Source organism: Grampus griseus (genome assembly GCF_964374135.1).
Source record: "Grampus griseus genome assembly, chromosome: 14".
NCBI classification, from domain to species: domain Eukaryota; kingdom Metazoa; phylum Chordata; class Mammalia; order Artiodactyla; family Delphinidae; genus Grampus; species Grampus griseus.
In genome coordinates this window covers 61,730,019-61,802,107 of record NC_139008.1, presented here as the reverse complement: position 1 = coordinate 61,802,107, position 72,089 = coordinate 61,730,019, and the positions used below count along the sequence as shown (strand labels likewise).

At 45.9% G+C, this 72,089-nt stretch overlaps 2 protein-coding genes across 2 annotated transcripts; one reads left to right on the top strand and one right to left on the bottom strand.

Moving 5' to 3' along the window:
• Nucleotides 1-23,107: 23,107 nt before the first annotated feature.
• LOC309832673 (uncharacterized protein C20orf96) lies at nt 23,108-41,454 on the bottom strand (the record flags this gene model as incomplete). Its single annotated transcript, XM_082670643.1, has 9 exons — nt 41,424-41,454; nt 33,849-33,961; nt 29,223-29,381; nt 28,647-28,746; nt 27,605-27,762; nt 27,423-27,524; nt 27,176-27,262; nt 26,333-26,451; nt 23,108-23,168 (listed from the first exon to the last, which is right to left on the bottom strand). Exons 1-9 carry the CDS (start codon nt 41,449-41,451, stop codon nt 23,108-23,110), a joined length of 927 nt encoding a protein of 308 aa, XP_082526769.1. The 5' UTR covers nt 41,452-41,454.
• Nucleotides 41,455-59,763: 18,309 nt separating this feature from the next.
• On the top strand, nt 59,764-60,978 carry ZCCHC3 (zinc finger CCHC-type containing 3; the record flags this gene model as incomplete). The annotated part of the gene is made up of 1 exon (XM_082670723.1): nt 59,764-60,978. One exon carries the CDS (start codon nt 59,764-59,766, stop codon nt 60,976-60,978), a length of 1,215 nt encoding a protein of 404 aa, XP_082526849.1.
• Between the last annotated feature and the right edge of the window lie 11,111 nt (nt 60,979-72,089).

Sequence of the window (72,089 nt, the reverse complement as noted above, 5' to 3'; positions counted from 1 at the left end):
TGTGGGCAGAAAGCAGATCAGAGGTTGCCTGGGGATATAAGGGGTGGGTGGAGAGGACTGGAGGGAGGGATTACAAAGGGGCATGAGGACACTTGGAGGGGTGATAGGTATTTCATTATCTTGATTGTGGTGATGGCCTAGCAGAGGTATACATGAGTTTAAAGCTTACCAAATAGTACACTTTATATGTGTGCAGTGTATTGTATGTCAATGATACCTCAAAAAAACAAACAAACAAACAACTTTAAAGGGAAATCCCTGGTGGTCCAGTGGTTAAGACTCTGCCCTTCCACTGCAGGGGGCACAGGTTTGATCCCTGGTTGGGGAAATAAAATCCCACATGCTGTGTGGTGACTAAATAAATAAATAAGTTTTTTTTAAAGCTGTTAAAATAAATCTCAAAGTGAAACAGAAAAATTAAAGCATCATAAATAGTTAAAAGACAAACTGAGACATAGATGAGTATTGATTCCTTTAAAATATAACAGGTTATCATAAAGTAACAAGGAAAACATGAAACCCCAACAGAAAATAGATAAGTGACATGAACTAGCAACTTAACTGCTAAAATAGCCAAAAAGTATGGGGGGAAAAAATCCATCTTACTTGTAATCAAATTGATGCAAATTAAAAGTACAACGAGATCTCGTTTTTTACCTATCAGTTAGTCAGATATTCAAAAGATTTGCAAACCCAAGTTTGACAAAATATAAATGGAAACAAGTTTCATCATCAGACACTCCTATTTAGGGTTAAATGGGTAAATTCTGGTGGGCATTTAGCTATTCTGGGGAGATGTAGGAGAAATTTTGCATCACCACTATCCAGCAAATCTTCATAACAATTCCCTTTTTTTTCCAAGTTCTTTTTCAGCCACTGACACCTCAGCCCATGGGCCCCGGGTCTCAAAGTCACTCTACTCCTCCCCTTAGTCCTCCTTCCTCGCCTCTGAGTCTCCCCCTCTTTTTGCCATTTTGCCCTCTCTCTGCTTCTCGTAGTCACATCCTTACATCCATGACCAGGTCAGAATACAATAAATTTCTTAGTATCTAATCTTTTTAGAAAATAACATGGATTATAAATAATTTTTTTATTATATAAATACATTTCTGATAGCAAGAGGCCCTAACTTGATACAAAGATATGGGATTATGAATAGTGTTTTTTATTAAGTATTTATATGTATAATTTAATATTCTAATATTCTTTCAGAAGCACAGCTATAATTATAAAGCATATCACAACTCAAATTGGCCAAGTATCCTCCAGCTTTCTACTCATTCCCCTACCCTCTGTCAAGGATTCATAAGGCTCCACGGAGCAGAACGGCTACAAATGCCCCCCCAAAAAACTATATATATATAAAAATATATATTCATTGTCCTTATGTTATTCCAAATAATTGATTAAAGAATACAACTACAGAAAGGAACAGTTCCATCGATACATACAGTTTAAGTAAATTGCTTCTTCAAGGCGCAATCCCAAAATTATTTGTGGTACTATCAATGGTGAACAATCAAAGGTTAAGACAAAACCCCCAAGATAAGATACTGCAGCTCTTTTCTACCCCCTTCACCCAGAGTGGGGAGGGAGACAGAATTGAGAGAATACGAGAGAAGGTGTTGTAATATTTCTACTTATAACGTTTTTCCCAGCCAGACTGTCTGCCCTAAAATTTCTTCCAGGTAAATCACCACTAATTCTATTAGAAATCAATAAATCAAGAACAAAAATGAAAAAATGAGGACATAGAGAAATTTTACTAAACAATTAACAAACTTGAAGTAATTAATACAGAGAGAACATTCTGCATGTCTAGGGAAAAAAAAATAAACATTTCTTTCAAAAGCCCGTGGAAGATTCATAAGGATTATCAACATTTTAGGTTGCAATCAAAATTTTTTTTTAAATATTTATTTATTTATTTAATTTTGGCTGCGTTGGGTCTTCGTTGCTGCGCTCGGGATTTCTCGAGTTGCGGTGGGCAGGGGCTACTCTTCGTTGTGGTGCACGGGCTTCTCATTGCGGTGGCTGCTTCCCTCGTTGTGGTCTTAAGTAGTTGTAGCGCGAGGGCTCTAGAGCGCAGGCTCAGTAGTTGTGGCGCACGGGCTTAGCTGCTCCGTGGCATATGGGGTCTTCCTGGACCAGGGCTCAAACCCGTGTCCCCTGCACTGGCAGGCGGATTCTTAACCACTGCACCACCAGGGAAGTCTGCAATCAAAATTTTTAAAATAAAATTAAAAACAGGAATTAAACACATTGAAGTCTTTACTCAGAGCAAAATAAGATGAAATTAATTATAAAGAGAAAAACAAATGTCTACTTCATAGACAGTATGAACAAGGAAATGCTGGAGCTGAGCTGAAAAACATACTAAAATAGAAGGACTGAAGTAACATCTATTAACTAATGGTAGGAGGGCTGGTTCCTTCCCCTTCTCTGCTTCAACTGGGCTGCCTGCCAGGCTTAGATTTCCTGGGCAGGAGATGAAAGAATTCGTTTCTGTGATAGTCAAGGATAGCAAGGGAATTGGGGGAGGTGATAGAGGTGTTCTGTATCCTGATTTTGGTGGTAGTTAAAACTCATACCACTGTCCACCCAAAATATAGTGATTAACTGAATGTTAATTTTAGAAATTAAATAGTTAAAAACACCATCACAAAAATGCCATTTTGGGGGGATAAATTTCTTTGGTATACCAAGATAATAAAGTATTTTAATTTATATAAACTTGTCCCTCATAAAATAAAATATTTATAAAATACTAAAATATAAATTCTCAAGAGCTATAACTTAAACTTCTACCTATAACTTAAGCAAACAATTCTCCTATGAAAAGACTTGATGATTCTTTTCCTCTCCCTTTCTCATTTTGCTACAAAGAACAGTCTTAAGACTTACTAAAATAGTAACTGTGACAAGCACGAATGCTTAAAAATGTGGAAATAGAGCTTTAACTATGCTCAGTTTCATAACTGAATAGGTATGTACTTGGCTTGCTCCTATTTCTTGGTTAGTCTTCTGCCTTTCAAAGAAAAAGAAGAAATCAAATTCTAAATTTTTTAATTTCAAAACTAATTATATGATGATTGGCCAAGAAGAAAAAGAGAGAGGGAGGAAGAGGGAGGAGGAGGGAAAATATGTTAAGAGGTTGTACTATCTACTTCAAGATGAATTTTAATCAATAAATCAAAATGCTATTTATATTTGTAGGGAAAATTGATCCTGTGAGTTATCAAACTGCAAATTGGCAACAAGTCAGGAAATTGATAAAAACATGGCATTTGCCATGGCATTATGCCCAGAAAAATGGCACAGTAGCTGCTGTTAAGACATTCTTTTCTCTCTTTTTTGGGGGGAATTTTATTTATTTATTTTTTATACAGCAGGTTCTTATTAGTTATCTATTTTATACATATTAGTGTATATATGTCAATCCCAATCTCCCAATTCATCCCACCACCACCACCACAAACCCCTCCTCCCCGCTTTCCCCCCTTGGTGTCCATATGTTTGTTCTCTACATCTGTGTCTCAAGACATTCTTTTCTAAGGCTGAAATGCTGAGGTTTTTGAAAATGATTATTTTCCTTTTCTAAAAAGTACATGTAATGGCCTTGGTATTTAAGTTGAAAACAATAAGCTACCACTCTTTAATATAGCCTATGTACAGATTAACTTCTTAATTTTAATAATTATCTTATTTCCAAATTTAAAGGCAAATAATAAAATGTATGAAATATACTGTAAATTTTAATATTTCTTAGTACATTCATCTGCTCAGGCAGCCATAACAAGATATCATAGCTTGGGCTTCCCTGGTGGTGCAGTGGTTGAGAGTCTGCCTGCTGATGCAGGGGATGTGGGTTCGTGCTCTGGTCCGAGAAGATCCCACATGCTGTGGAGCAGCTAGGCGCATGAGCCATGGCTGCTGAGCCTGCACGTCCAGCGCCTGTGCTCCGCAACGGGAGAGACCACAACAGTGAGAGGCCCGCGTACCGCAAAAAAAAAAAAAAACACAACAACAAGATATCGTAGCTTAACAAAAGAAATATATTTCTCACAGCTCTAGAGACTGTAAGTCCCAGATCAAGGGGTGTCAGGGTGAGTTTCTGGAGAGTGCTCTCTTCCTGGCTTGTAGATGGCCATCTTCTTGCTCTGTCCACACGAGGTAGAAAGAGAGAGATTGCTCTCCTGTGTTTCTTCTTATAATGACACTAATTCTGAAGGATCAGAGCCCCACCCTTATGACCTCATTTAACCTTAATTATTCCCTTAGAGGTTCTATCTGCAGATATAGCCAAATGGTGGGGGGGAGGTGGGATTTACAGTTTCAACACATTGTTGGAGGAGATCATGGAGAGGACATGACCGTCAGTTGACCCTGAGCTGGAGCCAGGCAGTCGGAGGCTCCCCACACTCTCCCCATCCTTGGAATGTACCTTCAGTCCCCCATTCCCCTAGCTGGAGCCATTTCATGGTTGCAACCTTGAGAGCAATGTGTTGTTGAGGCCATCTGGACTGTGTACAAGACTGAACCCCATAAAGGCCTCTGCACAAACTTTTAAGATTCTGGCAGGTAGGTGTCTTGCAGCCACTCAAGACAAGTCTCAAATGTAAGTTCCCTTGCTTATTTAACCTGCCACCTACCCATCTGGAGGGGCTGCCTTGTTCTCTGGTCTCTCCCTGCCCCCTGTGTACTGGGGCCAGGGTCAGATTTCACCCTGGAAATTCCCAAGTTTGCAAACAGACACATATGAATTTGGATGGGGGATGGGAGATACAAAAGTCCATAACTCAGTTTTGGTATTTCAATACTTAATTTTACCAACTGGCAAAAAGAAAAATACCTATTGGTAAATAGTTGTAACTGTTTTGAGAAAAATGAATATAGACACGCTTCAATTATGAAGGTGCATTGATTACACAATGTAAAAAGTTTTGAAAGTACAGACATGGCATGTTTAATTCTTTCTTTTTTTTAATTAGCTTTTAACACTAAAGCAAAGCTGTCTACAAACATTTTAATTTCCTTTGCCTTTCTATAAAGCTTGAGATTTTCCATTACCTAAAATGACACTCAAGGATATGTAAACGTAATGCAAATATGGATTTTGTGACAAAATTCTAACGTTGCCCCCCTTCAAGATTCCTGTCCCCTGGTTATTCAATCAAACAGACATAAGTACCATTATGAAGGGACTGTACAGATATAATTAAAGTCCCAAGTTAGTTGGCCTTAATATACAGATGATTCACATGGGCCTATTCAGTCAGGCCAGGCTTTAGAAGTAGAGTTTTCTCTGGCTGGTAGCAGGAGTCAGAGAGCTGTGAAGCATGACAAGGATCTGACACAGCCTTGCCGGCTTGAAGATGGAGGGGGGCCAAGACAAAGAATGTGGTGGCCTCTAGGAGCTGAAAGCCGTCGCCAGGTAGCAACCAGAAAGGAAACAAGGAAACAGGGGCTTCAACAACATGAATGAGCTTGGAAGCTGACTCTTTATGAGAGCTCCCAGATAAGAGGTCTGCCCAGCCGACACTTTAATTTCAGACTTGTGATACCCCAAGCACAGAACTCGGCCAAGCCCACCTGGACTTCTGACACACAGAAATGTAAACTAATAAATACATAGGGTGTTTTTAAGTTGCTAAGTCTGTGGTCATTTGTTATGTAGCAATGGCAAAGAAAAACAGATTTGCAATTAATATTATTTGCATTGGCATGTTGTATCTTCTGCTTTTTTAAAAATGCCTTTGAGACTTTAATAAAATACAGTGATAAGTACCTGTGTATATCTAAAGACATTTTTTAATTGGAATTTAATTCTAAAGTGATCAAATTATAAAAAGTTAAAAGAAAAGGATATACTGTAATCCCATGTCTCTGGGTAAGCTTTATCAGTATATATAGTCTAAATATAATCACCCTGACTTTTCTAAAACCCAGAAAGAAATAGTGCATTGTAGGTATTATCTTAATAATATGCTTAATTTAGCTTTAATTGTGTTTTTAATTAAGGTTGTTTTCAAGTTTTAAATAATGTTATAATTTAAACACATTCTTTGATATGACAATTTAGATAAGATTAAGATGCTAATAGGATAGTACCTAAGGTTTAAAATAGTAATAGAAGTTATAAGTGAGAGGAAGAATGTGAAAAATCAGAAAAAAGAAAAAAAGTAATTGAAAAGCTTTAATATTTGGACATTTTTTATTTGTAACCAGAAGTTTGGGTACTCATTCTTTTTTTTCAAGGAAAAAATGACAATGTAGTTACATGGGATAACTACAGCCACCTGCAGCCTCTGACCACATGAAACGTCATCACCTCCGTATCTGTTTCTCCAGTTACTGACTTGATCACAGGGCAGCTGAAAGTAAGGTTACAGCTCCTAGAGCAGAAAGAATACACAGCTCCCTTTTCCTACTAAAAATGACAATTAACTTTTTCCATAGGAAAAGTGACAATATCAGGCCAACTAGTCATCAAAACTAATTTCTTTCCCTCTTGGGTACACCTCTAGACTACACCTCAAGGACTTCTTTGCAGTTAAGGGGCTAATGTGACTGAGTCCTGGCCCAGAGAATACAGGTGGAAGTGAGTTATACCACTTCTTGGTGACCTGTAAAATCCTCCTGCGTTATATCCCACTCTCTTTCATCGAACATCCTTCCAGAGGATGGTGATACCTGGGGTCACCTTGGCAGCCACTTGTTGAAGACGGCAGAGCCTCCATCCACTTGAGTCCCTGAGTGACTGAGTAGAGGAACAAACCCCACCCCTCACAATGCAGATGAGGATGTATGTGAGAAGTAAGCTGCTGAATTGGGGAATTTGTTTGTTATACAAGCTAATGTTACCACATAAGGCAAGATACAGAGACAAAATATTCAGTACTAATCTCTCCTCTGTCAAAGAAGAAAGCCCTCAAATAACAGTTACTAAGATTACCTAGACATAAGAAAATGAGTTACCCTGATAATCATCAGTGACCGCATCAATCTTCCTAGGTTACTATCTCGGGAGATTCTGTGAGTCTAAATTTGGAAATAAAAGAGCATTTGCCACAGAACTTTTAAAAGTAAAGAATTTTTATTTAATGTTGTACTTATGTGTAGAAGTTACAAAGACTTAAGCAGAACTCTTTACTCAGGACTTCCCTGGTCCAGTGATTAAGAATCCACCTTCCAATGCAGGGGACGTGGGTTCGATCCCTGGTCAGGGTACTAAGATCTCACATGGTGCGCCACACCTAGAGAGAAGCCTGCATGCTGCAACTAAGACCTGAAGCAGCCATAAATAAATAAATATTTTTTAAAACAAATAAAAATGTGTTTATAAAAAATAAACCTCCTTATTCTTCTTTTTTTCCATGGCATTTATCACCTTTTTTTAAAACACTTTATTGAGATATAATTGACATACAAAAGCTGTATATATTTAATGTGTACAACTTGATGAGTTTGGAGATAAGTATACACCCTTGAAATCATCGTCACAATAAAAGCCATAGGTTTCTCCATCATATTACCTTCTAATATAACATATAATTTACTTAATTGTGATGTTTATCATTGATTCTCTACCTCCACTTACTTAATAATCAAGATTCACAAGAGCAGGAATCTTCATCTGTTTTCTTAACAGGTATATCTCAAGAGCCTAGAACAGGGCCTTACAAATAGTAAGTGTTTGTTGAATGAATGAATGAATACCTTCTTCCAACTGTAACATCCGTATACAAAAGTCTTTAATATTTCTGAGTATTGGATCTTCTCTCACTTGCCTCATAAAACTGAGGGATAAATCCTCATAATGACAGTACTTGCTGTCTGAGATAATATGAGTAGTAATTAAACAGCCAGAGAGAAACACTATAGGTCACGTTCTGAAGATGATACCAGCCAAAAGTATCCAGCAAAATAGCTTACATACATCAAATTACACCAGAGAAAAAGTTAGGATCCATACCTAGGACCAGTAGATTATCAGGAAGACAAGGAAAAATTACATAAAGTATATTATTAATAATGGTAATAAACTATCCTATAATGCTGATTGCAATAAACCAGTCCAGCCACACTGGGCTCCTGGGTATTTTGAACATAACCAGTGAGCTCCTGCACTTCCTTGTTACTAAAGTGACCGTTCCAAGCATCCACATGGCTCCCTACCTCACTTCATTTAGGTCTTTGATCACATGTCACCTTGGTGAGGCCTTCACTGACTGCCCTATGTAAAATCAAATACCCTTACTCCATGAATTCCCTATTCCCTCTTCCTGTCACATTTTCCCCATAGCTTTAATGACATCTAACATGTTAGAGATGTTACCTATTTGTTTTTTCTATTTTTTGTTCCCCCCTCCACACTAGAATGTAAACCCCATAAGGGTGAATGGTTTTATCTCTTTTATTTAATGCTGAAGCCCCAGGGCCTAGAAGAATAATTGGCACGTAGTAGTGCTCAATGAATATTTGTTAAATGAATATGTAAAGGATCAAATAAAAGAATATTTAAACTATGTAGCTAAAAATTATAATCCTATCAGTCAGGATAAGCTGGGGCAGCAGGTCTCAAATATTTTTGGTCCAGAGACCAAAAATTATTGAGGACCTAAAAGAGAGCTTTTGTTTATATGGGTTATGTCTATCAATAATGACCACATGTGAAGTTAAAACTAAGAAATTTTTAATATCTCTTTATTAATTGATTTTTAAATAGCAATAATAAACTCATTACTTGCTAACATAAATATATTATGAAAAATACAAATATTTTGAAATAATTGAAGGAGAAAAATGGCTTTGTTTTAATTTCTACAAATCTCTTCCCTAGATTTAATAGAAGACAGCAGTACTCTCATATTTGTTTCTGTATTCATTCTGGTTTTCATTTTCATTTGTAGATAGTCTTCTTTGATATTACATACAAACCCAAACAAGTGGTAGTTTCTTAAAAGTTATTTGTAACTTGGAGTCTGAAACCATGTCAAAGAAATTTCTTGTACTCTGTTACATTAAAATGCATTGGTCTATTTTGTTCTTTAAATGGACCTGTTACCCATGCAAGATTTGGTCACTTCATGCATTGGTCATTTGGAAAAGATTGATTTAATGAGATATACAGGTCTTCCACATTCTGATATGTTTCATTATACACTATCAAAATTTTATATTTGTACCGTACGCTAACGCACATATATGGAATCTAAAAAAACGATACTGATGAACCTAGTGGCAGGGCAGGAATAAAGATGCAGATGTAGAGAACAGACTTGAGGACACGGAGGAGGGGGACGGGGAAGCTGGGACGAAGTGAGAGAATAGCATTGACATACACACACTACCAAACGTAAAATGGATGGCTAGTGGGAAGCTGCTGCACAGCACAGGGAGATCAGCTCGGTGCTTTGTGATGACCTAGAGGGGTGGGATAGGGAGGGTGGGAGGGGATATGGGGATGTATGTATAGTTATAGCTGATTCACGTTGTTGTACAACAGAAACTAACACAACGTTGTAAAGCAATTATACTCCAATAAAGCTATTAAAATTTTTTTTATATTTGTTAATATCACCACTGATCAGAAAAGCCTTTAAGACCTGAGAAACTTCAAATTCATAGTGGTGGATACAGTTTGGATTTTGTCAAGACCAACATACACTATCTGTCATTGTCCTTCAAGTGACTGGCTCACTTGAATCATTCGTAAAAAAAAAAAAAAAATAGTCTAGGAAATACCAAATTCTGGATAGCCAGGGCTTGTCTGCAAGCCATTTATCCAAGTGAAAATGATGTTTCATGAACAGAGCAGCTAGTCCAGCTCACCACTCAGTGGCACAAGGGCTTTGTCCTTGAAACACCGTTATATTTCAAAGTTGCTTTTGATGTACTTCCCATTTCATCATACAGAATATTAAAAAGATGTATACTCAAGGAATGAAATTTGATTTTAAAAAGCTATCATTTTCATCAAGGATATTCTTAAGTAAAACTAGTTTTTTGGGTTTGTTTGGGTGTTTTGCTTGCTTATTTGTTTTACTGGGAGGGAAGTGATGAAGAATAGAGCTGGGTACCACCACCTTGATTCACGCTATAGCTCCAGCAGTTTTATTCACTATTGCTTTTGCACCATGAGTGCAAATGTCAGCAAGGCAAAACAAGGCAAATAATGTCTTTGTGTCATTATGAACATAGTTTGGTCCCTCTGAGGACCACCTTAAGGGGTTTGGGGAGCCCTCAGAAGTCTACTGATCACACTTTGAGGACAGCTAGGCTAGGGTATGCTGTAATAACAACAATCTTGAAATCTCAATGGTCTTAAAGAAAAAGGTTCTTTCCTGCTCATGTGATATGTCCAACACATGTCAGTGGGGTGCTCTGCTCCTCATTGGACCCAGGCTCGTTGTTAATATTGCCAACTACCATTCCAGAAGGAAAAGGAGCTCTGCAGAGCCTCACCCTGGCACTTAAATGCGCAGGTGCTCAAGTGGCTGCAGGCACTTCTCACAATTCATTGTGAACTAGTCACTTGGTTCCACCAACCACAAGAGACAAAGAAGTAAAAACCTACCTAATTACTACCACAAGGCGCATACACCAAAATTTTTGTCATTATAGAAAATATGAATATTAAAATGATGTTTTAAACCTTAGATTTTAAAAAGTATGAACTTTATTACAGATTTTTTGAAAAAAATTGAGGTTATAAAAAAGATATAGATAGGATGTGGGAAAGCTCCTTTTATTGTTAGGATTAAATCCAACTTCATATAATGGAGAAATCAAAAAGATTTAAGCAATTAGAAGTTTATTTCTCTCTTATGCAAAATAATTCTGTAGAAATCAATCAAGGGAATGATTTGACAGGCCAACCATGTCATCAACAACCCAGGTTGCTACTTTGCTCTCTCACCATCCCTGATGAATAGCCTCCATACTCAAAATCACCTCATGACACAAAATGGGTGCTGGGTCTCCAGCCATCACACTTTTGTTACAAAGAATAGAAGGAATGGAAGAGAATGGGTCCTTAGCACCACCCCTTTAAGAGACCTTCCCAAAATTCCCACACAATACTTCTGATTACATACCACTCTCTAGAACTTAGTTACGTGGTCACACCAGCTTCAAGGGAAGCTAGAAAGTGTTGTCTTTATTCCTAGAGGCAATGTGGCGAGCTAAAAGTTGGGGTTCTGCTACTAAGGAAAGAGAGAATCTGTCTTTGCCATGGTCCTTCTAGATAGAATGATGAATGGATTAAGGAAATAGAAAACATATTTTAATACACTTTAAATATATACAATTATATTTGTCAATTATTCTTCAATGAAGTTCGAAAAAAAAAAGAATTGAAAGCAGGATCTTGAAGAGATATTTGCACACCAATAGTCATAGCAGCACCATTCACAAACAACCCACGAGTCCATCAACCAACGAACTGATAGACAAAAGGTGGTATGTACATACCATATGGAATATTATTAATTCTGACACATGCTACAACATGGTTGAACCTTGAGGACATTATGCTAAGTGAAAAAAGTCAGTTGCAGAAAAGACAAATACTGTATGATTCCACTTAACTGAGATATATACCTAGGGTAGTCAAATTCATGGAAACAGTAGTAGAATAGTGTTTGCCAAGGGCTGGGGGGAGGGGAATTTGGAAAATTGTGATTTAATGGGTATATAGTTTCAGCTTGCAAGTTGAAAAGTTCCGGAGATTAATTGCACAACAATGTGTATATACTTAAAACAACTCAACTGTGCACTTAGAAATGGTTAAGATGGTAAATTTTATGTTATGTGTTTTTAACTGTTCTTTTAATTCATAATTAATTTGAAATGAAAGAAATTCATCATGAAAAGTAAATGAATGGATGGGTGGATGGACAGATGGATGACGGACAGTATGGTAGCAAGTAGAGTAAACTGTCAAGAGTAGAATCTAGGTGGTGGAGAAAGGGTGTTCACCATAAAATTCTTCCAAATTTACTCTATGTTTGAAATTTTTCATAAGAAAATGTTGTAGGAACTGAATCTCGTATTAAATGAAGGCTTTGAATAAGCTAACCACTTGTGAGGTTATTTCTCAGTCACAAGTATATTTTCCTTTCACGTCAAAAGGAGTTTGAATGTCTCCTAAGGCACTTCCGGTTCTTTACTTGTGCCACCTGGGCAGCTGCCTTTGATCACTGCCCCTTACAAAAGATGTCATGGCTTCCAAAAACAACTCTGTGAAGGAGGGGAGGGTGCTTGGGGAGTCCCTCTCATGTATCTAACAGTTAGAAAGAACCATTCTCTCACCTGGCATTCAAACTCTCCCAGGTCCCATTATTGGTGCCATTTTTACTTAGACAAAGGATCTCTCTAAGAAGCATCCAACTTGTGAACTATGAACAAAGTGTGCCCATCTTGATATTTTTAGCAAAAGCTTTGGGCCTTATTTTAGCACCCATAACTCTCTGGGCATGCCGGTAAATAATTACTAAATTTAGCATGAATGTGAAAAGCTGAGATCCCTAGAGCAATGCAAACCAGAAGAGAATGTTCCAGTCGTTATTCAAGCTCTTCTTTCACAGCATCATTTATCAGTCAAGCAACATGATGAAAGAACTGAGAGATGTGACATTGCTCTATGCCCGTGCCCTTAATCATCATCCAGTATGTCCTGAGGCTATGAAACACAACACAGAAATTCACTCATTTTCATAGAACCAGGTGGTAGAATTGCAGGCTGATGGCATAAATCTGATGAAGAATGCATTGAGCTGCTTCCGCAAATCAACAAATGGGGGGACTTAAAGAATATGAGATTCAAAAAAAAAAAAAAAAGAATATGAGATTCAACTTGTTGGATTCCAATCAGTACGAGATACATAATTCACAGGGCCCAATACGAAATAAAATGCAGCTCCCTTGTTCTAAAATTATTAAGTATTTCAAGACAGCTATTGTAGAATATTAAACCAAGCAGAGAGTTCTTTTCAGTATGGGGACCTGTGTGACTTCACAAGACACCCATGAAGCCAGCCCTGATTCCCATGGTTAACGAGGTAATTATTTTTACTGATGTGACAAATCAGAAGATCTGAACTTGAAGCCATCGTAGTGGTGAAAATTGCTCATTTCTTCATGGGGGTGCTGACATTCGGACTGAGTTGGCACGCCAATTAAGCAAATGGAAACATTTAGAGGGACTTCCCTGGTTGTCCAGTGGCTAAGACTCTGCACTCCCAAAGCAGTGGGCCTGAGTTCGATCCCTGGTCAGGGAACTAGATCCCACATGCTGCAACTAAGAGTTTGCATGCCACAACTAAAAGATCCCATGTGCCACAACTAAGACCCGGTGCAGCCAAATAAATAAATCAATATTTATTTTAGAAAAAAAAGAAACGTTTAGGGACTGCTTTTATTTCCTATGGCTGAGGTGCCCTGACCTTGCTGAAATGGGAACCTAGCACTGTCATAGAGGAGGCTCATAACGTTGGTTGGATTAATCACAGAATGTAATAGCCATGAAGCTGCACTTCCAGAATTTATTCAAGTATTTTGATAAGTAAGAATCCTTCTTTAAACTTTTGCATCTTCCTTTCCTAAGAAGGCAAACTGTAGAAAGTGCTTGCTATCAACTTGCAAGCATAATTACACAAGGGAGTGATTAAGCTACGGATCAGTCAAGGCTCTTCAGGTAATCTATTGGCTCACACAACTGAAAGGCCAGGGACAGTCTTTAAGGGCAGCTGGTCAGGGCTCACGTGATGTCATTAAAACCCATCTTCGGGCTTCCCTGGTGGCGCGGTGGTTGAGAGTCCGCCTGCCGATGCAGGGGACACGGGTTCGTGCCCCAGTCCGGGAGGATCCCACATGCCGTGGAGCGGCTGGGCCCGTGAGCCGTGGCCGCTGAGCCTGTGCGTCCGGAGCCTGTGCTCCGCAATGGGACAGGCCACAACAGTGAGAGGCCCACGTACCGCAAAAAAAAAATTTAAAAATAAAAAAATAAAAATAAATAAACCCATCTTCCTTTCACCTCCAAAGGTAATATGCTACCTCCTGCTGTATTGGATTCACTGTCAGGCTATACATGATGTTTCAAGCTACAAGAACACATCAACTCTAATATCAAACCCAGTGGGAAAGAGAGCTCCCTTCCCCAGTGGAAGTCCAAGACCTGAACCTCATTAGCCCTATCTGGCCTGACTTGGGTCATGTGCTCATCGTTGAACCAGTCAGTGACTGGGAAATGGAATGCTCTGATGGCCTCAGTCTTGCTCATAACTCCCCCCCCAAACCCAGAAATAGAATCAGCTTCTTCATGGACTGAGAATGGGGTCGGGGTGGATTCCCCAAATGGAAATTTAGGAATTGTTATCAAGGGAGTAGAGTAGATGCTGGACAGCAAAAGCACCACATGTCCAGCACAAGCAGAGAGCAAGCTACCCCCACCGAGCACATACTGTGTCCCCAGAAACCTGGAAATGAGATATGAAGTGAAGAACCATCCTGAAATCTCTGGTTGGGTTTGTGTTCAACTGAGTCTCTAAAGCACCTTTTTTATCTCTCATGAAAAAACTGAAATCAAGGCTGATAGCCAGTGTTAGGGACACGAGTCTGGAGTCACACTGAGATGCATCATGATGGAATACACCCCACTGCCCTCAGAAGTGACTCAGGACTGTGAGAGCTAAGTGTTCTGATTTGTTTTTCATTTAGAATTGTTTTTACAGTAAACATTTCGAAAGAGAAAATTGTCTACTCAATGTTATACCGTGTTCTCATTGAGTTGTTCAAAACGACTCTGCCCATAACTATGCACATCTACAGAAAACTTTAGTTATTTAAACACTTATTTTTAATCTATAATTTTAATGTTCCCCTTCTAAAAAAAAAAAATCAAATCCACCCAGCCCTAAGATATTGACTAGTAATAACCAAGTCACCATCTTAAGCAGCAAGAGATTGTATCTGCTGATCTTCCCTCTTGCATTATCTCCTCTATTTATCCTCCTACACAAATCCTAACTTGCGTAAAGCAGAATAAATTCCATGTGTGCAAGGGCCAATTCATAGCTAATAACAATGATGAACATTCACAGGAGGTGGAGGTAACTGAACCCTGCCCGGGTTGGGGGTGGGAGGGAGGAGGTGGGGCACTAGTTGCAGCTTCATTCTCAGGAGACGATTCGTAGGTTCAATCCAAGCAGGGAAAAAAGCTGCACAAAAAAGATTCTGCAATGTGTAACACAGGGACAAGCCGCTGAGAAGATGAGGGACAATTCAGGGTCACAAGTGTTCTGTTCATTGCCTCAGCACAATGGGAGGCATGACCAAAAACCAGCCTGCCATCACAAGCTCACAGACTGGGGACAATCTTCTAAGACACTATCTTAGCCATATACTCCATTTTGCCTCTTCATTGGATCGTTTTCCTTGGGTGGGGGCTTCATTTCCATGGCGATGTGAGTGTCTCTGCAGAAACCTAGCTTTACAATAGATAGAGTCATTCACCCATTAGGTAATGTAATATATATTTACTGATCACCAACTATGTGCCAGGAAGTGCTCCCCACACCACAGGTAGCAGTAAACAAGCATGACAAATTGTTTACCTTCATGCAACTCACCTTATGGTTGGGGAAATCAGACAACAAACATAAAAAGAAGTAAATGAATGTGGAATACCAGATAGTAACTGCTGCTATAAAGAAAATAAAACAGAGTGATGCGACGTAAAGAACTACCTTAGACACGGTGGTCAGGTAAGACCGACCCTGAGAACAACCTTCAGAGCAGCGGACCAGCCAGTGCAAAGGCTGAGCAGGAAATGAGCTTGTTTGGCGGGAGGAAGGAAGGCTTGTGGGACTACAAATAGGGACGCGAGAAAAATGGAGACAAAGGAGGATGCAGGCCAGCTCAAGTAGGCAGGGAGCAGGCCATAGCAATGGGCGCATAACGAAAGCCTCCCATCACCACACTAACAGCCCAAATGTCCAATTGTAAAAACTCACCAAGGGCGATTTACAACCTGGGGTTTCATTCCCGGAGAGCCCGCTCTTACAAGTCGTTAACAGGTTCCTTTTATTGGGCCTTTACCGCCATCTGCTGGCAGTATTCGGCATGCCCAGGCCGTGGTCAACAGCGGCTTAAGGCGGGCATATACCTGACACTCCGAGTGGGACGCCACTGTTCAGGGCTCGCCTAATGCCTACTGGTGCCCTAAACTGGATTCAGATCAAGGGTCACAATGCACTTTACAAGATACACAGAGTTGGGCCTGAGAACAGGAAACTTCCATTTATCCGATTAACTGACCTCACTGAGCACCAGAATAGGCTTTTCAAACAGCTCCTATTAAAATTAAAAAATAGTGCCCTGGGCTTCCCTGGTGGCGCAGTGGTTGAGAGTCCGCCTGCCAATGCAGGGGACGCGGGTTCGTGCCCCGGTCCTGGAGGATCCCCACATGCCGCGGAGCGGCTGGGCCCGTGAGCCATGGCCGCTGAGACTGCGCGTCCGGAGCCTGTGCTCTGCAACGGGAGAGGCCACAACAATGAGAGGTCCGCGTACCGCAAAAAAAAAAAAAATAGTGCCTGGTCATATAATAGCACCTGGTTCGTGGCTGCCCGCAATACTTACTATGCTAAATTCTCCCCCTTCCGGGCGTTCTGCACCTTAGCAAAACGCTCTGGAGACACCCCAACTGCCTGTTCTTGCCCTCAAAGGTGAAACCTAGTCCTCATTTTCCCCTCCTCCTCCGGATCCCCATACACCTATTCTCTCACTCCTGTCGCCTTCCAATACTCCAGTAAAGGATAGTGGACCACCTCCTCCCACCAGTACCACCACCCCAAGTGTGTTGATTTGGAATCCTAGTCTGCCTAAGGCAGAAGCTTTGCCTAAATTCCAGGATACAAGGGCCACTCACAGCTTATAATAACGATGAACTTTCACAGGAGGCGGAGGGAATTGTACCCAGTGATTAGGGCTAGTGATTAGGAAGCAGAATAACTTAAAACTGACACATGTGAGAAATATCCTCAGATGATATCATCTGGACCCTCCCTGCAAAGTGGTGTCACCCGGGATCCACACTCCTGCTGGAGCCCTGGGTGACTCCCCTGGCCCCTTCCCATGCTCCTGACAAGAGTGAAAGAAGGAGGGAGTCCCCTACAATGTCCAAGGCCACGAAAATGCCTTTTTTGCTATGCTTAGCTGTGTTGAGTCTCATTTGGCTCCCGGCATGGGTATGGGACAGTCCCAAACCAAACTGCTAAGGTCAGTGGGTCATCTCTCATCCTCATTTGACAGCAGGTTGAATTGGGCCAGCCACTCTCTGGAACCAGTTCTACCAGGTAGATGGGCTCCTCCCACCCACACTAGGAACTCCACAAGCCTGAATGCAAGAGTGACCTCCCAGACAAATGGGAAGGTTATTAACATGCGGATTAAGTGTGCCTGGGTCTGTGACTCCCTGTCTAACAAAGACTCTATGTCTCAAGGTCGTTCAGAGGCCAGTTCCCATTATTACTACACCTGGGCTCAACCAGGCCCTAATGGCCTCCATTCAGGACCTGTCCAACCTTGCACATGAGATGACATCCCCTCTCCATAGGATTTCACCTAAGGTGACATCACCCCTTCAGAAGACTCCACAGGACACAGCATTGCCTAGGACCCCACCCTGAGCTGGGACCCTAATTTGGACTTTGGCACAAAAACAACCCTGCCTCTCGAGCGCCCCGTGCAAGCCCTCTCTTTCCTCACAGGATCTTCTACCTGTTGGGCTTTCCCACCAGATGACACCCTGGGACCACTGCAGCAGTTAGATTGGCCGGGCTCTTTTCACAACCCGTCGAGCATGTCCCACATCTCTAGCAATGGGGAATGGCCCCTGCCACACGCCAGCACAAATACACTCAGTTAAGACAGGTAGAGTCCTGGCACAACTGTCCGGCAGCCCTGCTGCCCCAGATAAATAGTGACACTTTGGTGCATTGGACCATTGTGTATTTAATCTTTGGCTTCTGCACTTAGCCTCTGAAGATGTGTCTGCCTGCCCACCCAGGGTAGCTCGCTGTCCTGCCTTTCTGTTAAGTGCCTCTTTTGTGCAAAATTCCGAAAGACAGAATTCCCTAATGGGATCCCCCATGGACGCAACAGCCCCTAGGCAGAGAGAGGAAAATGGAAAAAGCAGACCCACTCAGGCTAATGACTCCCTGCTAGAGTGCTTTACACAAACCTGTTTCACAGATCTACCCCACAAGACCTAAAGGCTTTAAAATGTTTGCAGGCAGATCTAGATCCTCTAGATTATCTAGATAGGTGTGACCACCACCTCCCTTCCTTTTAAAGAGCAAACCAACTGCTGCTCCCTTCTGTCCCTGGTGGATGATTTCCAAAAATTAAGAATTTCCACTACTTTTGTTCCTCTACCTCCCATTCTTTGCAGGATACCAAGGACCACTTGACTGCCGATCGCACAACCCTGCCACTGCCTCCCTGAAAACTCTGGCCTCTTCTTCCATTTTTTTTTTTTTTTTTTTTTTGCAGTACACGGGCCTCTCACTGTTGTGGCCTCTCCCGTTGCGGAGCACAGGCTCCGGACGCACAGGCTCAGCGGCCATGGCTCACGGGTCCAGCCGCTCCGCGGCATGTGGGATCTTCCCGGACCAGGGCACGAACCCGCGTCCCCTGCATGGGCAGGCGGACTCTCAACCACTGCGCCACCAGGGAAGCCCCCTCTTCTTCCATTTTTAAGGACTCTGTGATGACACAAGCCCAGAGGACTATTCCCAGGCCTAGAAAGCAGCTGAATTTTGAAATCCCTTGGGACCAGTGACCCCTTTTTGCCTTTCATTTTCTCCCTTTTTACTTTCATTTTCTCCCTTTTGAAGGGAGACTCTATAACTTTTATGCCCACCCCACCATTGCATTTTGGTGGCAGATAACTTGTTTCTTGAGTTTCACATGTTCACAGGTGGGAAGGAATTGTGCCCACGGAAGAAGTCTTCTCATAGCCTCCCTCTACCTGGTTTAGATGATATTTGGGACTTTTGAGCTGATAAGATTTAGATGAGTTGTTTTTACTTTGAGTTGATGCTATAATGGGATGAGATTTTGGGATGAGGTGCATGTATTTTGCCTGTGGGGTGGACATGAATCTTTGGGGCAGACTATATATAGGCAGACTAATAGCCCCTAAAGATGTCCACATCCTATCCCCAGAATCTGGGAGTGTGTTATGTTACATGGCAAAGAGGAATTATGATTGCAGATAAAACTAAGGTTGGCAATCAGCAGACCGTAAAAAAGAGAGGGTACCCTGAATTATTCTGGTCGGGCCAGTGTCATCACAGAGTCCTTAAAAGTAGAAGAAGAGGCCAGAGTGATGTGATGGGAGAAAGGCTCAACCTGCAGTTACTGGTTTTGAAGGTGGAGGAGGGCCCCACAAGCCAAGGAACACAAGTGGACTCTAGAAGCTGGAAGAGGCAAGAAAATAGATTCTCCTCTAGTGCCTCCAGAAAAGAAGACAGCCCTGCTGACACCTTGATTTTAGCCTTCTGAGATCTGTCAGACTTCTGACCTACAGAGAGTTCAGGTAATACATTTGTGTTGTTTTATTTCAGTTTGTGATAATTTGTCATAGCAGCAATAGAAAACTAATACCAGGAGCTCAGTCCCTGCCTCTATAAGCAGAAAAGCACCATCGTTCGGGTTACTGTGCAGCAAACATCCACTTCCCTTACCCTCCCATGGGCAGGTAAGGGGAGGTGCACGGGGCGGGGGAGCTACTTCTCCGCCTAATTGATTTGGGACCTGGACGTTTAACTTCCTTTGCCCAGTGAAATGCTAGCACATATGCAAGCAGAGGTCTTAAGTGTGGGCCTGACTCGTTTGCGCCTGTGATCCTCCTTGAGAAAAGCACACCCGAGATAGCCCCAGAGCCCAAGGGCACCCCTGAGCCTAACCCAGAGTCTGAAGCCAAGCCCAGCTGACCCGCAACCTACAGCAGAGCCACCCAAGCAGCCTAGCTGAGTTCAGCAAAAGTGCGGTCGACCTGAGGACCCCGAGTGAAGAATAAACTCTTACCGCTGCACTCCACTGAGTTCTGCAGTTGCTTCTCATGCAGCAGTGTTATTGGGGCTAAAGCTGATTGATACAGAGAATTCCTGGCAAGACACGCAATCAGTCCTTCTTTTATCGACGAAGGCAGTCCTGGTGTGTACCCGCGTGCATACACATCGATACCTGCGCATGTGAGGATAAACCCACGTGCAACTCTGAAAAGTGGGAGCACATCCATGTACAGCTGTGCACGTGTGCGGTTACTCTCCATCACATCTGGAGGCGCGATGGCTGTGTGTGATGTGAGGGAATCTGTGTGCTCTTAGGTCGTTTCTTGGTTTTCCTCCTCAGAACTCAGTCATCCCTTCACTAGAAGGAATCCAGCTTCCGGCCAAAAACCTATGTCTGATTTTTTAAGTATTTTTTGATTGAAGGATAGTTGATTTACAGTGTTGTGTTCATTTCAGGTGTAAAGTGATTCATATATACACGTATACACTTGTTCAGATTCTTTTCCATTATAGGTTGTTAGAAGATATTGAATATGGTTCCCTGTGCTACAGGGTAGGTCTTTGTTGTTTACCTATTTTATATATAGTAGTGTGTATCTGTTCATTTCTTAGGCACAACCGTAGGCCATTACAAAGGCTCTCCCCGGCAGGCCTGGCAGGGTTAGCCTCCCCGCACCAGCGTGGTACACCGCCAGTGCACGCGGTCTCTCAGTGGATCACAGCCAAGGACTCAAGCCCCTGCCCCAACCTGCATTCCTATCCCAGCTTTCTTCAGAGACCTTTAGTGGGAAGGGGATTGCCTTCGGCCGACGCCCTCCTCGGGTGCCTCACTCTTATGGGGGGCGGGGGAAACCTGGAAGACACGTCTCCACTCTGCCTCAGGAGTCAGGACCCTCTTGCTCCTAGCCCTTCCCTCACTCCCTTCCCCACCCCAATCCCCCCCCTCCCCGTGGCCCCCAGATCCATAAAACGGAAGGAGCCTTTAGTTCGGGGCTCCCCCAGCGGTGAGAGCATCCCCAGCTTCGATCCACCTGATGGGATGGTGCCATTCGTTCCAAGGGGAAAATCCAAAGAAGGCATGTCAGTGCTTCTCCAGTTTGGCCTCTTCCTTACATGTGGAAGTGAACGATTGAAGCCTGACTGTTCCTTTAATTTGGACTTGTCTTAATTGGCTCCTATGACACCTGGCGGCTCAGCTCTGTCCACCACTTACAGACATTAGCCTGGTGACTTTCGGAAAAGTCACTTTACCTCTTCATGCTTTGGGTTCTTCATCTGTAAAATTGAAATGCTAACATACCTACCTCCTAGGGTTGTTCCTGTGAGGATGTGATGAGTTGATAGACGTAAAGCGTAAGTAAGTTCTAGCTAATAAGCATTTGCTATTATGATGTTCCACACTGTCCATTTCTGTTTGGAAATCCATATGGTTCTGGGGGTGCCTATTGGCTTAGCCTGGGTCATGTGCTCTACCCCCCCAACCCCTTCCCCTGCTCTAGGGGTCCAGTACATGATCTAGACTAAATTAGTAGGCACTCTCCACCTCCTAGGCTGGTTCCCGGTGGGCATGTGATATGAGCCTGTCCAGTCATAGCAATCTTAAGGCTTGGGCTGAAAGTTCTGGGACAGAGACACTGCCTATTTCCAGCAGGACAAGAACAAGGAATCCTACACCCCAGGAGGTGCTGGCAGCCATACTGGGACCACAGGGAGTGCCGACCTCAGCAAGAGGAAACACCCTGGAGAACAAAGGAGAGAAAGAGAAACTAGGCCCTCGGTGCCTTCGCTTGACTTCTGGTTAAAGCCTCGCCTCACCTAGAATATTTATGTACCTGAGCCCTTTATTGTTTTGGCCAATTTGACTTGGATGTTCTGCTACCTGTAACCGAAAGTCTCCCAACACACAGAGTGGATCTGTGAGCGGCCAGAGGCTCTTGGGAGTGGGAACAGTCTGGGTCCCCAGGGAGGCCAATTCTGAGACAGAGCATAGGGTACAGGACATTGACTACTGAGTGTCCTTGGGACCGGCTGAAGGAGGGAGGAGAGAGAGGTGCACAGGGCTGGGCAGAGGGAGGAGTCAAGCTGCAGTGCCGGTCCAGGGGCAGTTTCAGCCAACCCTCCAAGCAGCCCTGGAGCCAGAACAGCCTTTGGTGTTGGCACATTAAGCATCATGGAAGGTGGGAAGAGGCCCGGCTCTCGGCAGCCAAGGCAAAGCCCGAAGGCACTGGCAGCTGGAGGCCACCTGCCAGTGGCCCTCCCGGTAACCGGAGCAAAAGCCCTTGCTGGAGAGGGGTCCAGGCAGCGCCCCTCTTAAGTCCATCGTGAAAGAGTATGTGGCAGGGAACAGCGCCTGACTAGGCACCTGAGGACGAGTTGGTGTTCACGTCCATACACCGTTGGGGTAGAAGCAGTGGACAGACAGATGGCTGGACTGGAAAAGAGATGGCCAGCAGCAGTGAAGGTCCAGCAAGTTCCCAGGTGTATCAAACTCAAGGAATCCCCCCTCCACCCCGGAACTGGCCTCAACAGGTCTGGGCACAAATCAGGTGAGAAACTGGAGTCACACTGCACCAGGGAGGGGGTGGCCCGGAGCCACAGAACCATGGAGACTCAGGCAGGGGGCGGCGCTCCAGCACTTCTCGAGAAGTTTGGAGCCCCAGATGCAGGCAGCACAGTTGCCCACCCCTAATCTTAAGACAAAATCCACTTCTGCCTAGGCTTCTCAGGAAGCCCCAGGCACTGGCAAAAGGCAAACCCAGCTTTATTGGTAAAAAGGACTTGACTAGGAATTCCTACCTGGCTCAAGTAGAAGCACCAACCAAAAGCATGGAGGGAGGGGGGGACACAGGAAGCGGACAGGAAACAGGAAGCACGCAAGGGAGGAAAGGACGGACGGAGGGAGTGTGAGGAAGGAAGGAACTGCAGACCAGCGTCTGGATGGGGACGTGGGCTTGGAAGGAGAGAACTCAAGGCTCTGGGTGTGGGGAAGAGACCAGGGAGGGAGGGGTGGCCCATTGCCCCGCCATCTAGAAGGGCAGCAGCTCTTCCACAGGGATGTTGAGGATGATGTCCATGTTAGGGGTGCACCTGGTAGGAAACAGCAAAGAGGGGTGTGAGACACCAAGCAGGGGCGCCAGAGCTGCAGGTAGGGGAGCACGGCCTCAGAGGAACACAACCTGTGACCTTACAGCAAACACACACACACACACACACACACACACACACACACACACACACACACACACGTCAAAATGGAAAAGGAACTGGTTTGGCAGGACTCATGTTGCCCCACAGAGCTCTGAGGCCAAGAGGAAACAAGAGCTCAGCTCTGAAGTGCTGGGGCCCCTCAGGACGAGCGCTCTCTCTGGAGTCAGGATGACTGGTTTGGAAGCCTAACTCTGTGTCACCTTGAGCATACTGCTTCTCCCCTCTGAGCCTCTGGACATCACTGGGCACCTATGTAACAAGCACTCACTATGTGACAGACCCCAGGCGAGCCTCGTTTCCTCATCTGTCAAGGGGGGAGGGTCCACCTTCAGTCACTGATGGGAAGATTAAATGAGACCAGGCCAGCATGTAATAAGTGCTCAGTAAATGACAGGCATTATTCTTTCCGTAACAGTAGCAAGAGCAGTGGGTTCCCATCTGCACTATCTTCCCATCTCAGTGACCAGCACGAACATTTCCAAGGCTCCAGGATTACATTCTCCCTCCCAGTTCTCTCACCCACTCTCATGGTACATACTGACGCACGCTGAAGGATTTAGACATGAAATGTCAGGATGTCTGCAATTTACAACATTTCAGAAGAAAGAACAAGGAAGAAATGAAGATGAAGCCAATATGGCAAAAATATAACTATTTCTAAATCTAGATGGGTAACTGGGTATTCATCATAATACTCTCTGGACTTTTCTGTATATTTGAAATTGTTCAAAATAATAGTAAAAAAAAAATGCATGTCTGTACTGGCAATGCCCAAATTTCCATCTCCAGTCAGTATCTGTCTTCTGATATCTACACTCGTACCCCCAACTGCCTAGCTGACAGCTCCACGCTGAGGTCTCTGTAAATTAAACTCAGTGTCCCAGTCAACTGCAGACTGACCTGCGTAAGCATCCTTCACCCCCCGGCCCCAGCCTTCCCTCTCTCTGGATCTGGTACCACTACCCACCCTGTGACAAAAGCCAGAAACCCAGGGGTCATTCTTGACACCTCCCTGTCCTTGACTTCCCACATCCAAATATCACCAAGGCCTACGGGTTTACCTTCTTCAATTCTTCTCCACTCCATCCATCTCTCCTCTCTCTTCTGCCACCCACCCTGGCCAAGCCACTCCCGACCCCCCCCCCACACACACGATTGCCAACCAGACTCCCAGCACCTCCTCTGGCCCCTCTCCAATATCTCCTCCACCCTCTTTTCAAAGTAACTCTTCTTGGAATGCAAATCTGATGTCACCACTCAGCTTACAATTTCTTGGCTTTCAGGGTCAAGTATCAAACTCTTCCCTCAGTCTACCGGGCCCTGCGTGGCGGTTCCTAGGGGCTGAGCTGTCCTGCTTCCTCCCCGTTACTCTCCCCACCACTCTGCATTCCAGCCTCATTCAGCCCCTGGTAAACATCAAGTTCCCTCCTACCACACATGCTCCACAGCCTCACTGCTCGGCTTGTGACCCAGGGACTGGCAGCGTCAGCCTCACCCAGGAGCTTCTTAGAAATGCTGACTGCTTAGCCCCACTCCAGACCTACCGGTTCAGCATCTGCTTTGTAACGAGATCTCTAGGGGATTCCTGTGCACGTTCTGGTTGGAGAAGCTCTGCCTAGGGATGCGCCCCTCCCACGTTTTAGGAGGAGAAAGCGTCTTCCCATTCCCGGTGTCTCCCTGCCCGTGGAGGGGCAGCAGCAGGCATACTGCTCCTGGCCTCGCTTTACTCACTCTGCCCCTGGAAAGGGGTACAACGACCTGAACAGTGAGTCTGGAGAATAGGATGGGGCATGGGTGCCCTGTTCCCTCTCAGCCATGAGCAGCCTGCAAGGACGACACTCTCCTCTGCTCCAACACAGCTGACCAAGGAGCTCGACTTGCCTAATTCTGGGTTCACTATTCAGAAGCCAAGATATCTGGAGGTAGAAGCTGTTGCTACCTTCTCTAAAATCAGCTTCATCAGAATAAAAGTGAGCGTCTGGTCCGTGTCTGCCTTGCTCCTTTCAGTCTTATTTCAATGTGTTCAGAGCTCAGATAAGGACGACGGTGCCTACTCACCACACCCCCAAGACGCCAGCACCACCACCTGGAAATGTTCTTCCTTCAGTTTCCCCCTTCAGCCCCTTTTGCCCAGTGAACTTCTATGCATCATCCTTCAGACCTTGGTTTAAACTGTCACATTCTCAGGGAAACCTCTCTTGACCCTCCAGACTCCTCTCTGTCCGGGCTACGCTCTGCCAGCGCCACATCTATGCCTCTGCTTCAGCAGCTCTGGGGTCAGTTGCCGCGGGACCTTTGTCGGTGGCTCGTTATCGATGAATGTCTGGTCCCCTCCTTGGCTCCATGGTGGTAGAGCGAAGGGTTACTGGCACTCACAGTGCCTGGCACTCCATAGGCACATCATAAACTTGACAGTACTTTTTAAGGAAAATAAGAGGAGAATGAAGAATAGGAGGTAGAGGAGGAGGAAAGAAGGGGAGAGGAAGAGAAGGAGATAGACATAGAAGCTAAGAAGAAGAAAAATAATTTGCAGATGGTAAGATCTGCCCCACATAGAGAGGCGTGGCCTGGTGGGATCCTCACCCTCAGACCCAGAGGGCCTGGCCCAAGGGAGGGCAGGCAGAGAACTGGTTTTGGAAGAAGGGAAGTCCTTCCTTTGGGGCCCAGAATTCTGCCCCACGGAGAGAACACCCTTCTTTCCCTGCAGTGTGCCTTCCAGGCCATTCGTCTCTGGAGCCGCCCACCCCACTCAACACTGTCTTCCTGAACACCCCAGGAGCTTAGGGGCGGACCCACTTGGTTGAAACGTGGAATGTGGAATTGGAAGGGTCCAGAGAGATAACCTAACTCAGCCTGCTGTGCAGAGATGGGACACTAAGGCCCAAAGATGGGAAAGGTCACATCTGCTACACAGTCAGGGGCAAAGCCAAGGCAAAAACCCAGCCTCCTGCCTCCTCCACCAGGCTGCCTTCCCCGAGAACAGAGAGCTTCTTCGAGTCCAGAGCGTGGCTAGTTTAAGAGGTAGCTACACAAGGGTCACATACTTGGATCTCCGAAGCAGAACGTCCGCAAACACAGTCTCTCGGGGTTCCCAGATCTGAAACTGGAGCTGCTCCACCTCAGCCCTTAATACGGGTATTTCCTCCTCAAAATGGTCTATGAGCTGAGGAGAGCAGGGGAAAGTGAGAAACGAAACGTTCCCCAACCAAAGGGAGAAAAGGGCAAAGTGAACAAGGATTACTGCTCATTCGTCTACAGAAATGGCCTGGGCTTTGTCACTTTTGTCACTGGGACTTCCGGACTCCAGACGGGGGTCCTCGCTGTGCAGGGCAGGGCTGGCTCACAAGTTACCGACGATGTTTGATGGTTCCGGTTAAGGGTGAGGGGATCGTGGAGAAGGGAGACAGGTTGCAAATGCGTGGCAGCGCTTGACAGTGAGAATTAACGGGGGCTGGTGGACGTGATGAAGGCCATTCACTCGGATAACTGATGAAGGTGCAAGATCACGAAAATTACCGCGAGAGGGTGGTGATGGTGGATTTCATTAACATGGTCATGAGTGACGGTCAATGACAAGAATTAAAGAGGTGGAGACCGGGGCTGGGTAGTGAAATTAAAGTGATGGTCATGTGGTGATGCTTGGCGATGGTGCTGCTGGGTCATGGCTGGTGGTGTTGGTTAATGAGGCAAACCCTAGGCCAGCACGAATCCCCTTCTCAGATGAATGACAAGTGGCATTAATGGCACTGCCAAGCAGGAAGGCTAACACCAGAGGCAGAGACCTCATGAGCGCCACATCAGGACAAGCCTGACTCCCACAGGTCCTGGGGACCACCCACCCTCCTGCTCTAGCACAGGGGTGACGACCACCTTTGCTGCCCACTCACTTCTCGGAACTTGTCCATGTATTTCAGTATGAGCCGGCTATTCCAAGTCTTCTGCAGGAGCGTTTCCTGATGAGCACGCTGGATTTTCTGCAGAGGAAGGAGAGGTCTGGCCCCCAAGTCTGGCCCCAGGGGCGACCATGCACTGGGTAGCATGGTGGGTGTGTGGGGGGCCTGGAGGCAGAGGACAGGGAAAAAAGCAGGGCTGGGGGCAGGACCTGGATACCTGCCACAGTGGCTGGCTACTCACCACCACCAGAGACCTCAGTAGGTTTTTTTTCTTATTCTGAATCTGGTTGGACATAGATGCCAGGACCATTCTGCACATCTCACTGAGGTCATCCAGCTCATCCTGGGGGTCAGCAGGAGGGTGTTGGCCACCAGCCCTGCCTCCCACATGGTCTGGCGAGGCAAGGCCATGGGCTCACCTACCTGCTGGCTGTCCTTCACCTGCTGCAGCTGGCGCACAAGGTTGGCAACCTGGACCGACTTGATGGGATACTCACGGTCCATGTAAGTGCTCATGAAGCTCACTTTCTTGTGGACCTTCTCGATCTTGGCATCCAGCTGTTCCACCTGCTGCTCCAGGTCTGAAGAGATCAGGAGGGACAGAAGGCAGGATCCTCCCTCAAGAACCCCCCTGGGGAGACCCAAGAGGCAAAGCTCTCCTTGACCAATGAATTGGGGTCTGGGCTGCAGCAAGTTCACACAAGGCTGGGAGGTGGTGGACAGTTAAGCCCCTAGAGAGCTCTTTACCTTCACAGGAGAAGAGGCAGTACTGGGTAGGAAAGAAACTATCCCAGTGCAAGATCCCTCGGCAAGCCCCGGCTCTGCCAATGCCACTGCATGACCCTTACCAAGACCCTCCCTCTCTGGACCTCAGTCCCCTCATACACACGCTCCCAAGGCAATGAGCCCAGTGAAATGCGGCAACACTGGCTCCCAAGACATGACCAGGGCAGGATTAAGACAGTCTATCCTGCCACCCTCCATGGAGGGGATCCCCAGCGTCTGAGGCTGCCTGACACACTGCCCCTCCCCTCAGAAGGCTTCTAGTCTGCTCAGGGGAAAGAAACCACAGGCTCAGCAGGTCTGTGGCCAGTGACCTATTCCAGCCACTGACTCCCAGAGGGACGCTGGCAAGAGAGAGGGAGGCTGGGATTGGATGCTGGCTCCTAGCTGTATAACCTTCATTTCCCTTACCCTCAGTTGCCTCATCTGTAAAATGGGAGAAAAGGAAAACTTCCCTGCCTTACAGGTAGTCGGAATGACTGAGAGTGAGCCCGTAAAAACAAAGCACGTAGGGCCTGCAAGCACTAAGTGCTTGATAAGTAAGCTGTCAGCTGTGCATCTTAGCAGAAGGGAGGTGATGGGCCTGATGGTTTCCGAAAGGGAGGTGCAAGGGGAATGCCCAGCCGCTGACCTCCACAGAGGGCCAGGCGAGGGTCAGGGAGTCAGCCCCAGGGATTCTTACTTTGTATCCTGGATTCCTCCTTCTCCTCCCATTCCTGAAGCTCACACTTCATCTGGTGCAGCTTCTTCTTGTTTGAGTACTCCAAGATGTCAGCGATGGTCTGTGGGAGTCGGGGGCGGGGAGGGGGGTCAGCTCACCCCAAGTCTCCACTGGTGCGGCCAAAGCACGGACTGTCAAAGGACTCAGCACTTCCTCAGAGGAGTCTCCAAACCCAACCCCACACATACTGTGTGCCAGGCACAACTCCTCTTCGGGGTGGGTGCAGTTGTGCCCCAGTTTTACAGGGCTCAGAGGTTAACCCAAACTCTTCCAGCTAATAAGTGCTGATGGGGATGAGTCCCCACCCCCCGCCACCCCCAGTCTGATTCCAAAGCCCAGGTAGGTGGGCGGGGGGTGGGGTGGGGCCGGAGTGTGTAAGAGATGTATCCTCCACATGGAGGAAGCAGCTTGCGCAATGGGCCGGGAGAGGCCGGGAGAAAGCAGGAGAGGGCGCCCAAGTGCTCAGGAGGGCGGCGTCGCGGGCTGGACCGCAACGCAGGGCAGAGGCAGGGCTGCGGGGCCACGGTGGGGGCTCACCGTGAAGACGTCCTCCTGCTGCAGCATCACCCGCACTTTCAGGGCCGAGCTGTCGTCCGTGTCCTGGATGGTCTTGATCAGTTCCCCACAGAGCTTGGTGAGGAAGTCCTCGTGGTTGCAGAGCTCCTGGTGCGCGGTTCGCCGGTTCCTGAGCATCGTCTGCAAGCGGAGGAACAGGGAAAGGGGGCAGTGTTTCGTGATGCGCGGAGCTGGCCGGAACCTCCGGGAGCCTAGGGACCACTTCCCTCCCGCCGCAATCCGCCCCCTCGTGGCCTCGACTGGTAAATGCCACCCGAGCTGGGCGGCGGTTCCCCATTGTCTGCGTGTCAGAGCACCTTGAATTATTTCATTCTTTCTGAAACACCCATTTTCCCATAATTTTACACTCTGAGGTGGGGATATATCTTACAGTTGGTGGCGTGTTACGGTCTAATTGACAAATATTTTATTAGTGGGTAATTAAGATAAAGGTACACCTTATTATCAATGGCTTCTTAGAATCGATGAACTATATAGTACTAGCAATAATAGAAAACGCCCAAGTAGGAAAGAAGATGGCCGAGGATATGGGCCTTGTCTGGAGAAGAAGCAGGAGAGGCAGAGTGGATGATAATTGCTACCATTTCTCGTCAGGCAGCTGAGCTGAGTGAGGACTGTTTCATACAACAGCCCCTGGGAAAAGAAGGAGTCTCTACGGGATTAAGGGACTTGCCTAAGGGCCCCCAAGCAGGTACACATAACCTACAATAACAATAACAACAAGAACAATCGCTGAGGGTGCCTCACTCAGCAGGCGGCTCAGGGTATCAGCTTACCCTCCAACAACCCTACGTTCCCCAGCTCTATTTTACTGATAGGTGGATGGATGTTCAGGCAGGTTACATGACTGCCCCAAAGTTGCACAGACAGGAAGTAGTGGCACCGGAACTCGAAAGGCAGACTTCCGACTCCCAATGTCTATCTTTCCACTACATTAAGATGAGGAGCTGAGTGGGCCTAAGGCCGCAAGGCGGGCTGAACCTCACAGCGATCAAGACTTGGATGTTAGGCCTCGACACACCTTGGTTCAAATGCCAGCTCTGCCACTTCCCACCTAAGGGAACCTGGGCACGTTAGTTAGCCTCCCAGAACCCTGCTATACTCATTCCGTATGTTAGGAAACTAATACCGGCTTCAGAGAGCTGCTGCTATAAAAAACAGATGAGGTAATATTCACAGTCAAGCCGCTTAGTGGCGCGTCTCGCACACCCAGGGACGAGTCACCATTCTCACCGGTTCTCACCCTCCGCCTCTGCCAGGCTATGTGCTCTCTGCTTTATTCCTTCTGTTCTTCATTTCTCTGTCCTTTGCTAGAAACTACCTCTTCCTAGCCCTCAGCTGCCATATTCCTCACACGATAATGAGTAATAGTGCAAATGCACAGAGTACGTATTATGAACCCTAAAGTGTGCTAAGCACTTCCCATGCACTACCTCACTTGGGACTATTATTTTTGGCTTTGGTTTTTGTTTTTTTTTTGCGGTACGCGGGCCTCTCACTCTTGTGGCCTCTCCCGTTGTGGAGCACAGGCTCCGGACGCGCAGGCTCAGTGGCCATGGTTCACGGGCCCAGCCGCTCCGTGGCACGTGGGATCTTCCCGGACCAGGGCACAAACCCGTGTCCCCTGCATCGGCAGGTGGACTCTCAACCACTGCACCACCAGAGAAGCCCACTTGGGACTATTATTATCCCCACTTTAGAGAAGCAGAACTTGAGGGTCAGAGAGATGCAGTACCTTACCCAAGGTCACCCATCGCAGAGCCGTTGTCCTTGAAGTCTGGGCTCCTAGCCACTCCACCATCTTGCCTTCACATCTCCAGACCAAAACATCTCCAAATATGGCCCACAGGGACCAGAAGCATCTTGTGAAAAATGCCAGCCTCTTGAGTCTCGGGCCCACTGAGCCCCACTCCCAGGTGATTCTGATAAAGTGTAGAATTAATGACCTCTGCTCTAGAAATGGATCTTCTCTGACCACCAGCTCTAGGGTAGAAACCCTACTTTGTGCCGTCCTGACCCTTACCCAATTTGTAATTACATAATTACAGTTTGTAATTATGTCTCCCCTTTTCCCAATTTATTTTTCTCCTAGGACTCATCACTACCAAGCATAACATGTTTTTCTTATCTTGTTTCGTGTCTGTCTACTCAACTAGAATTTTACAGCCAGGAGGGCAGGGGCTTTGGTTGTTTTGTCACAGCTGTATGTATCTCCAGCACACAGGACAGTGCCTAGAGCTCCATAAGTATGGGTTGATAAACTGATGAGTACTATTCTTTGGGGGTTTAAATTCATTTATTATGTGTCTCCCCACTAAAGTATAAGCTCCATCATAGCACAGATTCTAAGGGCCGTGTTCACGGCTGTGTCCCCAACACCCAGCTTGGTGCCTGGCATATCGTAGGCATTCTCTCAGGAGTTGTTGATCGAGTAAGTGACTGTCCTAAGGCTGAGGGGCAGAGTCAGGATCCTACTTCATATCCAAGAACAAACCAACTGAGTCATTTCTACTCCCTTGCTCTGTTTCCCCCTTGTCCCCACAGCCCGTTCTGCACACAGCAGCAGCAGCCCAAGGACTCCTGTGAAAATCTAAGTCAGATCATTTCCCCACTCTACTCAGAATCCTCCAGGGTCTTCCTGCCTTACTCTATGCAAACACAAAGCCTAATCATGGACTACAGGGCTGTATACAAGCTATCTCCTTCCCCCCACAGCCCACCATCTTTCTTCCTCATCACCTGGCCCATCACTGACCTCACACCAACCTCAGGGCCTTTGCACTTCCAGCTTCTTGGCCTGGAACATTCCCCCTCAGATTTCACCACCTTAGCAGCCTTCCCTGACCACTCTCCTAAAACAGTCATGGCCACTCCATCCTCTGTGCCTCTTAAGCCCCTAACCTTATTTTACACTTCTTCATAGCTCTTAACCCTCACTACACATATTACATTTTTATCTGTCTTACTTATTGTCTGTCTCCCCGAGTAGAATGTGAGCTCCCTAAGGTCAGAGTCCACATCACTGGTGAATCCCCACACCTAGAACAGGGTCTGGCACATAGTAGGTGCTCAAATATTTGTTGACTAAACAAATGAATGATTACAAGAGACAGTATTAGGAACTGGTTAGGAGCACAACTTTTAGAGCCAATTGTCCAAGTTCATGTTTCAAACAAAAACACATAAACCCTTCTAAAGTCAGGATAAAAATAACATCAGAGGGCTTCCCTGGTGGCACAGTGGTTGAGAGTCCGCCTGCCAATGCAGGGGACACGGGTTCGTGCCCCGGTCCGGGAAGATCCCACATGCCACGGAGCGGCTGGGCCCGTGAGCCAGGGCGGCTGAGCCTGCGCGCCCGGAGCCTGTGCTCCGCAATGGGAGAGGCCACAACAGTAAGAGGCCCGCATACCGCAAAAAAATAAAAATAAAAAAATAACATCAGAAATATGAGTTCCTACTTTACGAATGCAGGGCTGCCTCTAAACCATTTTTGCAAAATTGAAGGTTAAAGGAAAAAAAAGGTTTCAAGGCAAATACATTTTTCCCTATTTCTTTATATAAGTCATCGTTCATTGACTCATATTAAAAACTTTCCTGAAGAAGTTAAGAATTCTTCTATAGTATTTTGTAGTATTTATAGTATTTGGTATTTTACTTTCTCCTATGGACACAAAAGCCCCCTCTTCTTCTAGTCATTTCAAATACTTTGAAACAATGTTCAGAAGCCATAAAAAAACAATGGATGGTAAGAAAATCAATTATCAAAAGTTCTATTAGTTGATGTGAAAATTTTTAATAGTAAGCTCCTAAGCCTTGCTTTAAGATGCACTGTATTCCGTAAAAGGCTAATTTACTGGAAATTTTAAAAGGAACAAGCCACTAAATTGTGTTCCTAATGCAGTAAAATAAAAAGTGATTCTGCTCAGAGGGAGCACAGTCCTGCCAACACATTGATCTTGGACTTCTGGCCTCCAGAACTGTGAGACAATAAATTTCTATTGTTTTAAGTCAAAAAAAAAAAAATTAGTGATTTGTTTCCCTGGGATCCTCCAAAGGTGAACAGCGAGTTGGTTTTATTTGTTCTTTCATAGATGTTCATATATTTCATGTTTTAATGCATTGCAGTCATTAATGTTAAAAAAAAAAAGTGATTCTGATCATTTTCCTGAGTCTTAAACACAAAAGCAAGGGACTTCCCTAATGGTCCAGTGGTTAAGACTCTGTGCTCCCAAAAAAAGATTCTGTGCTCCCAATGCAGGGGGCGCAGGTTCGATCCCTGGTCAGGGAACTAAGATCCCACATGCCTTGCAGCGCGGCCAAAAAATACAAAAACAAAGGCAAACTACTGTTTGCCTAACTGGCTTTGACCCCTGGTACTGCATTTTCTAGCTGCGTGGTCTGTGTCATCTCCCTGCACCTCGGTTTCCCCATCTGTAGAAGAGGGATGATGATAAGCGTGCCCACGGGTTTGCTGTGAGGATGAGGGGTCAAGTCAGGCACCCATGAAGTGCTCAGTGCGTGTTTGCTATCACCATCCCCCGCCCCCTGCCCTGGGCCCTGGTGCCTGCGGAAAGATGCTCGTCATACTCTCACTAGTCGGATTTTGGTCTGTGTCTTCCCCGAGTCCAACTTTCCTCTGCGCAGTTCTAGTGGATTCCTCGGCTGACTTGTCATCCACAAGGTGGGCTTGGATTGCAACCCTAGGGGATAGGAAAGGACAGAGAGAGTGTGAGGGTAGAGGCAGGTCTGGGGTCAGGTCCCAGGGAATGCACCAGCCATGAGAAACCTCAATGCCATCCACTCATGTCCTTATAATATACGACAGTGAGACTGAGGAATGAAGCTCACATCCATCAGTTAGCTCCCAGGCTCCACTCTGAGCCTTGTTATAACGGACAGAGAAGCCCAGGAGACTTCCACATACCACAGTGACGGTGGGGTTGAACAGAGGGGAGGAGAGGGGTAGCAGCAGGAGATGGCCAGACATCCCCAATCTCTCCCACCAAGCTGGCCGGTGGCAAGCTCAGAAGGGGTAGGGGTTAATAGCAACAACTAATGAAGCAGACAGCCTGGGTTTGAATCTGAATTCTGCCTTCTACTAGCTATATGACCTTAGGTAGGTCACATGACCTCTCTGTCCCTCAGCTTTCCCATCTGTAAAACAGAAATAATCATCATGCCTACCTCACAGAGTTGTAGTGAAATTAAAAAAGAAGTTACTATAAAGTATTTAGAATAGTGCCTAACCCATATTCAGTGCTAAATATAAATTACTAGCTGTCACTGTTATTACCAATGACCTGAGAATTGGGATCAGGACCACAGCATCAGATAAAGGCACAGGAGCCGTGCAAAATGCTAACCAGCTGTCTCCGGAATACCTGTAAAAGCTGTGGTCCTGCCGGATGAGAAGTACACGAAAATAATTCAGATCGGAAGAAGGCATTAGGAGGGCATGTTCTGAGAATCCCTGCTTCCTCTCCACACATCCTGCGCAGTTATGAGGCAAATCACACAGATGACCACAAACGCTACTGCTGCCTTGTCAGCCCCCGCCAACATCTCTGTTGGAGGTGCAACCCAGTTCATTTTTGAAAAATATTATTTATTTTATGGATCAATATCCTTAATTTAGTATTAAGTGTTGAAGTGACAAAGTAAAATTAGAGTAATTTTGTGTTAAAGTTATGAATTATCTGTATGTATCTGGTATTGAATTGTATTGTTTGAGAGATGGAGTGATTAATAGATTAATTTTGTGGTTCTAATTTAAAATGTGTAAGTGAGATTTTGATTTAGATTTGTTTTGAGTTGAAAGGTTTAATACATTCTTATTAAATGTGTATAAATTACAATTTTTAAATGAACATAAGATTATCCATATTTAGAAGTTTATTTATTAGATATACAAGAATTACATTAAATACCCAATGGTTTTGTTCATCAGAACAAGTGAACTCTTTGAAAATGAAAGTGAATATATTAAATTTTAAAGGTGGCTTAAACGATTTAGGAGAATTTAATTAACCAACTTCCAAAACCCCCTTCACGAGGGTTTTTAAAAATTATAACATTTGTAAGCTGAACTTAAATACTTAGCAAGATTTATTGCTTTAATAAAGAGTATTTCTTTTCATTAATGGTGGTAGCCCTGATTTATTATTTTTGTAATTAAACTTTTTATTTTTAAATAAATTCAGATTACATTTACTTAAGAAATAATGAAGAGAAACCCTATGTTCCCTTAACCCAATTTTTCCCGACCGTAACATCTTGCAAAACTAAGTACGATATCACAACCAGAACACTGAAAGACAGAACATTTCCACAACCACAAGGATCTCTTATGCTGCCTTTTATTGCCACACCCACTTCCTCCCCTTCCATGCTCCCCCTACCTATGTCAATCACTAATCTGTTCTCCATTTCTACAAATTCTGTCATTCCCAGATGGCTATACAAATGGAATCATACAGTATGTCACTTCTGAGATAGGCTTTTTTCACTCAGCATAATTCTCTGGAGATTCATCCAAGTGAGTGAATGTATCAAAAGTTCTTTCCTTCTTCTTGCTGAACAGTACTACATGCTATGGAATGGATGTACCATCGTTTGTTTTTTGTTGTTGTTGCTGTTGTTTTTTGGGGGTTTTTTGCGGTACGCGGGCCTCTCACTGCTGCGGCCTCTCCCGTTGCAGAGCACAGGCTCCGGACGCGCAGGCTCAGCGGCCATGACTCACGGGCCCAGCCGCTCCGCGGCATGCGGGATCCTCCCAAACCGGGGCACGAACCCGTGTCCCCTGCATCGGCAGGCGGCCTCCCAACCACTGCGCCACCAGGGAAGCCCACCATAGTTTGTTTAACTACTCACTCATTAAAGGACATCTGGATTGTTTCCAGTTTGGGGGTATTATGAATAAGGCTACTCTGGAACTTTCATGCACTTTTTTTTTTTTTTTTCACTTTTTAAAATTGAAGTACAGTTGATTTACAAGTTGTCTTAGTTTCTGGTGTACAGCAAAGTGATTCAGTTATATATATATATATATATATATATATATATATATATATATACTTTTCATATTCTTTTCCATTATAGTTTATTACAAGATATTGAATATAATTCCCTATGGTATACAGTAGGACCTTGTTGTTTATCTATTTTATATATACTAGTTTGTATCTGCTAATCCCAAACTTCTAATTTATCTCTACACCCACCTTTCCCCTTTGGTAACCATAAGTTTGTTTTCTATGTCTGTGAGTCTGTTTCTGTTTTGTAAATAAGTTCATTTGTATCATATTTTAGGTTCCACATATAAATGATATCATACGATATTTGTCTTTCTGATTCACTTCACTTAGTATGGTAATCTCTAGGTCCATCCATGTTGCTGCAAATGGCATTATTTCATTCTTTTTTATGGCTGTGTAGTATTCCTGTGTGTGTGTGTGTGCGCGCGTCTGTGTGTGTATACACACCACATCGTCTTTTTTTTTTTAAACATCTTTATTGGAGTATAATTGCTTTACAATGGTGTGTTAGTTTCTGCTGTATAACAAAGTGAATCAGCTATACATATACATATATCCCCATATCTCCTCCCTCTTGCGTCTCCCTCCCACCCTCCCTAACCCACCCTTCTAGGTGGTAACAAAGCACCAAGCTGCTCTCCCTGTGCTATGTGGCTGCTTCCCACTAGCTATGTATTTTACATTTGGTAGTGTACATATGTCCATGCCACTCTCTTTTTGTCCCAGCTTACCCTTCCCCCTCCCAGTGTCAAGTCCATTTTCTACATCTGCATCTTTATTCCTGTCCTGCCCCTAGGTTTTTCAGAACCTTTATTTTTTTATAGATTCCATATATATGTGTTACCATACAGTCTTTGTTTTTCTCTTTCTGACTTACTTCACTTTGTATGACAGACTCTAGGTCCAACCACCTCACTACAAATAACTCAATTTTGTTTCTTTTTATGGCTGAGTAATATTCCATTGTATATATGTGCCACATATTCTTTATCCATTCATCTGTCGATGGACACTTAGGTTGCTTCCATGTCCTGGCTATTGTAAATAGAGCTGTAATGAACATTGTGGTACATGACTCTTTGAATTATGGTTTTCTCAGGGTATATGCTCAGTAGTGGGATTGCTGGGCTGTATGGTAGTTCTATTTTTAGTTTTTAAAGGAACCTCCATACTGTTCTCCATAGTGGCTGTATCAATTTACATTTCCCCCAACAGTGCAAGAGGGTTCCCTTTTCCCCACACCTTCTCCAGCATTTATTGTTTGTAGATTTTTTGATGATGGCCATTCTGACTGGTGTGAGGTGATGCCTCATTGTAGTTTTGATTTGCATTTCTCTAATGATTAGTGATGTTGAGCATCCTTTCATGTGTTTGTTAGCAATCTGTATATCTTCTTTGGAGAAATGTCTGTTTAGGTCTTCTGTCCATTTTTGTATTGGGTTGTTTGTTTTTTTGATATTGAGCTGCATAAGCTGCTTGTAAATTTTGGAGATTAATCCTTTGTCAGTTGCTTCATTTGCAAATATTTTCTCCCATTCTGAAGGTTGTCTTTTCATCTTGTTTATGGTTTCCTTTGCTGTGCAAAAGCCTTTAAGTTTCATTAGGTCCCATGTGTTTATTTTTGTTTTTATTTCCATTTCAGGAGGTGGGTCAAAAAGGATCTTGCTGTGATGTATGTCATAGAGTGTTCTGCCTATGTTTTCCTCTAAGAGTTTTATAGTGTCTGGCCTTCTATTTAGGTCTTTAATCCATTTTGAGTTTATTTTGTGTATGGTGTTAGGGAGTGTTCTAATTTCATTCTTTTACATGTAGCTGTCCAGTTTTCCCAGCACCACTTATTGAAGAGGCTGTCTTTTCTCCGCTGTATATTCTTGCCTCCTTTACCAAAGATAAGGTGACCATATGTGCGTGGGTTTATCTCTGGGCTTTCTATCCTGTTCCATTGATCTATATTTCTGTTTTTGTGCCAGTACCATACTGTCTTGATTACTGTAGCTTTGTAGTATAGTCTGAAGTCAAGGAGCCTGATTCCTCCAACTCCATTTTTCTTTCTTAAGATTGCTTTACTATTCAGGGTCTTTTGTGTTTCCATCCAAATTGTGGAATTTTTTGTTCTAGTTCTGTGAAAAATGCCAGTGGTAGTTTGATAAGGATTGCATTGAATCTGTAGATTGCTTTGGGTAGTATAGTCATTTTCACAATGTTGATTCTTCCAATCCAAGAACATGGTATATCCCTCCATCTGTTTATATCATCTTTAATTTCTTTCATCAGTGTCTTATAGTTTTCTGCATACAGGTCTTTTGTCTCCTTAGGTAGGTTTATTCCTACCTAAGGTATTTTACCTTTTGGATATGCTCTTGCACTGGTTTTTTTGTGACCATAAGTTTCACGTCTCTGTAACAAATGCCCAAGAGTGCAATTGTTGGATCATCATGGGAAATGTGTGTTTAGTTTCGTAGGAAACTGTCATATTCTTTTCCAGAATGGCAGCTCCATTTCACATACCCACAAGCAATGTATGCATGACCCAGTTTCTCCTCGTTGCCAACATTTGGTGTTACTACTATTTTCCATTTTACCCATTCTGATAGGTGTGCAGTGACACCTCATTGTGGTTTAATTTGCATAGCCCTAATGGATAATGATGTTGAACATCTTTTCACGTGCTTATTTACCATGTGTATTTCGTCTTTGGGTGAAATGCCTCTTCATGTCTTTTGCCCATTTTCTAACTGAATTGTTTTTCTAGTGAGTTTTGATGGTTCCCAATATATTCTACAAAGCAGTCCTTTGTCAGATATGTGGTTTGCAAACATTTTCTCCAAGTCTGTAGCTTGTCTTTTCATACTCTTAACAGAGTCTTTCAAAGAACAAAAGTCTTAAATTTTGATGAAGTCCAACTTGTCCATTTATTTCATTTTTCTTTTATGGATCCAGCTGTTTGTGTAAAGTCAAAGAACTCTTCACTTGGCCATCAGTCCCAAAGATTTTTCTCTCCTATGTTTTTTTCTAAAAGTTTTACTGTTTTACATTTTACATTTATTTTTTACTTCATTTCTCCAGTGGTTGACTGTGGGTCCTGGAGCCAAACTGCCAAATATCACAGTCTGGATGTGCCCATCCTACCTGTGACCTTGGGAGTTACACCTGTCTGTGCCTCAGGTTCCTCATCTGTAAGAGGAGGTGATAACAACAGCACTCACCTCATGGGGTTGTTGGGAAGATTAAATGAAGTGACAGGTGTAAAGTGTTGAGAACAGTATCTAGCACATAGTAAGTGCTTGGTATACGGTAACTGCTCTTGTTCTGTTTGTGGGTGTGTCTGTTACATATCTCACCGCTTCCCCAGTGAAAGAAAAGGGCAAGAGTTTCCTTGTAGATGCTGTTTGAATAGGGTCTAGGACCAAAGACAAAAATTCTGTCACTACCACCAGGTCTTGGGCTTCCCTGGTGGCGCAGTGGTTGAGAGTCCGCCTGCCGACGTAGGGGACACGGGTTCGGGCCCTGGTCCAGGAAGATCCCACATGCCGCGGAGCGGCTGGGCCCGTGAGCCATGGCCGCTGAGCCTGCGCGTCCGGAGCCTGTGCTCTGCAACGGGAGAGGCCGCAACAGTGAGAGGCCCGCGTACAGCAAAAAAAAAAAAAACTACCACCAGCTCTTGTGCTCATCACTTTATATCAATGACTCTCGACAGGGGTGTTTTAGATATATTGGCGGGGGGGGATCTATGGGTTCTCATTGGGGGCCCAAGTGGCATCTATAGGTGGGGGCCAGGGACACAAGATATCCCCCAGAACAGGACAACCCCATAGAACATAGAATTCTCCTGTCCTGCATAACTTTCCTAAGTCCTACTAGATATGACATAGGTAAAACCCCTATTTATAACAATCCGATCCCAGAATCTGACTCTGTTTTACATATAGCCACAAAGAATATTTTTCAGGGTTTTACTATAATGCTGAATTTTCCAAGAAAGCAGCTACAATCAAGGGAAGATTGTGCTTTTTTTGTTTAGAACTTTACCAAGAGATGGGCACCACTTTGGAAATCACAGTTGCAATGAAAAATCCCTCTTGGTATTTTGAGTCCCTGATTTCCCACCGTGTGTCACTCTGCATTTGCAACTGTTATGTTCACCATGACTCCACATCTATGAGTAAGCTTCTGAAGACTTTCTAATGTCTTCTAACGGACTCCATCCTGAGCATTTACATACTGAAATATACTTTATTTAACTATAAATAACTTTCCATTTCCTTTACAGTTATGGTATTAAATTAATATTTAAAAATTATATATGTAGGTAGGTTATATTATCTATGAAGTTTATTTCAGGATACTAAAGGAATATTACAAAATATTTGTAATATTTGTCATTAAAAGGAGTGTTGGGTCTGAATAACAATGCTTTACACAGATCTTCTCATTTAATTCTCACAACAATCCTATCAGGTAAAGATTAGTGTCCTCATTTTACAAATGAGAAAACAAAAACTCATTCATCTTTCTCACTTTCCCAAGAGAGCAGATGGGAGAGCCAAGGTCTGAACCCGTGTCTGCCTGAGCCAAGGCCTCAGAACTCCCCTGGAAGGCATGACAGTGATGTGGCAGAGATTATCCCAAGTTCACCAAACCCTGTTTTCTTTTCCTCCTGGACACATAGCTGGACTATATTTCCCATCTTCCCTTGTGGTTAAGGGTAGGCATGTGACTGAGTTATGGACACTGGAATATGAGTAGAAGTGATGTGTGTCACTTCAAGTCTATGCCCTGAAAAAGAAATACCCACAGGATCATCCATACTCTTGCTCTCTCTCTTCTCTCTCTGCTGGATGCAAAAGTACCCAGCAGAGGACTTCAAGGCCTTAAAAAATGTCATTGTCACAAGGTGAAGGAGCCTAGATCCCTGAATGATCACATGAAAAAGATTACTCCCTCCCCGCTAGATCCACAAATGTACTTCAACATAAATGAGAAATATGTTTCTGTATCAATACTTGAAATCTGGGGATTGTTTGTTATAGCAGTTAGCCTACCCTGATATAAATGTTGTCACCAAGGGCCAAGAGCATCCACTCCATCCTGTCCCCAACTCCACCAGCACCCAAGTGCCTCTGCCCACCTGGCTGGACGGTAGTCCAGGTCTTCATTTTGCTTTTCTGAGTGTTGACAGCTCGTGGGATCGGAGGCAGAGTAGATGGCTTGGCTTTCTGCTTGGACCGCTGCCATGGAATATAATCCTACCAGACATAACACAAATCAGTCACACAACTCATGGGCTCAAATCCCAGCTTACCCCCTTACAGATATCTGTAACCTTGATCAAGTGGATTTACCTCTCTGAGCCTCAATTTTCTCATCTGTAAACTGGATCTAATTATAAAAGCTACCTCCACAGGTTGGTACAAAAATTCCAAAAGATGATATTTGTAAAGCATGTGGTAAGTGTTCCATAAGTGTTAGCTATCACTTTTTCAGCAGCCAGCCAGAATTTACTAAGCACATCGGCTGGGAGGTGCTAAGAACTAACTGTGAGAAACAGAAGGCATGGAAAAGACCCAACAGGAAAGCAATCAGAGATAAATAAGAGAGCAGCATAATACACCCTTACATCCTGATAGGTGGTGAGAAAACTGAGCTTCAGAGCCACGCCCCGGGTCCCACAGCAAATGCATGACAGAGCCGGGCCTGGAATTCAGGTTTCTGGATTCTATTGCCCAGGACAGTCACCGCCGTGGGCGTTGAGAGCAAGCTGACTGCAAGCCCAGGGTCAGCAAGCCCCACCCACATACCTTCCCTAGCCCTCTTGGACTCACCAGAACCTGGAACTGGGGGACTGTGGAGCAAATCCCAGCGTGGTTGAGTCTGGATTGGGGCGGGAAAGAACTCCCATCATTCCCAACCCATGGGATGCAAGCAGCAAACGTGAAACTGGCATGGGGTCTCGAAGCCGAAATCTCACCCACTAGGGACACAAGCCAAGCAGGGGCTGGAGAGCTCGAGGGAGAGGCGGGGCTCGGGAGATGGGGCGGGTGGGGGGGGGGAGGGCGGGGTCAAAAGGCCTTGGGACAACACCCGGCGAGGACCCAGCCAGAGATAGGTTGGGCGCACGCATGCGCGGTCCACAGCCCCTCCATACGCCTTTTACGTACTTCGGAGAGACGCGCGCCATTAGGGGGAATGGAAGAAGAGTCCGGAGGCCTTGGGGCCCCGATTTTTTGGGATGCCTATTTGTTCGGCTTCTCCAACTTCCTTGTCTCAGCGTGGGTCGCGCGGTAACCAAGGCCACTCAAACTTCCCAGCGAGACCTGCCGCTTTCTTGCCTGTCTTGGTCTCCAAGGAAACGGACGCAGACTACCGAGCGCCTAGAGGAACGAATATCGCAAGGGAAGAAGTAGCTCTCTCCACATTCTTCTCATCGTGGTTTCAAATTCCTCTCAGCTGGCCCAGCCTATCATGCTAAAGAATCAAGTCATATTTCTCCTCTCAGCAAACCTCCATCACTTCCTTCTCCATCCTTACTCTTGCCTAATGACATTGCTTCCTATTTTACGAGGAAAATCACGGGGCTCAGTAAACTCATAATTTCACATCACTTCATTCACCCACCTACATGCCTCCCTCCTGAGACTATGTGTAAACTGCCTACTGACACCGATTCCTACAATTGTGCACTGAATCCTGTCCTCACTCATTTTCTCTATGATATTCCCTGGGCAATTCTCCCCGTTTTCTCCATCACCCCTTCCTCTGTATTATTCTCATCGCTTTACCAACATATTTTAATTTCTCCTATTAAAAAAAGTGACCACTTAGCATCCAGCTACCCTCCTGTTTCTGCTTCACTTTACAGCAAAACTTCTAGAGAGGTTTGCCTACTGTTTCCCATTCCTTTCCGCCTGTTCAGTCAGGCTTTCACTCTCCACCTCTCCTCTGGAACTGCCCTTGTCAACACTACCAGTGACCTCCGTTTTGCTAATCCCCACGGTCACCTCTCAGCCCTCATCTTACTGAGCCTGTCTGCAGCATTTGACACAACAGATCACTCCCTCCTTGACACACTTTCTAAACTGGTGTCCAGCAAACCACTCTCTTGTGTTGCTTCCTACCTACTTCTCTTCTCCTTTCCTGGTTTCTCCTCTTCTCCCTTTACTCCCAGGTCACCCCAGGACTCAGACCGAGCCCTCTCTTTTTCTCTGTCCATTCTCACTACATTTGTGCTCCCTTCCGGTCTTGTGACTTCAGATGCCAACTCTAGATGCCTCCCAGACTCAATTCTCTAGCCTCTCCATTGAATTCCAGACACATACATCCAACTGCCTATTCAACATCTCCACCTGGGCGCCTAAGGGGCAACTCTAACATTGAATATTTCCCCAAAAGCATTCTTCCCCAACTCAAAGTGGCAACTCTTTTTCTGGAGTCATTCTTTTTCATTCTCCACCTCCACTCTCCCGCACCACACGGCATGAGGGATCTTATTTCCCCCCACCAGGGATCAAACATGCTGCCTGCAGCGCGGAGCCCTAACCACTGGACCTGGACCTCCAGGGAATTCCCCTGCAGTCATTCTTAACTCATCTTTTGACTCATCCTCATCCCACAACCAAATCTGTCAGCAATACCTTCAAAGTAATCTGGAATAAGACTGCTTACTACTACCACCACCCGTACAAATATATACCCCACTTTCACTCTGGGACTACAGTACCAGCTCCCATGCTTACCCCACTCCAGTTCTCTCTCCACACCCCAGATTTGCTAGATAGAGCACAGATTTTAAAGTGCGTTCCAGTTTAAAAAATAAATTGGAGGGAGCAAATAATTTAAAAGCACTCACACTCTAATAGAGGAATGTTACTATAGACCACAAGGCCAGAGCTCCCAACCTTCTCCCCCTCTTAAAAATCATAGGAAAATGTTATAAATAGTACTGCACGCTGTGGTCAACAGAAGGGACTGCTATGGCAAAAGCAATCAGCATGGATACTCTGGCCAATCAAGACCCTCCCAGCGGCCCCTAGGGCTGAGGGAAGCACTATGTCAGGCACCCCATTTGCAGAGCCACAGCGCTGCAGTAGGGAAGTTCTGCCAGGAAACCGATAAGAAGGAGGAGGTAGCAGTATGTGGTGGACCTGGGGGGTTGCCTACCCAACAGCCATTCCTCCCCTTCATCCCAGCTAATGGACCCTCATCTTGTTCAGGTGCTCACTTGCTTTAGAGGAGGCAGGTCCCAGCCCCAGCCCCAGTTCCAGCTCCAGTTCCAGCTCTGGTAGTCATGACTGGTCTGAGCTAGGCTTGGTGGGCCCATTTCTCTTGCCATTACAGGTTTGGTTATAGGCATGGGATAAAAGTCTGACCAAGGAGACAAGGTGGGACGTCTACTCAGCAACTTTGGGGAAAGACTGTCATCACACTTTTATAAAAAGACATTGCAGAAAAACATTCCCTTGTCTATTACTAGACATCATCATATCTGTGTGACATTGCTGGAATTGTGGGACTGTGAGGACAGTTAGCTGAAGAGGACATCCTGGAAATGGAAGAAGAAAGTTGAAGAAACTTGTTCCTTAATAGCAATGCTGAGTCATTAAATTAACCAATCCTGTCACGTATTTGGAAAGTACTGGAGGTTAAATAACAAATCACCTTATTGGGTGTGCCATTGTGAGTTGAGTTTTCTGGTACTTTCAGGCCAGAAACATTCTAATGAAAGCTACATGTGAAAGAACAACATTGAATTCACGCCCAGGTCTCATCTCTCTGTTGTCTTCTTGTTGCACATGGGTGCTATTCTTCAGTTGTCTCTGTTCCCTCTTCGAATCCTATCCGGTCCTAAGTGTAAGCATAACTTCCTGGGGTGACTTGGAGTTGCCAGGCCAAGCCTGGCTTTGCAGACAAACATGGCTTCATGGGGGCTGTGGCAGATAACCTTGTGGTAAGTTGAGTTTTTCATCATCTGAACAAACTACAGACCCTGGGGCTAGTGCTGTGTGTCATTGCTCTGCGTTTAAGCCGTCAACAGTGCACTGGGTTGAATGGTGTTCCCCCCAAATTCGTGTCCTTCCCAGAGTTTCAGAATATGACCTTATTTGTTTTTGTTTTTGTTTTTTTTGCGGTACGCGGGCCTCTCACTGTTGTGGCGTCTCCCGTTGCGGAGCACATGCTCCGGACGCGCAGGCTCAGCGGCCGTGGCTCACGGGCCCAGCCACTCCGCGTCATGTGGGATCTTCCCGGACCGGGGCACGAACCCGTGTCCCCTGCATCGGCAGGCGGACTCTCAACCACTGCTCCACCAGGGAAGCCCGAATATGACCTTATTTGGAACTAGGGTTGTTACAAATGTAATTAGTTAAGAGGAGGTCATACTGGCAAAGGCTGGGCCCTTAATGCAATATGACTAATGTCCTTATAAGAAGATAAGAGAGACCCAGACACAGTGAGAATGCCATGTAACGAGAGAGGCAGAGATCAGAGTGGTGCATCTGCAAGCCACGGTGCCCTGTCATATTCCTGGCCCATCTTCAGCTTGGCCACATCTGTGTGAGCCCTTGTCAATCTGGATGAAGAAATATCATCAATACTAGTCTGCAAGACTCTGGGTTCCCTGAGCACAGTGAAGATGTCCAACAGGGTGTCCTCCTGGACCCACTCGGTGGTGAGAGGATATAGGAGGACAAACTTAGTCAAGCCGTCCTAAAGAGCCAGAATCAATGTGCGTAGCCTGATAGGATTTGCTTGCATGCTGATGGGATAGATTTGGCATCTTCAGTTGAGCATCTTGGAAACTATCAGTTTGGACCCCAAGTCATACTCTGCAAGGTGCTCCTTTGCTGGCAGTGTCTGCTGAGAGTCCAGTACAACCTGATGATATCACAGAAGGTGCTCTTGTACCTGTATTCCAGCTCGCTCCCCATGCACGTGCACCAGCCACACTCAATGCCAAGACAGGTCTCAGAAAAATGTCAAAGAGTTTGTCCATGTGGACATAATACTGGGCTTCTGATCATGTCCCCTTCATGGACTCTACCAGCTTCACATTCCCATGGAATAGGCTGATGTTGATTCAGGTCCAGACCCTGAGAGTCAAGTGGCCTTTTCTTCTCTTGGCCTTGGCCTCCTTCTCTTGGGTCGGCTGGCTACACTGCTCTTTCATGAAGAGCTTGCAGTTTATAGACTTGCTTTCCAACATCTGTTGCAAATACTGAAGTAACAGCTCACACATGTGGCCCCACAGCACCCAGCCTTTGCAAGTCCACTATCTTCTCCCTCTGGGACATGATTATTATGCCAGAGAATAAGAATTTGGAGGAAGGCTCACAGCCCAGAGAGTGTAGACATCCATGCTAACATTGCACTACCAAGTGAGAAGGAAACAAAAGAGAAGCAGCAAAACTCACAAAGGAACAATTTCATTGGGGAGGGAGTAGAACATGGTGAGTCAAACATGAGTCAGGGTTCCAATCCCAGCTCACCCTTAAGCAAGTTGCTTCATTTCTCTGAACCTCAATATATTTGTCAGTAAAATAGGCATAATAATGCCTACTTCACTGTTTCGTTTTAAAGACTGACTAGCACCATTGTGGTAAAGACTGCTAATGGCCTCCAATATCCACTCTACCTTCTTCTGTAGTATTAGAATTTTTACTGGGCACATGGGCTGACCATTTCACGATCTCATTTCCATGGATGGACCTAGAGACGATCATACTAAGTGAAGTAAGTCAGTCAGAGAAAGACAAATATCATATGATATCACTTATATGTGGAATCTGAAAAAAAAAAGATACAAATGAACTTATTTACAAAACAGAAATAGACCCACAGACATAGAATTTATGGTTACCAAAGGTGGGGGGGATAAATTAGGAGGATGAGATTAACATATATACACTACTATATATAAAATAGATAACCAACAAGGACCTACTGTATAGCACAGGGAACTATACTCAGTATTTTGTAATAACCTATAAGGGAAAAGAATCTGAAAATGAATATATGTATATGTATAACTGAATCATTTTGTTATACACCTGAAACTAACACAAAATTGTAAATCAACTATACGCCAATAAAATGTTTTAAAAATTTAACCAAAGAAGTGAAAGATTTGTACAATGAAAACTACAAAACACTGATGAAAGTAACTGAAGAAGACACACACATGGCGTGTGTGTGTGTGTTGGAGGGAGGGCAAAGTTTTCCCAAAGTTAGGAAGACTATTTAAAAATAATTATATGGATAACTTCCCTATGTGGAGGAAATCCCAGGGGAAATACTTTTATGACTGTAACAGTTGAAACCAAGGTTTTTACCTGAAAAAATATTGTAATAATGTATGATGGAAAATCTTTATAAACAGACTCCTAATAGCAGTAGTACTTCAATGTATCTAATTAAATAAGTTTCAACAGCCTTTCTTGTCAGTATCTGGCTATCAGAACTTGGAGGACTTTCTCGTGTTAGGCAGACTCTATAAAGTGATGAGGTTAATAGGTGAATCCTGTCCATCAGGCAGTGGGTGTGGCTCGGTTGTCCTGAACAGAGTCTTTGATTTGTATGTGCTAATTATTTACCTGCCGACCTCACCATAAGGCCCTCTTGGTTCTGGGTCCCTAAACATTGACTGACAGTTTATAGTTTTGTCTCAGTTGTCAATATAAAAATAGCCCAATTATCACCTATCTTAACAAATGTTTTTAACCTGAAATTTATCTGAGTATTGAGTCTCAATATTGATTAGTACCACCTCCCTGATGGAAACAGCTACTGGCCTATTCTTATAAACACACCCAGCCCTTTATTGTCCTCCCAGACTTCTCCCAGAAAACAGAATAATGTCTACATGCAGTTATTTTTGCTGGAGATTAAAATTTTTCAACAGAAGTACATTAATATGTCTATATGTCCAGAAAAAATAACTTCTGGTTGAATATCATTGTGTAATGTCTTTATAATTGCTTAGGCTCTAATTAGCAATGATTTAATAAAGTACATTTGAAATGTATCTGTTATAATGAAACCTTTTAGTTTTAAGGAAAAATTTTTAATGAAATATCAAGTGCATAATGTAACAGTTTTCTCTGGACCATGTTACCCTGTTAAAATTGTTGTATTGTTAATTAATTAAACAGGTGTAATCAGCATCTGGGAAAAAAAAAAAGGAGCCTAGCTTGTGTGCTAATACAACCATGAATGTAAGTTGTCAGTAAACAGTAACTTTGATGTAGGCATGGTTATCTCCATTTCACAGACATGAGGCAGAAGCACATAAGTGGCTAACCATTAAGCTTTAGAGTTGGGCTGATGGGGGTTCAGATTTTGACAATCACTAAGCTACTACAAGCTTTGTGACACTGGGCAACTCACTTCCATGATCGAGCCTAATTTCCTCATCTGTGAATAGGAACAATAATTCTAACCCACAGACTTTTTTTCTCTCTTGCTCTTCAGAACCTGTTCTTTCAAAGTCCACCTCAAATCATGCCTCCTCCCCAGTCTCCCAACTAGCTTTTTAAAAATAGCGCAAATTCCAAAACTCTGTCCATAAGAACCCAGACTGAGATGCCAAACTGACCAATTCTGATAACCCTCTGTGGTGATAATCTGCCAGAAATGAGTAAAGGCTTCCATCTTCAGATGGCTTCGGTGCCCATCTGCACAGCTTTGCTCGCAGGATACCTGCCTGGCCCCGCACCTCCTGGTTCAGTGATCTCTGCAATAGACCAAGGTGACTGCTGGAGCACTGCTGAGGACAATGGCTGACAATTTTTGAATAAATTCAGTGAGAAATAAATATAAGTGTTCAGTCTTTTATCCAATTCACAGTGCTCATAGTGATCATCAACAAGAAATAAAAGTAAAAAGAGAATATAGAAAACCTGGATCTGCAAAAGTTGACTTGAGAAAAATGGCATTGATGGAAAGAATGGCCATACCCATACCAACAAAATCTTATGATAGAAGAAGATATGGTTAGTAAAATTGAGATGGAGCCAGACCCCAGTCCACAGATCAAACCTTTTCAAAATACAAACAGATATTTTAATAGTCAGAAACAAAACAAAAATGCCTAATATATGTTGGTTACATAAGGGGTCCTGTCTAGTGCCGTAAGACAAGAAAAAGTGTAAGATCTAAACAGAAAAAGAAAAAAACCTTCGTTATTTGCAGACAATATGATTGTCAACATAGAAAAGCAAATTGATTCCAAAAGCCATTGGAAATCTTAAAAGATTTCAGCCTTGTTGCTAGATATGAGTTCAATACAAAAAATTCAATTATGTTTCCTTTAAATACTGAAAACAAATATGTGATTTCTAAAGATACCATTTACAACAGCAACCAAGGCACCTTGGAATAAATGCCCTACAAAATCTTTAGGAAGAAAACTATAAAATGTTATTGAAATTCATAAAATAAGACTTACATAAATGAGAAATCCAGGAGGGTCACTAATGGGGAGAGTCAGGATTACAATATGGCAATTCTGTATAAATGCAATGCAAACCCAATTAAAATCCCCAGAAGTGGTTTCCTGGAATTTAGTAAGCTGGTTCTAAAATTTATACAGCGGATCCAAATATAGCTGAGACAACCTCGAAGAAGAAGGAGAAGGAAGAGAGATTAGTTAAAATACATGGGTTCGGTTTGGCTATGTAAATACCCTCACCATGGAAAGATCTGAGCAGGCAAGCAGAAAGAATAAAAGAGTGGAATGTGTGAACCTAAGACTTTGATGCTTCTGGTTAATGATCCCAGTACGATCCTGGGGATGTGTGGCAGAGAAGGGATGGATGAGAGCACGTCGGGAGTTGTAAAGTGAGGGAATCGGAAGGTCAAATAGCACAAGAGTTGGAGATGCTGTCTTCCTGAAACTAGTACTGGAATCCGAGTAAAGGGAAAGATCTTAAGAACTCACAGGGATTCCCAGATGCTAAGCAGAGCTGCAAGAGAAATAGGAAAAAATCCAACACCGGTAGAAAGGAAGAATAACCTTCCCTGGAAACCCATTGTGGACTAAGCTCTTTGACACAGGTTATCTCCTTGGACCTCCACATTCGTCCTCTGAGAGTAGATATTGTAAGGCCAACTGGCCCGAGGCAGGGGAACGCAATCAGACTCACAGGTTGCATCAGCCCAGAGCTCCCACCCACCCAGTCCCAGGAACTGACCTGGTGACTTTCCACCCGGCCCAGCCTTCCCGCCTTTTGAGGGGCGGGACTAACGGTCCCAAGACTGATGCGACCGGCACCAGATATTGCCACGATACCCGAAGAGACCACCAAATAAGGACTACTCTGCGCCCTCACGGATTCACCACACCCCTTTCCCTTCTTCCCCTATAAATTCTGCCCAAACCCTCGCCCGGGCGCGACTTCTCTGGCCCCCTTTCTCTCGGACCAGTGAACTTCGCCCGGGAGCGTACCCAAATAAAGCTCGTTTAAGCTCTCCTCCGTCTTTGGTGCCGTTCCTTACATTTGGTGCCGAAACCCGGGATGGGTACCAAACCCCGCGGGTTACCGTGCGGGCCGCTCCTCCCCTCCCCCAGGAGACAACCAGGGAACCTCTACTCATCCACCCGATCCGGCAGAAAACGGGGTAAGTCCCCTCCCTTGTTCCCTCCGACCCCCAGAGTCCCTGCCCACCGGACTCCTGTCCCTAATCACGGCCGCGTCAGGGACTTCTCCGTTCTCTCTCCGGGCCTCGGGCAACTGTGGAGACGTCCCAATCGCCTGACCGCCCTGCGATCTGCCGTGAATTGGAGACTGAGACCAGGGACGCCTGTCTCCCTCTCCGTTCACTCAGGGACAGACTGGGGATCATGGGAACCTCACAATCGAAACCAGATCCTAAGACGCCCCTGGGGTGTCTCCTAGCCAATTTTACAGCCCTCGGTTTCTCCCAAGATCTCCGTCGCCAACGGCTTATTTTCTATTCCACTGTGGCCTGGCCACAATATCCTCTAGACAATCAATCCAAATGGCCTCCTGAAGGGACTTTCGATTTTAACATCCTCCGTGATCTAGATAATTACTGCCGCAGGACGGGCAAATGGTCTGAGGTCCCCTATGTCCAGGTTTTTTGGTTTCTGCGCTCTTGCCCCTCCCTTTGCGTCAATTGTTCTACCTCTCAAATCCTCCTTCCCAAACAAACATCTCCTCCATCCAAAACCTCAATTCCCTTGGATGATGATTCCTCCCCACTAACCGACCGTCCCGAATCTCTCGCCTCTCCCCCCTCCAGAGCTCCTCTCCAACCCCCACCCTACCCTAGACCGGCCCCTCTCCCTCCTGAGCCCACTCTATCGCCCCCCACCGCTCCCCCGCTCCCCCCGGCAACCTCCCCCTTGCCCCCACCTTCCCCCGCTTCCTCTCCCTCCGTCTCTCTCTCTCATCACCCCTCTCCTCGCCAGTCAGCTCACACACCCGCTCCCACCACCACGACTCCCAGGACCCAGACCTTCTAGTTCATGTTCCCTTTTCCCTCCAAGATCTCTCTCAAATAGAAAAGCGACTAGGCTCCTTTTCTGCCGACTCTTCCTGCTACATCAAAGAATTTCGCTACCTCTCTCAAGCTTACGATCTAACCTGGCACGATATCTTTGTGGTTCTGTCCTCTACCTTAACCCCTGACGAAAGGGAAAGAATTCAAACTGCTGCCCGAAACCATGCAGATCAGGTTCACCTTACCGACAACTCCATGCCTGTCGGAGCGACTGCCGTACCTGACACCGATCCAGGCTGGACTTATCAGGACGGCCAGGATGGCCGTCGTAAACGCGACCTCATGATCCAATGCCTCCTGGCTGGCATGCAGGCTGCCGGTCATAAGGTGGTTAATTTTGAAAAACTAAAAGAGATAACCCAAGAACCTAACGAAAATCCAGCTATCTTTCTCAATCACCTTACAGAGGCCTTAACTCTCTACACCCGGCTGGATCCCGACACCCCGGCAGGGGCAACGGTCCTAGCCACCCATTTTATTACCCAATCAGCCCCGGACATCCGAAAGAAATTAAAACGGGCAGAAGATGGCCCTCAGACCCCTATTCGAGATCTGGTAAAGATGGCCTTTAAAGTCTATAATGGTCGTGAGGATTTGGCAGAATCCAGCCGACAGGCTCGGATGCACCAGAAGGTGGCCCTCCAGACCCAAGCCCTCGTAGCCGCCCTGCGGCCGGCCATCTCCCATGGACAACATCCACGGAACCCGCCGAAGGCAACCCCACCAGGGGCCTGCTTCAAGTGTGGAAAAGAGGGGCACTGGGCTCGCCAATGTCCCAATCCCCGACCTCCTTCTAAGCCCTGTCCCAGCTGCGGGCTAACGGGCCACTGGAAGAGTGACTGCCCTACGACTGGCCCTCCCTCAGCGTCTCCACGCGGGGGGCAGGCCGTCCCAACGGCATTACCACTCGAACTACTGGGATTGGCTGATGACTGACGGCGCCCGGACTCGAAGATCCCCATCAGCCTCGCCGAGCCCAGGGTAACGCTACAGGTAGCAGGTAAGTCCATCTCATTTCTGGTGGACACGGGGGCTACCTATTCGGTCCTGCCTACCTATTCCGGGCCAGTTTCTCCTTCCCAGATCTCGGTCATGGGTATTGATGGCAAACCATCCTTCCCACTCCAGACCGGTCCACTCCCATGTCATATCGAAGGACTCCCTTTTACTCATTCCTTCTTACCATCCTGCCCAGTTCCCTTGCTAGGCCGAGATGTCCTTTTCCACTTAGGGGCCTCCCTCCAACTGGTTAGACTTGACCCTAAGGTCCCCTCCTCCCAACTCCTGCTTCCTCTTCTCGGCCTGTCTCTAGAACCCTCCCCCTCCTATCCCCCTCTTCCAATCACACCGAACCCAATCAGTCCCCGAGTCTGGGATACTTCTAAGCCCATAATAGCAACACACCATCCCCCCGTCCTCATCCGCCTAAAGGACCCCTCCAAATTTCCATCAAGGCCCCAATTTCCCATCTCTGAGACTCACCTTAGGGGCCTACAATTATCACCAGACTCCTAAATCAGGGACTTATCCCCACTGACTCTCCCTGCAACACCCCCATCCTGCCTGTCCGCAAGGCCTCTGGGGATTGTCGCCTGGTCCAGGACCTCCGACTAATCAATGAGGCCATAATTCCTCTCCACCCAGTGGTACCAAACCCATACACCTTGCTCTCCCATATCCCCCCATCCACAACCCACTTTACGGTTCTGGATCTCAAAGATGCCTTTTTCACTATCCCCCCTACATCCCGACTCCTATTTCCTCTTCGCCTTTACCTGGACGGATCCGGATACTCATACTTCCAGTCAGCTCACCTGGACAGTTCTTCCCCAGGGATTCCGCGACAGTCCTCACCTCTTTGGTCAGGCGCTGGCACGGGACCTCACTTCCTGCTCCCTTACCCCCAGCACACTCCTTCAATATGTAGATGACCTCCTCCTTTGTAGCCCGTCTCTCAGCCTCTCAAGACAACACACTGCAGATCTCCTTAATTACCTTGGCTCTCGCGGTTATTGGTTATCGGGTCTCCCCAGCCAAGGCTCAGTTATCTGTAACTTCTTGTAACCTACCTGGGGCTCCACCTTACCCCTACCACAAAAGGTCTAACAGCCGAACGCACTCGGATTATCCGTGAACTCCAGCCTCCGGAAACAGTGGAACAAATTCTCTCCTTTTGGGGCCTTATAGGATTTTTCCGACACTGGATCCCTAACTTTGCTCTCCTCGCTAAACCCTTATATCTAGCCGCTAAAGAAACCCCTCAAGGACCCCTCACCTCTCCTTCCGCCGTTCGACAGGCCTTTCTCACCCTCCGTAACGCTCTGATATCTTCTCCTCCCCTTTCTCTGCCCAACCCAAACCGACCTTTTCACCTTTTTGTGGATGAACGGGCCAGAATAGCCACTGGACTCCTTGCCCAGCCTGTAGGGCCTTCCTACCGCCCCGTGGCTTAGCTCTCCAAACAGCTAGACCAACCATTCGGGGATGGCAACCATGCCTTCGGGCCCTAGCAGCGGCAGCCGAACTGACCAAACAAACACTCAAACTGACCCTGGCCCACCCACTAAGCGTGCTTTCCTCCCACCGGCTGGTCGACCTCCTAGGCCACAAGTCTCTCTCTCTCTTGGGTCCCTCTCGCATCTAGGAATTCCACCTGCTGTTCATCGAAAACACTGCTATCTCCCTTGACCTTCCCCCGCACCCCCCCACCCCCCACCCCCCCCCACCCCCGCCTAAACCCGGCCTCCCTCTTGCCCATTTCCGACACCCGGACCTCCCCTTCCCACTCCTGCCCCCAAGTCGTAGAAGCCCTCAGCCCGCCGAGGGAGGGACTCTTTGATACTCCACTGTTAAACCCGGACCGCACCCTCTTCGTAGATGGCAGCTCAATACTCGGTCCTGACGGATGCCGACGGGCAGCCTACGCGGTGGTAACTATCTCAACTATTATCGAGGCTAACAGCCTCCCAGAAGGAACGACCTCCCAAAAGGCTGAACTGATCGCACTTACACGAGCCCTTAACCTTTCCAAAGACCAAAGGGTTAACGTCTACACAGACTCTAAATATGCCTTTCTCATTGCACACAGCCACTCAGCACTACGGAGGGAACATGGATTTCTGACCACTAAGGGATCCCCAGTGGTCAACGCTTCCCTCATTGCAAAACTGGAGGCCCTCCAGCTTCCTAAAGAAGTAGTAGTTATCCATTGCAGGGGTCATCAACTCCCATCCAACCCAATAGCACAAGGTAACTCCAAGGCCGATTCCGTGGCCCGAGAGCTTACAAAAGGGGATCCTCCAGCTCCAGTCCTATTTTTCACCAGTCCTACCCAACCCACATATACCCCGCACGAGGAAGCTGCCTTACTCTCAAAAGGGGGACACAAAGACAACAAAGGATGGATTTTTATAGACAACAAAATTGCCCTACCTCTGGCCCAAGCAGCTGGCCTATCAGACATCCATAAATCCTTACACATTGGTCCAGAAGCAATGTTCCGTTTTTTGGACCCCCTCTTTCATCTGCCAGGACTTAGAGAAGCCATCTCAAAGACTCACATGGCCTGCCAAACCTGCGCATCCGTCTCCCCACAAGGAGGCCTACGGCCCCGAATTCCTACACACCAGATGCGTGGACATTAGCCTGGTGAAGACTGGCAGATCGACTTTACCCATATGCCTCGCTGCAAATGCTTCCGATATCTGCTCACTCTCATTGACACCTTTTCAGGTTGGATCGAGGCCTATCCAACAACTCGAGAAACACCTCATCCTGCTTCAATACATCATCCCCCGATTTGGTCTGCCGGTCTCCATCCAGTCGGATAATGGACCCGCCTTTGTCTCTCAGGTGGTTCAACAGGTATCCGAGGCTCTCCAGATCACCTGGAAACTCCACATCCCCTACCACCCCCAATCATCCGGTAAGGTTGAATGCTCCAATGGGATCTTAAAAGACCACCTCACCAAACTGTCCCTTGAGGTCCATGTCTCATGGCCCGACCTGCTTCCTCTAGCCCTTACCCGAATCCGAGCCTCACCTCGGACTCCTACTGGCCTCAGTCCATTTGAACTACTTTACGGCCGCCCTTTCCTCCTTCACGACCTACCAACCCAGAGTCCACCCCTAGCCTCCTACCTTCCCTGCCTCTCCCTGCTTTGCTGTCTTCTCCGCGAATATGCTGACCGTCATCTACCGACAGTGGCTGTCTCTGAAACTTCCTCTCTCCCTCTACAACCTGGAGATAGTGTCCTCCTCAAGGACTTACACTCCCAATCCCTTAAGCCACGGTGGACAGGCCCTCATACAGTGGTCCTCACCACCCTCACGGTGGCCATACTTCTAGGACACTCCTCCTGGTACCATGTCTCCCATCTTAAAGTGGCCCCAACTCAGAAAACTAGTCAACCCAACCGCTGGGTCCCACAAGGTTACGGCTTATCCACCGCCCTGCCTCTCCTCCTGCTACTTCTCCTGCCACCCAGGACTCATCAGACGTCCCTATGGCGCTTCTACATCCACGGGACATGGCAAGCTGATGGTCGAGCCCATGCCCAGGTCCTGGGGACAGGAGACTGCCAACCAGGCGGATGCCAGGCCATGGTGACCGTTAACTTTTCCTTCCCACATTTAATTTGGCAAGGTAATTGGCTAGGCCAGGAATCTCCCGTTGTCTGTTTCACCTACAACCAAACTAAAGACTACTGTCACTGGTGGACAGACACATACGGGGGGTGCCCCTACCGCTCATGTAACATCCACGTGGCAAAATTAGGCACTACAGACTTACTCTGACAATCTTACCTAGTACCAAGGATGGCAGGGGTAGCCTATCCCTTAACATCAAGGATCCCTGGGATACAAGATGGGGACAAGGGGTACAAGGAAAAATTTACCGATGGGCAACTGATACTTATCCTGTAGGGTCTTTTAAGATTTTTCGCTCCTACATTAGCTTGATTCCCAAAGTTACCCAACAGTTGAGCAAACAAGCCACTGCCATCCAGGAAACAGAACAAGCCCTAAGACATCAACTACCCCACCCCGAACACAAAGAGGATCCTTTTTCTTGGTTGACCCTCGTCCGTCAAGCAGTACAGATACTCAACCACACAGGAATAGGTAACATCTCTGACTGCTTTCTATGTGCCTCGCTTGGCCGGCCACACTTGGCTGCTGTCCCACTCGACCAGCCCTTCAATTCTACTTCCTACACCTCCCAAAACCCACCTTTTTCCCCGTTAAAAGTCCCCATATTCCTTGATTCAAAAAAATCTCACCATCTGTTACGGCAGCCGCCCAAATCTAGCTGATACTGGGCTTCTTTGCAGTTCATCCCTCACGGTAAACACATCAATTGAAGCACCACCAGGCATGTTTTTGTGGTGCAATGGTTCCCTCACAAAAAAGATCAATTCTTCTTCCCCCTTCTCATGTATCCCCGTTACTCTCATCCCACAACTCACACTGTATAGCCAAGCCGAATTTTCCTCGCTAATCACGCCGCCCTTTACCCGACGGAAAAGAGCTATCTTTCTTCCTCTGGTCGCAGGCATCTCTCTCGCCTCCTCCCTGGTCACTGCAGGCCTCGGGGCGGGGGGGTGGGGGTGGGGCGGGGAGCTCTGACACATAATGTTTCGACATCCCGCGACTTAGAACATAAACTCCAGCTATCCATTGAAGCCTCCGCCGCCTCCATCTCCTCTCTCCAGCGCCAAATCACCTCCATAGCCCGAGTCGCTCTCCAGAATCGACGAGCCCTGGATCTCCTGACGGCCAACAAAAGAGGTACCTGCCTCTTCCTACAGGAGGAATGCTGCTATTACATCAATGAAACAGGACTCATTGAAGACAACGTAAACGCCCTCCATCGCTTAAGCGAAGAACTCCAACGCAAACACCCAACAGTCCACCTCCCCAATTCCCGATTGGTGGCGATCCACCCTCTATACCTGGCTAACACCAATCTTAGGCCCCTTAATTCTCATCTGTATCTTGTTCATGCTTGCTCCCTGTTTTCTTAGGTTCCTTCGCAGGCACATGGAGGAAGTTTCTCGGGTGGCCACAAACCAAATGCTCCTCGGCCCTTACACCTTGCTTCCTACAGAACCCCCCACTGGTCTCCCTTAACCCTCGGACCTCTGGTCGCTCAACTCCCCTTTTGACGCCCCCATTCAGTAGGAAGTAGCCAGAGATCAGAACGCCACCCCATTACACCAAAGATGTCAGGATGTAAGGCCAACTGGCCCGAGGCAGGGGAACGCAATCAGACTCACAGGTTGCATCAGCCCAGAGCTCCCACCCACCCAGTCCCAAGAACTGACCTGGTGACTTTCCACCCGGCCCAGCCTTCCCGCCTTTTGAGGGGCGGGACTAACGGTCCCAAGACTGATGCGACCAGCACCAGATATTGCCACGATACCCGAAGAGACCACCAAATAAGGACTACTCTGCGCCCTCCCGGATTCACCACACCCCTTTCCCTTCTTCCCCTATAAATTCTGCCCAAACCCTCGCCCGGGCGCGACTTCTCTGGCCCCCTTTCTCTCGGACCAGTGAACCTCGTCCGGGAGCGTACCCAAATAAAGCTTGTTTAAGCTCTCCTCCGTCTTTGGTGCCGTTCCTTACAGATATTAATATCCCTTTGTTATGGATGAGCAAATTGAGCTGTGAAAACTGAGGTCATTGGCCCCACGTGACAAAGTTGAGATTTGAAGCAGTCAGATTCAAACTAGCGTCTCCCTGAGTCCACAATCCTTTTCTTTCACTAAACCCAGAAAGATCACTGGAGCACCCTGAAACACAAGCAGCTATGGTAAAGAAAACAAGATGACAAAAGGTGGTATTAACCCCACCCCCTCAACTACCCAAATTTTATCAATGCTTCTGAAGCACCAGTTGAGACAGATGAGGTAGGAATAAGGATTGCGTCCAGTGCTAACTTTAGTTAGGGAATCTGTGTGAAGGCGTTTCTTGGAGAGTCTGATCCAAAGAGTCCTTTATCCAAAATGTCAGAGCAAAGAAGTAGAAGTATAAGCCACCTATGCGTGGAGGCTGCCTGTTAACTCTGCCACTTGGCCAAGTGATTTAACTCCCATCTCCAAGCCCCTTCCTCCTGTAAAATGTGTATAATTACAACATTGTTTTGGAAGATTCCATGTGATAAAGCTTGCAGTGTGCTTAGAACACTATCGAACACTTAAGCGCTCAATATAATTGTCATCATGAATATGATGGAGGTCTTCTTAAAAAATAATTCAGTATGACTTACTTGGAAATGTATCAAAAAATAAGGAGTGATGGATACAGGCGTAGTGTGATAAGGTATAGTAAAATTTTAATGAAAGATAAAATAGTTAAAATGTTCACTGCAAAATTCTTTCCACTTTTTGTATGTTTGAAAATGTCCATAATCCAACGTTGGAAAAATAATGCATTGTGATCTGCTCTGGGAGGAGGAAGGGCTAAGTTTTGTCTTTGTTTTTTTAATAGAAAAGGTACAAAAATGAAAACAAAATGGGCGAAATCTTCCTCAACTCTCTCCCGCCTTCGGGCTGTGGGCCGTTAGTAAAACTGCTTGAATGAAATCATCGAGGACCGCTTGCGAAATACCAAATCCTCGAGAGCGAGGCCCAAGGCTGCCAAAACCTCGCGAGGGACAGGGACGCGATCCAAGCTCCGCATCCCACTTCGGTGCCGAGGAGGTAGGGTTGGAGCGAGCACTAACGGAAACGCGGCCTGGCCGTTACCAGGGGGTTCCCGGCCCGCGGCCGCTGACCGCCGAGCGCCGCAAGTAAATACCTTAGCGGGGCGGGGGAGAGAAGCGTCGAATTTCAAAAAAAAAAAAAAAAAAAGCCCAAACCCCCACAGCCCCGGGCGGGCGGGCGGGCGCGCGCCATGGGCGCCCTTTGGCTGCGGGAGTGAGTGGAGGATGCTGGGAAGGAGGTAAAATGGCCACCGGCGGCGGCGCGGAGGAGGAGAGGAAGCGGGGGCGGACGCAGCTCCTGTCCCTTGCGCGCCCGGCGGCCCGGGCCGAGGAGGCCGAGGGCGGCCGCGAGAAGATGGGCTGGGCCCAGGTGGTGAAGAACCTGGCCGAGAAGAAGGGCGAGTTCCGCGAGTCGCGGCCTCCGCGGCGGGAGGAGGAGGGCGGTAACGGCGCTCGCGGCGGGCTCAGCGTCCCCGCGGGCCTGGCGGCGCCGGGCCTCGGTGACTTTCCCCCGGCCGGCCGCGGGGACCCGAAGGGCCGCCGGAGAGACCCGGCCGGCGAGGCGACGGACGCCCGCAAGAAGAAGGGCGCAGCCGAGGCGGGCAGGAGGAAGAAGGCCGAAGTGGCGGCCATGGCGGCCCCGGCCAAGCCCGACGCGGCCGAAGACGCGGCCGAGCGGCCCCCACAGGACGAGCAGGCGACGCCGGCTGGCCCCGCGGCGGGCCCGGGCAAGGGCCGCTTCCTCGTGCGCATCTGTTTCCAGGGAGACGAGGGCGCCTGCCCAACCCGGGACTTCGTGGTGGGCGCGCTCATCCTGCGCTCCATCGGCATGGACCCGAGCGACATCTACGCGGTCATTCAGATCCCTGGCAGCCGGGAGTTCGACGTGAGCTTCCGCTCGGCGGAGAAGCTGGCCCTATTCTTACGCGTCTACGAGGAGAAGCGCGAGCAGGAGGACTGCTGGGAGAACTTTGTGGTGCTGGGGCGGAGCAAGTCCAGCTTGAAGACGCTCTTCATCCTCTTCCGGAACGAGACGGTGGACGTGGAGGACATCGTGACCTGGCTTAAGCGCCACTGCGATGTGTTGGCCGTGCCGGTGAAAGTGACCGACAGGTTTGGGATCTGGACCGGGGAGTACAAGTGCGAGATCGAGCTGCGCCAGGGGGAGGGCGGGGTCAGGCACCTGCCGGGGGCCTTCTTCCTGGGGGCCGAGAGGGGCTACAGCTGGTACAAGGGGCAGCCCAAGACGTGCTTTAAATGTGGTTCCCGGACCCACATGAGTGGCAGCTGCACACAGGACAGGTGCTTCAGGTGCGGGGAGGAGGGGCACCTGAGCCCTTACTGCCGGAAGGGCATCGTGTGTAACCTCTGTGGCAAACGAGGACACGCCTTTGCCCAGTGTCCCAAAGCGGTTCACAATTCTGTGGCAGCTCAACTAACCGGCGTGGCCGGGCACTGAACACCCGCCTGCCTGCCAGGGTGAACACAGAGCCAGCTTACCCCTCTTAAGTGCCAAAACTTTTTTTTAAACCATTTTTTATCGTTTTTGAAGGAGATCTTCTTAAAACTACAAGAGACATCTCACTTTGCCTTCCTAAACTGAGTTTACTCCATTTCAGCCTTTCCTGAATTTGGTGACTCTGTCATCAGTAACGACTACCGACCGAGAACTGTAGTGTGCAGATATGTCTCCCCTCCCTTGTTTAAAATTTATTTTCATTTTTGTATTTGGAGATATTTTTTCTGGTACTTTTTACTCCCCACCCCTTGTCTTCTCCCCGGATTTTCATTCTTCCGGCTGCCTTGCTCATCTTTGTGCCCCAGTGCTAGGTAGGGGCCTAGCACATGGTCGGCACTCCATCAATGTTTGTTGAATTGAGAACATTGTTGACCCTGGCTTCTGTCAGGGTGTCTATCTTTTGCAGCTCATCCCGTCCCCTTTTAATTTGCTGCTTCTAATCTATGTGGTCTGAGAATTTGTGAAACCAGTGTTGTTAGAAGTGTATGTAACCTGAGTCAATAGGCTCTGAATGGTGGCCAAGGGCCTCTCTTATGGCATTAAAATGCATGGACTTTGTGACAGCGCTTTCAGTGGCTCAGAAACCATTCTTCACAGAATCATGGAATCTAGAATTTTCCTGCTGGAAAAGACCTAAAAATTGGTCTAGACCAATCCACTGGTTTTCCAACAGATGAAACAAGACCAGAGAGGTTAAATGACTGGATCAAAATCACATAGCTGTCTGGTGCCAGAGCTAGCCTAGAGTAGAGTTCCCTGACCCCAAGCCCGGTGCTCATTCCACTACCTCTCACACCTCACAACATTTTCCTCAACACTTGAGGGCCCAGAAAGTCTGCTCTTTCCAGAATAATAAGCCCAGGGGAATGCTAAGAAATCATCTGGGGAAGGAAGCAGAAGATTTGGCAGGAGCTTCAGAATACTTGGGAGATACGGAAGGGACAAAGGAACATAATCCAGGGTGTACTCATTGCCCCCTGGGGTACCATATCTGGATTAAAGTGGCCCTGCTCCTTTGTGGCCTTCCCCTTCCCCGTTCATTGCCATCAGTGAGAAATAGAGGTGCTCCTGAGTAAAGGTTTGCATTTGCATCTTAGCCTCAATAGCTAGCGTCCCCAGAGAAGCAGCCGACTGGAGCTCATCTGCAACCTCCGGACTCTCAGGAGAAAAACAGAATTCCAATGAGCTGTTAACTCTAAAATGTACTTGGGAAATAGGCCAAGCTGGAGGGCATTGGGTCTACTAAGTGTTATCAATTTAAAGTAGAAAAGACAGTTCACTGCTTTTCTTTTAGTTTTTGTCTTTCCTTTATGTTTTGCTATTTTCTTGTGGCTTAGAATGTAAAATCGATTGTTTAAAGTTTTGTTCTGAATAAATATTTATCTTTTGTATTGCTAACACTGCTGCACTATTTCCTTTCAAAATGTTAGATGCATAGGTTCACAGACCGTAGTTCAACCCAGGCTTCCCACACACCATTTGTTTACTCTGCATATACATTTCCAGCCCGCAGGCAACACTTAACACCTACTATGTTTTCCCAGGCCCTTGGGAATTGTTACCTAAACCTTTGCATCAAAATCACTTAGCATACTGTTAAAACTAAAGTGTTAAGTCCTAACTCAGTTCCCAGCAATCGGAATCACTGGAGTGAGTGAACTATTTTTAGTAAGCACCCCAAGCAACTCTGATGGGCAGCCAGGTTTGAGACCACAGTTCTGAATGGTACTAACATGACTGAGAGGGACTGCCCTCAGGAGATTACAAACCAGTGGGAAAAACTGAGGTAGGATGTCAGTTTCATCATCTTAACAGTTATTGGAAGTGCACTGAATTGGATACAAAGTGTTCATGGGCTTTAGAAAAAATGCCATCTCTTCCAACTATAAGGGAGGAAGAGAGAAAGGGTCCAGGAAATTTCCCATAGAGCTGACTCACTCCTCCAAGCTAGCCCTGGAGACTCCAGACACAACCCTCTGAGGGATTTTCTAGCCCTGAGATGATAAGATGATCTGATCCTAAGAATTAATGTTCCCAGTATATTGATTCTCTGACTCAGTGATTTGAGGGGATTTCCAGAGCTGATCTGGTACAGTTGAGGCCTGGTTGGCTCTTCAGAATCCTGCCTTTCAGAGCCAGCTCAGCCTTTCTCCTTCCTGTCTCCCAAGGCAAACACAGTCTTCCCTCCTCCTTCCTTCCCTCCCTCCCTCTGTCCTCTCTCTCCCCCTCCTCTGCCACGGGTTTCCCTCCCGCACTGTGCTGGAGGCCTGACGTGGGGGGAAAAAGCCTGTATTCATCATAGTCCCCTCCCCCTTCCTCCTAGCAGGCACTGTGCCAAGGAGCCTCCTTGGAAGGAATCTTCCCTCTCTCTGCCCCTCCCCCCCAACTCTACTGGAGAGAGCAGAGGAAGAAACTGTTTCCCTGCCCTTCCCCTCCCCGCCCCCCTATCCGCTTCAGGGCCTCCAGCCTGGCAGTCTGGGGACTGAGCCACGGGCTGGAGCAGAACAAACCTCCCCCAGCTTCCTCTCCTGATCTAGCAGCCCCCAAATTACAATCCCTCACTGTTCATGGGCTCCTGGGAAGTGTGTGGAGATCCCCAGCCTGAGGCTGGCTGACTAGCTGACATTCATTCGTTCAGCTTACAACAATACTGAAGGCCATTAAGAGCCAGACCCGACAAAAGGCACTCTGCATACGCCCGTGAATAAGACTGTGCACTTGCAGAGGGAGCTACAGATAAGTAATAAGGAAGCAATTTTTAAAATAATATTAAGTATTTTTTAATGTTCTAGAAAAGAGTATAGAATTGTCTCAAATGCAGTTCTACTAGAAGAGATGATGTCTCGACTGAAACCTGCAAAATGAAGGAGTCAAGTGAAGAAGGAGAAGATATTCAAGCAACAGAAGCAGCCTGTGCAAAGACCTGGAGACTAGAGCACAGGGTGTGTTCAGGCTGGCTGGAGAGTCACAGGAAGATGTGGTTGGGAAAAGGCCAAGAGGAAGTGACAGGGTTTGTCAGTGTATTAAGAGGCTTGATTTTGTCCTAACACCCTCCACTCTGGCCGCCTTCATTCCATTCATTTAACACTCTAACATTCGTATGTTAAGCACCAACTCTTTCAAGGCAACGAATTGCAGCAAAATAGTCAAGCACTTTGGGGCTGGAATTCTAGAGTCACACAAATATATAATCTGTAATAATGCATTGAAAGAAACATACAGAGTGACATGTTTAATAAGGAAAACTGATCTGTTCTTGGGGGGGTCAGGGATAACTTCCCAGACAAAATGTTTGAACTGAGATCAAAAGATTATATAAGAAGTTAATTGAAAGGTGGGGGTGGGGGTTAAGTGGTGGTAAGGGTATGAGCCTAGGTTTGCGTAAGGATAACAAGTATAACAACCCTATAGTGGGAGGAGGCACAGTGGATTCTAGAAACCAAATGAAAGCCAGTGTTTAGAAACAAACCACTCTAGGTATTGAGGAAAGTGATGGGCTCTAGGCTGGATATTAGGAATGATTCCTAGAACACCATGGAACTGACCTACCAGGGGAGCTACTACCTCTTTCACAGTCAGAAAGGAGCCAGGAGGCCATCACTGGAAAGGCCGAGTTTGAGAACACGCTGTGGAAGCTGCCACTCAAGGACAGGATGCCACTGCCAATGCTACTGCTAGAACAGTGGAATGTCAAGCCCTTGAAGCCAGAGATCATACACTAGAGTCTCCACAACCTTACTTAAAAGCAAAATCAGCCAATATTGTTTGACTTCTGCCTACTACCACCTTCCAAACCTCATGTAAGTGTACCTAATTGCTGGAGCCCTAGCTGCAAGGGAGTCAGGAAATGCTTTTGCTTTCCAGCATGAGTAGCACAGAAAGCACACTAACAGTGGGAATGGGAGCTGTCTGCCGACCATCCACATCTGGCACAGCCAGTGTGGCTACAATGCAGAGAGGGGGAGGGAGATGATGGTACGAAATAAGACTGGAGATCTCTTGGGGAGGTCTGGTCAGCCATGTTTAGAATTTGAGTCTAAGAATGATGAGGCGCTGTTGAAAAATTTTTGAGCAAGGAAGTGACATGATCACGGTTATATTTTTAAAAGACCATTCAGGATACTTTGTAGAGAATGGGTCAGAGAGAAACCCAGGTGTAGAGAAGTCCAGTTTACCAAGGTGACAGATTGAGGGTACCTTGGACCTGGATGATGCAGATAGAGAAAAGCAGGCAGGGTAAAGAGATTTTTAGGAGTTTAAGTTAACAAGACTTAGACATAGGCTGGAGGAAAAGTAAGTACCAAGGATGACACCCAAGTTTCCAGCTTCTGCAATTGGATAGATAGTGGGGCCGCGCCCTGAGGTGTAGAATAGAGGAGAAAATCCAAGTTTGGGCCGAAGGTCTTCAGTTTGATTTTGGCTGTGTTGAGTTTGAGATCCCCGTAGAGGATGTCTAAAAGAAGGTGTGGGATGGGTGGTTCAAGATCCACAGGTCTTAAATTCTAAGGAGAGCTCTGGGCTTGAGATATAAACACAGGTGTCCTCTAGCAATGGTTTTCAAACTCTTTAACCACATTCCACAGAAGGTATACATTTTACATTGCAGCCATCCAACAGATACATATACATGTGTATACTTATATATAAATAAACGTTTATATATAGAAACAAGTTTCTATAGAAACAAGTTTATATATAGAAAGAAATAATATTATCTCTGTGGGTGGTGTGCTCTGATCTTTTCTATTCTATTGCTTCATTCTTTTATAAATGCTTATATGACCCATGAAATTGATTTTATAATCTCCTAATGGGTCATGAGAAAAAGCATAGGGGAGAAAGATTATAGCAACTCGGACCATACCTTATGCAACTCTGACATGTGAGAGTTTTCCCTGATGGAAAAAGATATCGTGACAAATTAATAAAGGACAGCCAGAAAGGGAGAAGGAAAAGAAGAGTGTAGAGACACATAAACCAAGGGAGGATAGTTATAAGTGGCAGGGATTAAATGTGTTGAGTGCTGCAAGAGGTCAAGTAAAATTGGCCTTGAGAAATGTCAAGATTCATAAGTCAGGATTGCAGAGTGCCCATTGGATTGAATAATGTGGAGGTCATTGGTGAAGGCCTTTTAGAGTGTTGGGAGAAAGAGGTGGACTAAGGAACAAGTAATCTTCCTAAAATGCCAATGTAGCACTCTGACCCTTTTACTCCCTCTGGGGCTCTCTACTGCTCTAGGGAGTCAGCCTAGCATACAACTCCTTTTGCAAGAGGCTTCTGGGTCCCTTTGGGACTTTATTCTTAGCCAGAGTGCCCATTTCCCTACTTCACGTCAACTTCAGGTGTGGCTGACAAAGAGCAACCAGGAGTTCAGTATGATGGAGTGTGGAATGGTATAAGAGGAAGCTAAGGAGTCAGATCATACCAAGTTGAAGGTGGAATTCCACGAGAGCGAGCGTTACCAGACGTGGGCAGAGCCAGTGGATCCATACAGCACCACTTGCTGGCTTGTCAGCGTGACTAAGAATATTTGGGGGAGGACATGTTTCATGAAAATAAACAGATATATTATGGAGGAGAATGCAAACTGCAGAGTTTTAAAATAAAACATGGACCAACATCTTTGGAAAGCAGTTTGTTTGGCACTATCAAAATTTTAAATTTACATAATCTTTAACACAGCAGTCATAGGAAATGAATCTATAGCTAAACTTGGACAGGTGCACAAAGATGTTATATGTCACATGTTATGTATGTTCACTGATGCATTACTTAAGGTACCAAGGACTGGAAACAACCTGATTGTCTATCAGTTATGTATCAATAGTAGTTAGGCTATGGCACATTCAAATGGTGTCACACTATGCAGCTGTTAAAAAGAACGGCTATTTAAAACCATCTAAGACACATTTTAAAGTGAACAAAGCAAGGTATGGTATGCTACTGTTTACATTTTAATTTTACTTTTTTCAGCTTTGTTGAGGTGTAATTGACAAATAAAATTGTAAGATATTTAAAGTGTACCATGTGACAATTGATATATATATTACATTTTTAAATGATGGAATAAATATATACATATGCTTGTTTATGTATAGAATCATCTGGAAGGATATTAGTGAAATTGATAACTTGCTTCTGAGAAGAACTGGATATTTGGGATTGGGGCTGGAAGGAAAATGTATTTTCCATGGTATATCCCTGGGGGGTTTCTTTGGTTTTGTTTCTAACTATTTCATGTACTATCTCTGGCAAAAAAAAAAAAAAAATTAAAGAAAAAAATGCAAAACACAACACAAGACTTCAAAGAAATTCCTGTAGACTCTGTAGAAACGGGAGTCCATTTCCTCTACCTTTAAAAATAAGACATTTTGATTGGGAAAGTTTAAAACTCTAGAGTGGCCAAGCCAACTCACTGGTCTCCCTGCTTCCAAGCTTGGTCTCCTTCCACCCAGGAAAATCGTCCCCAAAACAAAATTTGATCACATTAAGCCCCAGCTTAAAAGACCTTCAAAGACTTTGTGTCCTCCCTGGGGCCCACCAGTCCCTGCCTGGTCGCCCAGCCTCCTCTGGGCCTCACCCCCTCACCCTGGCTGGGCTTCTGCTACTCATTCCAGGAATTCACCCTCCCAGGCCCGTGGTTAACCCTTACGTTCCCTGGCGCTCAACTCTAATGCCACTTCCTAACGGCAGCCTTCCCTAACCTTCTAGACAAAACCCTCTTACACTCCCCTCCTTTTCGTGGTCACTGCAGGTACAATGATATGTTTATTTATGCCACGGTTTAATTAATATCTGCCTCTGTCTCTCGATTTTGAACTCCCAGAGGGCAGAGACCAGGACTTTTTTAGCTCTTGGTGATAGTTCCAACATTTCGCACTGTGCCTGGCACATAGTAAAAGTCCAATAAATATTTATTGCACGAATGATCTAGAAATTACTTGGCTGTGGTTACAGATCAGGATATGTACCTCCTTATCCTTTTTTTATTCCTTTTTTTAAATTGAAGTATAGCTGATTTACAATGTTGTGTTAGTTTCAGTTATACAGCAAAGTGATTCAGTTTTACATATATATATATTTTCAGATTCTTTTCCATTATAGGTTATTATAAGATATTGAATGTAGTTCCCTGTATGGTAGGTCCTTGTTGTTTATCTTTTTTTTTTTTTTTTTTTTTTTGCGGCACGCGGGCCTCTCACTGTTGTGGCCTCTCCCGTTGCGGAGCACAGGCTCCGGACGCGCAGGCTCAGCGGCCATGGCTCACGGGCCCAGCTGCTCCGCGGCATGTGGGAGCCTCCCGGACCGGGGCACGAACGCGTGTCCCCTGCATCGGCAGGCGGACTCTCAACCGCTGCGCCACCAGGGAAGCCCTGTTTATCTATTTTATATACAGTAGTGTGTATCCTCCTTGTCCTTTGTAAATGACACTCAAAGTATCCTTTAGCACACTGACTCTCTACTGAATAAGGGCTTATTCATTCATCTTCAAAAAGCAAATTCAAATTTTGGGATTAACAGATACACACTACTATATATAAAATAGATAGACAACAAGGACCTACTGTATAGTACTGGGAACTATATTCAATAACTTGTAATAACCTACAATGGAAAAGAATCTGAAAAAGTTATATACATAACTGAATCACCTTGCTATACACCTGAATCACGGTAAATCAACAATACTTCAATTAAAAAATAATAATAATTTTTTTAAAAAAAAATCGAATTCACTCCTTCAGTCTTCTCACTTTTGTTAAGGGTTTCCTTCAGCCTGGAGATCAGGCCCATCCTCCCCTATTCCTCTGAGGGCATATCACTGAGACTTAGCCTGCATGTCCCCCACACTGTGAGGCGCAGTGGATTGTGAATGCCTAGCTTCAACAAAACACTCCCTTATCCCTGGCAAGAGTAGCTCTGGCCCTGAGCCCTGCCCCTCCTCAGGGGGTGGGGTGGGAATCTGTAGGCACAAGAGGAACTGCCCACCCAGAGTCTGTGCCCTCCCTTTCCAGACCATTCTCTGAAACCCCAGAATTCCCTTCCAAAATACCTCTAAGCTCAATTAGAACCTTCGTGGCCTCAACCCTGGGTTCATCTCAGCTGAGGGCAGGTTGCACTGCCTGATGCACCCCTTACAGACCTGAGGCTTAGGTCTGTATTGCAAGAGACAGCTGGATGTGGCGGTTGGGGTGTCCACTCATACGTGCTGGGTCCCTCACTGATGGGATAGGAGGTAGCTGGACTGGGGTTGGATGCAGGATCCAGGGGGCAGCCCTCGCTGGGCCAACACACCCTGGCACAGACCTCCAAGGGTCCTGGAATTCTAATTCGAACCTGGCTTTTCCAGGTTGTTGTGAAAGTAGATCCATCAAGGAGGAGAAGATAATATATTTCATTTAACACCTTAGACTGATGATGGATGTATCACTTCTAACTACAGAGACGTGTGGTATATGGGCCTCCAGCTGAACTCTTGTCCTGGGCACTGCAAATGCCCCTGTTTGGTTGTACCATTTCTTAGCTCAGACAAGAAATGTAAGCTCTCTGGGACTGTTTCCTTACCAGAAAAATGTGTTTAATGGTAACTGCCTTATCAGGGCTGATGAGAAAATGAAATAAAAATTCATGTAAAGGGCTTGGCAGAGTGCCAGACCCTCAGTAAACGGTAGCTCTCATCGTTAGTTTTTCCTTTTTGTCCTCTGGCTATCATCTCCCATGATTTTCTATATGACATCCGAACTGGTCTCTTTTGTAAGATTTCCACACTGCTCCTCCCTTCTCACCCACATAAGGATAACCCCCTATTCTCTCCACCTAGTCAAATCCTACTCTGTCTTAACAATTAAGGTAATAGCTGCTGGTGACTGCAGTTTACTGTGTTTCAGGCATCGTATTAAGAGGTTGACATGCATTATCTCAACTCAGTTCTGACACCAACACAACGAGGTGGGTACTGTTTATCATTCCCCAAATACAAGGACACTGGTATCTGGAGAGTTGAAGCACTGTCATCTGGGGCCATTGGGAATGTGAACCCGGTCTTACTACAGAGATAGGTCTCCCAAATGCCTCGTCCCGATCCTGTTTGCCGCCTCCTCCGTCCTTCCAGTGCGCCGGCGAGACCTCTCTCCTTCAAGCCCCCATACTGAAGGCTGTCATACCCCGTCAGGTCTGTCTGCGGACTTTCGGCCTCAAAGGGCGGGCACTTGTCTCACGCCACGTTGCCCACATCAGGGATCCTCCCTCCTTCTCTCCTCTTTCTTCCTCCCTTCCTCCCTCCCACTAAGTATCTCGTTCCTACTCTGTGCTAGGCTTTGTGTTAGTTCACATGCAAAATGTTACCAATGGAGAGGTCAAGGGAGGATGGAATTATATGTCATTTTTCTCTCGTCTTTAACGCCTTTCTGTCTGATTTTTTTCCAGTGAGCACGCAGGCCAGGTTTCTCGAACCCAGTTCAGATGCTGCTTTGCTAGGTTGGTTTGGTCGAGGAAAGCCCTGTCCCCTTAACTCCCAGCCCCCACGCCTCCTCCACCAGCCCTCAAATCCAGGCCGCCCATCCCCCCTCCGGAAGGGGGGAGTTGGGAACGAACGCCGAAATCTGAGTGGCTCTTTCAAGCCTCCGTTGCCGTGGAAACCGGCAGCACAGGCCTTGGCGGTCCTTTACACCATCCTCCAGCGACGCAGCCAATGGGCTATGAGCTCCATCCCAGGCGTCCCCGCCCCACAGCTGCCCGGCAGCCCACCAATGGGCAGGTCCCTAAGCTTAGAGTCCTGCCTTCCGCTCAGTGACACCGCCAGTGAGCTTCGGTCCTGCTCTCCCTCCAGCTTCAATGAAGCAACAAGACTCGATTTTTCAAAAAAAGAATTCTCCAAATTAGAAGGAACTAGCAGTAAAGCCTCTGTCAGTTGCAGCCTGAATAATCTTTGGCTGGTATTTTATTTAAGAGAGCAAAACTGTTCCAATTAGACAACAATATATGTCGTTCTCTGCTAAAAAAATTTTAGGCAATGAAAATTTAGGCAATGGGGTTGATATCTGCTCTACGTGGATTTCTTTCAATATAGGTATTTTCATTTAATTTTAAATGATCAAGAAGCTAGTCATCTTTCCTTGTTTGTATTTCAAATGCATACAAATGAAAGACGCTGAGTCATTGAGACATTGACCTAAGCAATTGGTAGCTGACTTTTATTGGACAAAACATATTAAAACTGTAGGATAAATGAATATTTTTCTTAATCCATTGAAGAAGTTCCATTTTTAAGGCAGACTATGTAATTGCTTTAACACTCTAAAGTCTAAATAAACTAAATGTGTTTTTAAAACCCTGCCATCTTTTTAAAAATGAACTTTATATTTTAGAACAGTTTTAGATTTACAGAAAAATTGCAAAGATAATACAGAGTTCCTATATCCCCCACCCATCCTGTTTCCTCTATTATCAACATCTTACATTAATATGGTGCATTCGTTACCATTAATAGTTTATTCAGATTTCCTTAGTGTTTACTTAATGTCCTTTTTCTATCCCGGGATTCCATCCAGGATGCCACATTGCATTTATCTCGTGTCTCCTAGATTCTTCTTGGCTGTGGCAGTTTCTCAGACATCAACAGGACTGATCACTGTTGGTGTTGACCTTGATCACCTGGCTGAGGTAGTACCTGTCAGGTTTCTCCTCTGTAAAGTTGCTCTCCTTTTACCCCTTTTCGTGTTCTCCTCTTTGGAAGGAAGTAACTATGCTTAGCCCACACTTAAGGAGTGGGGAGTACTGTTCTACCCCCTTGAGGGTGGAGTATCTGTGTAAGTTATTTGGAGTTTTTCTGCACTGAAGATGTGTTTCTTTTCCTCTATTTATTTAGTCATTTATTTACATCAATGGACTCATAGATACTTATTTCATACTTTCAGTTATAATCCAGTACTGCTTAATTTTGTTGCTCAAATTGGTCCAGATTTGGCCTTTGGCAGGCAGCTCTTTTAGTCGGCTCCTGGGTCCCTTTGACATATTCCCATCTTTGTGTGTCTTTTGTTTTTCTTGAGCAC